This window comes from Phoenix dactylifera, chromosome 1 (assembly GCF_051530095.1).
Source record: "Phoenix dactylifera cultivar Ajwa chromosome 1, Ajwa_hap1_PhDact_Kaust_v1.1, whole genome shotgun sequence".
NCBI lineage: Eukaryota > Viridiplantae > Streptophyta > Magnoliopsida > Arecales > Arecaceae > Phoenix > Phoenix dactylifera.
This window is the reverse complement of record NC_143190.1, coordinates 32,026,844-32,098,932: the sequence shown is the minus strand read 5'-3', so window position 1 is coordinate 32,098,932 and position 72,089 is coordinate 32,026,844. Positions and strand designations below refer to the sequence as shown.

The following is a 72,089-nucleotide window of genomic DNA, read 5'->3' as shown; positions in this document are numbered from 1 at the left end:
CCGGGCGTTCCCGACCCGGGGGTTCCTCCAAGCTGACCCTCTGTACTTTTCTTTGTGTGTTGGCGTTTTGCCAAGTTGTATGGGTCTCGGCCCTGAAACAATGAAAGTTAATGCAAATAGAGTTTCTTCATTTCACTTTCGTCCTTCTTCTTTTTAACTCTTGGTAGCGTTTCGCTGACTCCCGACTCTTGAAATTCTTCTGGCGCTAGGCCAGGTATCTGAGGGTTAGGCCTCAGGGAATTCTTCCGGCGCTAAGCCAGGCATCCGAGGGTTAGGCCTCAGGAACTTCTTCCGGCGCTAAGCCAGGCATCCGAGGGTTAGGCCTCAGGAACTTCTTCCGGCGCTAGGCCAAGCATCCGAGGGTTAGGCCTCAGGGAATTCTTCCGGCGCTACGCCAGGCATCCGAGGGTTAGGCCTCAGGAACTTCTTCCGGCGCTACGCCAGGCATCCGAGGGTTAGGCCTCAGGAACTTCTTCCGGCGCTAGGCCAGGCATCCGAGGGTTAGGCCTCAGGAACTTCTTCCGGCGCTAGGCCAGGCATCCGAGGGTTAGGCCTCAGAAACTTCTTCCGGCGCTAAGCCAGGCATCCGAGGGTTAGGCCTCAGGAACTTCTTCCGGCGCTAGGCCAGGCATCCGAGGGTTAGGCCTCAGGAACTTCTTCCGGCGCTAAGCCAGGCATCCGAGGGTTAGGCCTCGGGGACTTCTTCCGGCGCTAGGCCAGGCATCCGAGGGTTAGGCCTCAGAAAATTCCGCTCGTTGGTCGGCCAAGGCTGGCGCAAGCCGAGGCGACCGGTCGGGGCTTCAGGCTAGTCTGCTCCCGGGATGATCATCGGGTTAGCCTGGCATCCGAGGGCCAAGCCTCAGGAGATTACGCTCGTTGGTCGGCCAAGGCTGGCGCAAGCCGAGGCGACCGGTCGGGGCTTCAGGCTAGTCTACTCCCGGGATGATCATCGGGTTAGCCTGGCATCCGAGGGCCGAGCCTCGGGAAATTTCGCTCGTTGGTCGGCCAAGGCTGGCGCAAGCCGAGGCGACCGGTCGGGGCTTCAGGCTAGTCTGCTCCCGGGATGATCATCGGGTTAGCCTGGCATCCGAGGGTTGTCAGGCCTCACGAAATTCCGCTCGTTGGTCGGCCAAGGCTGGCGCAAGCCGAGGCGACCGGTCGGGGCTTCAGGCTAGTCTGCTCCCGGGATGATCATCGGGTTAGCCTGGCATCCGAGGGCCGAGCCTCGGGAAATTCCGCTCGTTGGTCGGCCAAGGCTGGCGCAAGCCGAGGCGACCGGTCGGGGCTTCAGGCTAGTCTGCTCCCGGGATGATCATCGGGTTAGCCTGGCATCCGAGGGCCGAGCCTCGGGAAATTCCGCTCGTTGGTCGGCCAAGGCTGGCGCAAGCCGAGGCGACCGGTCGGGACTTCAGGCTAGTCTGCTCTCGGGATGATCATCGGGTTAGCCTGGCATCCGAGGGCCGAGCCTCGGAAAATTCCGCTCGTTGGTCGGCCAAGGCTGGCGCAAGCCGAGGCGACCGGTCGGGGCTTCAGGCTAGTCTGCTCCCGGGATGATCATCGGGTTAGCCTGGCATCCGAGGGCCGAGCCTCGGAAAATTCCGCTCGTTGGTCGGCCAAGGCTGGCGCAAGCCGAGGCGACCGGTCGGGGCTTCAGGCTAGTCTGCTCCCGGGATGATCATCGGGTTAGCCTGGCATCCGAGGGCCGAGCCTCGGAAAATTCTGCTCGCTGGTCGTGCGCCTGTCGCTTGCCGCCCGACGAGATTTCTCCGTGGCCAGCTGCGATCGTGTTTCTCCTCCTCTCCAAGCGTTGCCTGGGGAACACCAGATGGGCATTAAATGCTAATTGAGGGGTTACCTGGGAAATCGGATCGCCAGTTGCTGCTTGCGAGGAGTGTCAGTTAAGCGGCCGCGATACGCGCGTTCTTTGAGGCGGATGCGGCCTGGGCGCGAGCGGAGATACGTGGACCTAGGGGTACAGGCCACCCGGAGTGTCCTGCACAAAGAATGCGATTAAGGAGAATGACGCTTAGGAAATCGCGGGAAGATACGCCTCGAGAGCCGGATCGGCTCCGGATTCAATGCGCCCGCATTTATTGGAGCCACCCGCATCGGAACGACCGGGGGGCCGCAGTTTGGCTATAAATATAGGTGCAGGTGCGATGGAGCCTGCCAAGCCGGAGCTGTTCAGATTGCCATGGATCGTGGGCCTCCTCTCCGGCGCATGGTTGAGAGACCCCTATCGAAGGAACGGGAGGCGCGCCCTTCGCGACTTCCGCCAACTAGCCGTTTCATCTGGGATCAACAAGGAGGTTCTCTCCGGCGGAACTCCGCTCTAGGCGTTTCATCCGGGATCACGTCTCCCCTCCTTGAAGTTCAGCCTCCCGATTGAGCTCCGCACCAGACGCTTGATCCGGGACCGTGCCTCCATATGCTCTTCTCCCTTGTATTCCTTCTCTCCCCTAACACTGGGGAGGACCGGAATATCCCTTGGAGGAGGCGTTCCCCTGGAGGCAGCGGGAGCTTCTTCTGCGGCGTCTCCTCATCTTTTTCGTGAGGCGTGGATGGCGCCTCTGGGTAGGAGCAGTGTGGACTTCTCCTTCGTCCACTTCTTCTTCATCCGCGCTGGCTCTTCGTCTTTTTCGTGAGACGCCGATGGCGCCTCCGGTTGGAAGCACCCACTTCCGGCGGGATTGCAGCCGCTTCGGATGGAGGTTTCGGGATCCCAGATCTTCAGCTCCTCGGAGTCTCCACCTCTTCTTAACTTTCTTTACACCCTAATTCCCCTCTGGAAATTCCTTGTAATCACACGAGCACGCCATTGTAACCAGAAATTATTGAAATGAAAAGTGTTATACATTTTTGAACTGTCTTTCTGGCATTGTCGTTCTACTGGTAATACATCCGCAGGTTAGCGGAATTCCAGCTCCTTGGAATTTCTCGACCATCTAGGGCCTCCAACTGGTAGGAGCCAGGTCGGTTTACCCAACGAACCCTATACGGGCCTTCCCAATTTGGCGCTAGCTTCCCACCTTCCGCAGGTTGAGATGCTTTAGCTCGCCTTAGCACCAGATCTCCGATTCTGAAAAGCTTCGGTCGGACCTTGGAGTTGTAATATCGGGCCACCCTCCGCTGATACATCGCCATCCGAACCTGCGCCATTTCCCTCGCTTCTTCCAAGAGATCCAGGTTCCCTCGGAGTTGCTCCGAATTGGCCTCGGGTCGGTGCGCGGCCACCCGAGGTGAGGGGAGTCCGAGCTCCACGGGGACAATGGCTTCCGTGCCATAGGTTAGGCTGAAAGGCGTCTCCCCGGTAGGGGTCCGATGCGTGGTCCGATACGCCCAAAGGACATTCTCGAGTTCTTCGACCCAAGCTTGCCCCGTCCGACCGATTCGCGCTTTGATTCCTTGGAGGATTGTCCGATTTGTGACCTCGGCCTCGCCGTTGGTTTAGGGATGCGACACAGATGTGAACCGATGCTCGATCCCGAACTCCTCGCAGAAGTCACGGAAATGCTTGTTGTCGAACTGTCGACCATTATCCGAGATGAGGACCCGAGGTATCCCAAATCGGACAATGATGTTCTTCTTCACGAACTTTCGGACTTGCGCCTCCGTGATAGTGGCCAGCGGCTCTGCCTCCACCCACTTGGTGAAGTAGTCGATTGCAACAATCAAAAATTTCCGCTGAGCTGAAGCGACGGGGAATGGTCCGAGGATATCCATTCCCCACTGGGCGAAGGGCCAGGGTGCAGTGATTGGTGCCAAGGGGACAGAAGGGACTCTCTGGACGTTGGCGTGGCGCTGGCAGGCGTCGCATTTCCGTACATGATCCTTTGAGTCCTCCAACAAGGTAGGCCAATAATAGCCTTGCCTCATGATCTTGTGCGTCAAGGACCTAGCCCCCAAGTGTGATCCGCAAACGCCTTCGTGGACTTCGCCGAGGACGTAGGCCGCTTCCGAGGGGCGGAGGCACTTTAAGAGGGGGGCGGTGAACGAGGTCCGATACAGCCTCCCTTCATAGAGTACGTAGTGGGCGGACTTCATAACAAGTCGCCGAGCTTGATCTTCGTCTTCAGGGAGGATCCCTTCGGCGAGGTAGGCGACAAGCGGGTCCATCCAAGACGGCTCCGGATCAATCGCCATCACCGCTCCAGCCTCGCCGATGCTCGGGGCATCCAGGGTCTCCAGGTAGATCGCCCTCGACAAGTTGTGCGCGTCTGCGCCCACTAAGCGGGACAACCTGTCGGCCCTGGCATTTTCACTTCTTGGGACTTGCTGGATGTCGACACTGCCGAGGTCGGGAATGAGTGCTTGCACCTTCCGGACGTAATTCTGCATGGTCAGGTTCCGGGCCTCGAACTCCCCACGGACCTGCCCGACCACCAGCTGGAAGTCGGTGAAGACCTTCAGGCGCCGGATGCCGAGCTCCTTGGTGAGTTTGAGTCCCGTGACTAGGGCCTCGTACTCCGCCTCGTTGTTGGTCACTGAAAATCCGAACCTCAAGGCATACTCGGCTATCACTCCATCAGGACTGGTAAGGACCAGCCCGGCCCCTCCACCTTCGGGGTTCGACGACCCATCGATGTGAAGCGTCCAAATCGGGAGGTCGAGGCTGGGTGTTTCCGGCGACCTAGGTTCCGCCTCCTGCACCATGCACTCAGCGAGGAAATCCGCGAGCACCTGGGCCTTGATGGCGGGTCGGGGCTGGTAGCGGATGTCGAACTCACCAAGTTCTACTGCCCACTTCACCAGCCGTCCCGCATTCTCAGGATTGCTGAGGATCTGCCGCAGCGGTTGATCGGTCAAGAGGGTGACAGAATGGGCCTAGAAATAGGGGCGAAGCCTCCTGGTCGCGGTCAGCAGCGCGAAGGCGATCTTTTCAGCCTTCGTATACCGCGTCTCGGCATCCCGTAGGACCCGGCTGATGTAGTACACAGGCTTCTGGAGCTTTGCCTCTTCCCGAACCAGTACCGCACTGACTGCGGTTGGGGAGACCGCCAGATAGAGGTAGAGCATCTCCCCTTCTTGTGGCTTGGACAGCAGGGGAGGAGACGCCAAGTATTCCTTGAGCTGGTCGAATGCTGCTTGACATTCGGCCGTCCAGAGAAAGTCTTTTGGGCGTTTCAACACCTTGAAGAAAGGTTGGCAGCGTTCGGCCGATTTTGCCACAAATCGTCCGAGCGCGGCGACCCTCCCAGCGAGCTCCTGAACCTCCTTCACTTTGGTCGGAGGGGACATATCTTGGATGGCATTGATTTTATCCGGGTTGGCTTCGATCCCCCGCTGGTTGACAATGAAACCGAGGAACCTCCCGGCCGAAGCGCCAAAGGCGCACTTCGCTGGGTTCAGCTTCATGCGAAACTTCCGCAAGGTGGCGAAAGTCTCCTCCAGATCCGCGATGTGCTGGTCTGCACGGCGGCTCTTCACCAGCATATCGTCCACGTACACCTCCATGTTCCGGCCGATTTGCTCTTTGAAGATTTTGTTGACGAGGCGCTGGTAAGTGGCGCCAGCATTCTTCAGACCGAAGGGCATTACCTTGTAACAGTACAGCCCCCGGTCTGTTATAAAGGCAGTTTTCTCCTCGTCCTGTGGAGCCATCATTATCTGGTTGTAGCCGGAGAAGGCGTCCATGAAAGACAGCAGCTGATATCCGGAAGTCGCGTCGACCAGTTGGTCTATCCGTGGAAGCGGAAAGCTATCCTTGGGACACGCCTTGTTCAGGTCGGTGTAGTCGACGCACATCCTCCACTTTCCGCTCGCCTTTCGGACAAGTACGACATTTGCCAGCCACTCGGGGAAGCTCACCTCCCTTATGAATCCTGCCTCCAAGAGTTTGTCTACCTCCTGGTCGACCACCCGGATCCGATCCGGGGCACAGTGTCTCTTCTTCTGCTTTACTGGTCGGTGGGTCGGGTCGACGTTGAGGGCGTGAGAAATGACCTCCGGGTCGATCCCAGGTACATCGGCCGCCGACCAGGCGAATACATCGGCGTTGGCTCGGAGGAATTCCACCAACCGAGCCCGAGCTCCCGGGTCGAGATTGGTGCCGACCCGGACCGTCCGGTCCGGGCGACCTTCCTCGAGGGGAACTTCGATCACACCCTCAGCCGGCTCCCCGTGCCGCAAGGCCACCTCGTCTCTGGCGTCAAGGGACTCGACGCTTAGGGCTTCCACGGGCTTCTTCCCTTTGAGAGTTGCTAGAAAACATTGCCGTGCGGTCGGTTGGTCACCTCGGACCTCTCCAATCCCGGCCGCCGTGGGGAACCGCATGAGCAAGTGGTACGTAGAGACCACTGCGCGAAGGGCGTTCAGCCCGGGTCGTCCGAGGATAGCGTTGTAGGCCGAGGGAACACGGACGACCAAGAATCCGAGTTGCACGGTGGCTTCTGGGACAGCGTCACCGGTGAATCCTATGAGGGGGGTGGATACTTTGTGCAACAACTGTCTGGACAAGCTCATCTTTTGGAAGGCCTCGTAAAACAAAATATCAGCTGAGCTTCCACTATCCACAAGAACACGCCTTACATCATAGTTTGCCATAGTGAGGGAGATCACCATGGCGTCATCGTGGGGGGTCTGAACCCCCTTTACATCTTCATCACAAAAAGTGATTACATTACCGACCCTTTGTCTCTTTGCGACGGCTGCCCCTGACGCTTCAGTCGAGCCTCCTGCGTTCCTCTCGGGCCGGGGGCAGCCCCCAGTGATAGTGTGGATCACGCCCGCGACGGGTCGATTCTGCTCCCGAGGCTCCTGAGGGGCCGGGTCGGCCGGACGCGGGTCTGCGGGGGGACGTCGGTCGTTCACATATCGACCGAGACGCCCTCGGCGGATGAGAGCCTCGATCTCGTCCCGAAGCTGGAAGCAGTCTTCGGTGTCGTGGCCGTGGTCCCGGTGGTACTCACAGTACGCCCGAGAGGGCCTCCTCCCAGGAATCTTCTTCATCTGTCTCGGGACCGGGAGGTCCTCCCGCCCCTTGATTTCCATGAGGATCTGGGCCCGGGGAGTCAGGAGAGGAGTGTACCGGTTGAAACGTCGGGGCGGAGAACGAGGGCGTAGGGCGCCGTGGTTCCTCGCCGGCGACAGGCTTCTGCGCCGACGTTGAGGCGTCGGGCACCTCCTCTGGCGTGCCTCTTTTCGCCTTTTCTTCCCGAGCTTTGGAGGGATCTCGGCGGCCTCCTTGCTCCGGTGGGCGGCCGCCTCCTCGGCGTCCGCATACTGGTTCGCCCGGGACAACAGCTCCGGGAAGCTCCGCGGCAGGCGTTTGTCCAGGGAGAAGGTGAGTCTGCCCTTTCGGAAGCCACGCTTCAGGGCTGAAAGAGCCACCTCCTGGCTCAGGTTCCGGACTTCCAGCGTAGCCTTGTTGAAGCGGGTAAGATAATCCCGCAAGCTTTCTCCCTCGTTTTGCCGGACATCAAAGAGGAAGTCGGAGACCAGTCGCCGCCGGCTACTGACGGCGAAATGGGTGATGAAGAGGCGAGTAAACTGGTCGAAGGACTGGATTGAGTTAGCCTCCAAGCCGGCGAACCACGCCCTTGCCAGGCCACGGAGGGTCGCCGGGAAGGCCTTGCAGAGGAGAGGATCTGATGCTCCATGGAGGAGCATAAGGGTCCTGAAACTCTCGACGTGACCCCGCGGGTCCGCCGCCCCGTCATAGGGCTCGATCGCCGGCATTTTAAACCCCGGCGGATTCGGGATCCGCAGGATCCTCGAGGCAAGCGCCGGCTGGGAGGAGATCTCCAAGTCGGCGAAGGGATCTTTGGAGTGGCCCTTCAGGACCTGGAGTTGTCGGTGGAGATCGTCCACCCGCCGGTCCAGGGAGCGCGACCGATGGGTGGGAGACAAGGAGCACCGAGAGGGGGACCGACTGGAGCGCGGGTTCCTTGAGGACTGGGGGGTCTGGGAACGCGCCCGGGCCCGCCTCTCGTACCCCGCGCAGCTCCGATGGGAAGGTCCCGGCAGAATGGACCGTGCTCGAGAATCTTCCTCGCGCCGGCGCTCCTCCCCATGGGAGAGGAAGGAGCGCGGGTTGAGGAGGACAGGTGAGCGCTCAGGGAGCAGCGGCTCCTGGGCCCGCTGCGGCGCCCGAGACATCACACCCTGCAGGTTCTGCACTGCCTCCGCGAGGGTGCGAACCTGCTGGGCTAACTGGTCGAACTGAGCGGCTTCGACCATCTGAATGGGAGGTGGAGCGGTGGAGTGTTGCTGAGAATGTGTTGGAGACGCAGCGGCCTCCCGGCCGGAGGCGCGAGAGGCCCCGCGACCGGAGGCATTGGAAGCTCCACGACCACCTCGCCGTGCCATTACGATCGCTCTGAGATTCGTTCCCTTCCTCTAGCGCCATCTGATGTGGGGTCGGAACCCCGACACCAGCCCGCACACCGGACGAGCAGGGAAAGCATCCGCGTCCTCCCCGAGGTATTGTCCGCTCTGGGATTGCCGCTTCGGGTTTGCGGGAGGTCGCCCAGGGAGGTCGCCCAGGGCCGGAGCCCAATGACAGTCCCAATGACAATCCCGAGCCCTGCCGGCGCGGGGGTCCGCGGAGGTACTACCCCTACCCTCACGGTTTTGTCCTACAAAAGGGCCCTCGGTGAGAAGAGGTGTTTGCACCCCCCATTTAAGGCACAGACCTTTCCGCTGATTATCCGATGTGGGACTAAACTGGGAACCCCATCCCACAACACAGCCCCCCGAGCGGGAAGGTCTGTGCGTGGCCGGGGCCCTTCCTCCAGCGCCAACTGTTGCTGGTGGTCCAAACCGAGAACGATTGGCACAGCGGTGTGAACCGGGTTCCGTTTGAGTTGCCTTGGTTGATGTCGATTGCGCTCCACCTTCCACCGGGAAACCTGCAAGCAAGCCTCGCACCACCACTGGGGTAGTGGGGGCCCTCCGACGATCAAGTCAGAGGAGATTGGAGGAGAAGGAGAGATAATAGTAGCAAGTAAGAGAATGCTCTGGAAGTTCTTGCTTACCCCCCCTTCTTCCCCCAGCCGCATATATACCAGGCTGGGGGGTCTTTCAGGGGGGTTCGTCATCGTGGGGCACGATGGAGATGCCACTGACACGGCCGTTACAGGGCGTCGTGGGGCAGCGCTGGGTACGGACATGACAGGGCGTAGTGGAGCTCCGCCTTGTACGGCCGTTACAGGGGATCGTGGAGCAGCGCCAGATACAACCGTTGCAGGGAGTAGTGGAGCAGGAGGCTGCGGCGTGCCTCTGGGGAATAGCCTGTCGTTGTCGAGAGATGTCCGACTCGGGGTCGGGCTGCGGAGACGAAGATGTCCGACTCGGGGTCGGATTGCTGGATCAAGGGGCTGCCGACTCGGGGTCGGGCTGCGAAGCCGAAGATGTCCGACTCGGGGTCGGATTGCTGGATCAAGGGGCAGCCGACTCGGGGTCGGGCTGCGGAGCCGAAGATGTCCGACTCGGGGTCGGATTGCTGGATCAAGGGGCTGCCGTAGTCTTCCTGGGCGCGCGTGCCGGTCACGTGGGGCATGGTGGCTAAGTTCCCCCGTAACAGGGTGGATAATTGATGCTGAATGCCAGACAAGGAGAAAAAATGCTGAAACTTTTTATTGACGAACTCTCCTCCCCCATCTGACCGAAAGGCTTTGATGGAAGATGAGAACTGTTTTTCTACATAGGTTTTGAAACTAGAAAAGACAGGAAATACATCAGATTTTTGTTTAAGGGGAAACACCCACATAATATCTGAAGCCTTGTTTGGATGAGATTGGAGATGGACCCCAAACGTCAGCATGGACAAGTTGAAGGGGAGAAACAGACTTCGCTTCAGATGGTGGAAGATGAATTCGATGACATTTTGTAAGGCTACAGGATTGACAAAGCTCCTGATGATTGTTTGCTGGAGATAGAGACCGAGTGTTACTGAGATGTGAGAGCGTAGAGGAAGACGGATGTTCCAGTCGTAGATGCCAGAGCTGTGAAGGAGAGATTGTCGCAGAGAGAGCTATAGGTATCGGAAGTGATGAAGACGGAGGAGTGAAAGTGAAGGGGATTGTATACAGCCCATTAGTACAATTGCCCTGAAGTAATGTTTGATTGGTTGCCTTGCTCTTAATTGTGCAGCCATTTGAATCAAACGAAAGAATGCAGTTATTTTCAGAGGCCAATTTGTAAACGGAAAGCAGATTATGTGACATTTTGGGAACGTGGAGAATGTTAAAAAGATGTAAGGAATGTGTAGAAGAAGAGATGTTACCAGATCCAGTGTGAGCAATTGGGATAGAAGAACTGTCGCCAAGATTCACTTGCTCCATGCCTTGATAAGGTGCTGAAGAATGAAGAACGGATGGATTATTGGTGATGTGGGATGTTGCTCCACTGTCAATAATCCAATTATTCCCAGAAGTTGATGCTGCCGAAGTTGGAGTAAAAAATGCTTGAGGTGATGCAGATTGTCGCTGAACTGTGTTAGGTGGAGCAGAATGACGGTACCAGCATGTAACTGCAGAATGTCCATGTTTATGACAGATTTGGCATTCTATCATATAGGTATAGTGACCAGATCTTCCAGGTGAAACTGAAGACGACCCTCTAAAACGGCCTCTGCCACGATACGAGGAAGAAAATCTGCCTCTTCCTCTACCGCGAGTTGAAAATAGAACAAGTGTAGAATTTGGAACTGAAATTGGAGCAGAATTTCTGGTGGTCAGTATGAGATCTTCACTACATAATAATGCATACAATTCATCCAAAGGAAGTGAAGAGGATCGAGTTCGAATAGCTGTGGAGAATGAATCAAACTCAGATGGAAGACCATTCAAAATACGGCTCCGTCCCGAGCTTCCGTCGTCGGCCCTTGTCATTAGACCACTATGCTATATAGTATGATATCTTCATTTTCTACCTAAGAACCAGCAGCTTGTAATGCATCGACTTTCAATCTAACACTATTTAGATATTGTGTCATGGATTGTTCAGCCTTTTTAATAGTGTGCAGTTCATTTTTTAACTGCATAACTCTGGATCTGGTTGAGGAATTCAACCTATTCTCAAGAGTCATCCAGATCTGAGAGCAGTTTTCCAGATTTACAACATAAGAGAGAATACCAGCAGAAATAGTAGAGTTAAGCGCTGAAGCAAGGAACTGATCTACAACAAACCAATTTGTAGAATCTGGAGCACCATGAGAGTTTATGAAGGATGATGCATTGATGGACCCATCGAGAAAACCGTAGAACCCGCTGGCGCTGAATATGCGAACAATTTGAGACCTCCAAATGAGGTAATTTTCCGCAGTGAGATGATTCGGAACCAACGAATGTATTCGGCCAATAAGAAACTTGAGAGTTGAGGGTATCCCGGATTCATCTGGGACTTTGGTGACATTGCTGAATCTGAGATCGTTGTTTGACTCAGGGGTTGCCATTGCCGCCGGAGAAGATAGAGATGCAAGTTAAAAAAAATGGATCACAGCTCTGATACCATGACAAAACCAAAGAAGATTGGAGAACTTTTAATGAACAGAGTTACTGTTCATTGTCTGGCATGGTACCGTGAACAGTACCTTTAAGCCATTGATATTATATATATTCATCATAAAACTGAGGGAATATTACAGTCTATATATAGACACATACAATCGACTTTGCTCTACCAGATTACAGCTGTGGCTAACAGAAATATATTCTAGAGTGGTCTAGAGGATGCTGGAAGGATCCTGAGGCTTCCGAATTCTGTTAGAGAGTAACAGAATTCATTTGAGATTTGAATCACTACTCGCACCTGAGCATACATGTCAATAGACTAGAGAGCGATTCTTGCCATTAAATATTAGTTGTACTAAGAGCTTCTGATAATCTTGTTAAAAAGTTGGATCCTTTTGGACTGATATAATTTATACATGATCAACTGGCTCTTCTTATTGCCACCACAAAAATCTGGCTTTTGTTATTCAGAGTATTTTTCCCCTTTTTCTTCTTATGTATTTAACACTCTAATAACCATCCATGAGGAGTGTGATTGAGCATAGATCATTTCAGAACACCCATATATTTGATCGATAACATTCCCATCGCGCACAAATTGAAGGAAATCACACAGATCATTTCAGAACACCCCCATATTTGACAGGTAACATTTCCATCGCACACAAATTGAATGAAGCCTATATTAATCCAGTAGAGCCAGTCCACAGCAGTCCCTGAAATCTTGTAACATGTGCTATTGACAGGTCCAGGAAATGCAAGCAAGCAGAAGCTTAAAGGCTATAAGAAATGGTAGCCTTATGGAACACAAGACTACTAACCTGAATGCCTTGCTGAGAAAAATGGAGGAAGAAGAGAAGGAATGGCTAAAAGATACCCCGGCCAGAGGGGTGCTCGAGTTGGTCAACTAGCAAAACTCATACTAATTAAGGTCCAAAACAACACTAACTTTAGGTTATGGCCTCATAGATTTTCCATGAGATTTTAAGACCATACCGCTTGTACGTAGTTTTATTGGATCCTTTAGACTATACTGTGTCGATCATATCCCGCAACCATAGAATTCAAGGAGAATGCAATGAGATTAAAGAAGGAAACTAATCATGGGGACCACGTGAGAGAGACAAGTCCATGTGAAAAAGAGAGAGGACCACGGGCCATGCAAACCCTAGCAGGCTATGCATGCAGCTTTGATGCATGGGACCACGCCCTACTCTAAAAAACTTCCCACTTTCCATGCCACACTGGAGCCCCACCTCCAACTGGCCTTTGATCCTTCGTTTTTTCTTGGGTCTCACGCAGCCATGGCAATTACTACAATCCCCCCTCTGTCCTATTAAAACAAGGCTGCATATCTGCACCGGCAAAACAAAGCCATGCTCCATGCTTCTTTCAGTCCCTGATTTCCCACCATTTGGGCCTTGTCTTCTTATGTTCCAAAGCCATATACCATTCCAAAACCTTATGGATGATGAAGCTTATAATAATGTTGCTAATTATGAAATTTCCATCAGAGAGAGAGATGCAGAAAGAAGCTTTCCTTCGTTCTTTATAATGCTTTTGTTTTTTCTTATAGAAAGAAGATGGCTGTGGATGATATTTATTGACTGTACGCAAAACAATGCACCAGAATTAAACCTCGTTTCCATGGCAATTAAGGTATATGCCATGCCGTACCTATGAATGCATCGAAGAAAGTTGATAGACACCATTTGCTATATGATGCTGCAGAGATTCATATCACCTTCCCTTTGGTGACTGAACTTCAAAATTAGGACTACATCACACGGGAATTTTTTTTTAAAAAAAAAAAACGCTTCTACAAGAAGAAATTAATTAAAATTAATTATGCATTCCGGATGGGCAGTAAACATAAGATCAGCAGCAGCATGGCTTTCAATGAAGTATGTCCATATATACCTAACACCTTCGAGTAAAAGAAATGATGCTACTGCAATAAAGAACAGAATTTCTATGTAAGCAAATCCAGGACTCCGTTATACCATAAGAAGCAACGAAATGGAATTAATATATGGAACCACCGGAAGACTCGAAAATTTTCGCAATTGAAAGGATGCATACTTCAAACGGGAAAGGCGGAATTTGATCCATTAGCAGCTTTCTGCCTGCTCACTTTCTAACCGTAAGTAAGCTATCTCTTATTTTGGTTCTCAGCGTGGCGAAACTTGGAGGCTAAGTTTGACTGGAAAGGTCTCACAGCTGGGTTACCTGAGTGAAGAGAAGTCCTTGATGGATTCAATGGAGTATTCTCCGAAGCTGAGCTGATCGCTTGAAAATGACCAAACTGTTTTTGATCAAAGTCAAACACAGATGGCATTGCTCCAGGTGGACCAAATACAAGCTGAGGTGCGGGCACCGAAGGCAACGATGATGGATGCGATGTAGGTTGGCCTTCCACCGGAGATGAATGAATTCCTAAATGACATACATTATAAGCATCTGCAGACTCCCACTGATGGTAGCAAGTGTACTGCATGGCATTAGTTAGCAAGTCCAGTGGAGAATGATGAGTTCTAGAGAGAAGGTCATTAGCTGAAACTTGTGCACAATGAATGCCGGGATCATGTTCCATTTCATTCCCTTCAATGGCGTTCCCTTTCGGATCAATGCCTGACTCCCTCGTTGCTTCTTTTTGTTTGCTCTTTTGGAGAACATCTGAGTGACAAAGATTAGATTTAGATAGTGTTGCAAGGTCTTCAGCGACAACTTCATTTCCAAAAACATCCTGATTTGCCTTGCTAGAGAATAAAGATAGAGGCCGAGCTCCATTTGCAGCTGGGTACTCAAGATTATCTACCCCTGAAGGACAAGAGGGAGCCTGGCGTGGAGTTGCTTCATGAGACATCTGCAATGCTTGCTGGAACTGAATGAAATTTCCTGGAGGCATTTGGAGCGGGGGAAGCTTATCGATTTCATGCCGAGCAGCATCAAGCAACCAATCAACGGCTTTGCTAGGTTGGTTAAGACCCAACCTATCTTGAAGGTCATACAATTGAATTGCTGTTGGGACTGAAAGCCTTACTCGTCTGTCCCGTAATCCTCTGATGGTGCTAACTTTACTATGGCGATCTTTTCCCCCAAATGCACGAGAAACTCGTACAATCCTCGGATCCGTTAATCCTGACCACAGTCCCATACTGGTTCGAGCTTTATCATTAGTAGCACCACCTTGTTTAGCTGGAAGCTGTTTTTCTTGTGGATCCCTTATCATCTTAAGACTTTCATCATCACTCCTGAGAAGCAATTAAATAAATTACATATGAGATAGCTAGCCGATCTAGAGTAGGCCTCTCTTTATCTTCTTAGCTAAATGTGCAGACATAAATTCACATCATGCTATCTGCTTCCTGGAATAAAAAATACTCTAATACTCGTAAGTTTCAGAATCTATATACAAAAGCTGACTAGAATAATCATTGGAGGCATTATTGTTTTCTTATAATTGAAATTACTCATTTAAACAAATCTTTGATGGAAACATTGACATGGAAAAACTAAAAGAATATGCAAGAAGAAGCAGAAACATATATGTAGCATGAAAGAAAGGTATGCAGCAAGAATGAGAACATGGCATAATAAATCAAACAATTTTCAGTTAAAGTGGTTTCTATCGCTCAGCAGGGAACAATTGAAATTAAATATTACCAGAGAAAATTGCAGAGAATTTTGCACATAAGTGATTTTTTTCTAGATGCATGCCGGTGATCAAAAAATCGATAAGAAAGTTCATCCCTTTTTTCTTTTAGAAACAGCAGGCTTGCTTCATGAGAACGGGTTTATGATATGCAGTTTCCCAGAAAATTGGGGGAAAAAAATAAAGATTGGGAATTGTAATTCTGATGGACTAATCTCCAACTGAGGTTGATTAGAGCAATATGTGTCTCAGCTAGGAATACGTGAGATTAAAAGAAAACTCCATCGAAGCACTCCCATTTAATTAATCATCATTCATAAAATAGTACTAAAGGAATCTGAAATCTACACTAGAATGAAGCTAGCTATTTCTTTTCTTGCATATGGATTCCATAAGTACTGGACTTACTCGCGAATGAAGAGATTGCTTAGTCTTCTAGAAATCAAGAACTGGTACTTTGCTGTTTGAATTAAGCATGAGCTCAAGATGATCCTCTGTCAGAGATCGCCGCAAAATGGGCAAGAACAACAGCTAGCACCTCCAAATTCAGTTGCATGGATCTTCCTCTTGTCAAGCTTCACAGCTTAATTACTCGGACTTCGTATCAGCATCGAACTCTTGAAACAGCCAGGGAACTTGAAGAAAGGAAAGATGCTTGACTTGCACAAACCCTAAAAGAAAAAGGTACCGCACAATTGCAAATATGTGGTGTATATTTATTCCTATCAGATGGACAGAAAAGTCACCATTTTTTACCCATTTACCATAGCACACAACCCGGTACCATTAGCTTTTTGACAAGGGTAAGTTGGCTCGTCTTAGATAAACCTATTCACATATATGCTATCGTAACAAATATATTATCAAGTGAATCAGAAAAGAAGATTGAACAAACATCCTCATGTGCACGCACAAGAGAAGATCGTCTGAATGTCCTTCTTTTGCTATATATCTTATGGCACTAATCTTAAAATAGAAACTGAAGAGGTAAAGCGCAACATAACTCCTCCTATTTATAGAGTCCATCCATCCCGTGACTCACCCTCAAAAAAACCAAAATACACAAAGCGTCCTCATGTCGTCCATCTCGTAGCTCTTCTTTCTTGGAAAGCCATCCATCCCTCTCTGTCTATCAATGAGGCCTTCCTCTTCCTCTTGAGTCCCATACTCTGCATCCCTTCTAGATGACTTAAGCCCTATTTGGAAGAGCTATTGGCAATAGAGGTTTTGCAAGTAGAGCATTTATAAAAAGTTGTTTGCTGTTTAATAACTACATTTCTAAAATGCTGTGGCACTTTAACATGTATTTAGTAAACAAACTGAGAAAATATTTTTGTACGTATGACAAAATTATCATAAAGAACATTGCATAATATTATACAACAGAGCATAATAAAATATAACATCTATTAATATATAAATATATGATATAGTATAATATTACTATAATATAATATAATATTATTATAATATAGTAATATAACATTGTATACTATAGCATAATAATTTAATATAATATTAAATTATTTAGCATAACATATTAATGTATTATGATATAATGTAATATAATATTATATTTATAATATAATACAATAATAAAGGTATAGAATATTATAATTATTAGCATAAATTAATGTGGGAGTCTGATCCACTACTAGGATTCTTTATTAGGGCTCCAACAGATTTTTAGGTTTATAATTGGACAAAGTATGTAATTGTTATATTTTATTATGGGCATTTTAGTCAAAAAAATAGTTTTCCGACAAAGCTCAAAACAGCTTTTTCGAAAAGCTCCAAAATAAAACTTCTTCCAAAAAGCTATTTTTAGCTTTCTCGAAAAGCTAAAACAGCTTTCGAAATTTTTACTAAACATTCTTTTTAATCGAAAAGTGCTTTTGGAGGGTCAGAAAGTGTTTTTTGGCCCTCCAAAAGCTCCCCCAAATGGGGGTCCTTACTTATCAAGTGTGAATCACGTGGCTATAGACTATGTACTGATGAATACCATATCTTGAAAACTACGTATCGACTTGCATGGAGGTATGTCAAGTGTGTATTACGTAGTCATAGATTATATATTGGTGGACATTATATCCTGAAAACTATATATTAATTTACCTAAAGGTGTATTAGGTAATTGGATAACTAATTTACTAGGCATGTATCACCCATCAATGTTACTATATACCTGTGAGTATACGATATTTTGAAAATTGTGTATTGATTCGCTTGGAGGTGTGTATTGGATCACTAGATGACTTATTTACCAGGTGCATATCATGAGACCATGGATTGTGTACTGGTGAAGAGAAGACAAGAAAATGATTTAGGAATGAGGAAGGCCTCATGGACAGACGAAGAGGGATGGATGGCTTCACGAGAGCATTGGGATGCTTCACGTCTTTCCTTTTCTTGGGAAGTTACGGGATGGACGAACTTTGTTAGTAATAGGAGTCTCGTCCTACCTTGTCTCTTTGTTTTTCACTTTAAGATCAACACCACGAGGCACGTAGCAAAAAAGAAAGCGGTTCCAGGTGATCTCTTATGGTGCTCACCAGAGCGCACCAGAGGATTTTTGTCCAAGGCTAACAAGCACTAGTGGAAAAAGCAATGGAGATATGCACAATTTCTAACATCAGGAACATCATGATCAATGTTCATGACTGATGCCTTTTGGCTTCTCAAAAGCTTGGTATATATTAAACATCTGTTTGAATGTATTGAATTTATTCAACCATGACCAATAATGAAATCTCTGTGTTTTGGTTGCATAGCAATGATAAATATGGGCATTTGCTCACCAACAATCTATGGCAATAAAAAATATAGATGAACAGGGATTTAGCTATGCCTTAAAGCTATTGTAGTTGGGATTTCTTTTCAAACTTTTTGTGAAATCAACTAAATAATGTCCATCAGAACAAGACTTATAAAGTACGATTTGCAATGACATGTAAATTAATAGCTGCTAATTTTGAATTCTGTGTATCGAAAATAGAATTTACAAAGAAGTCAGTGAGACTCAGCACATAAATGTGGTTCTCAGAATTGAAAGTTAAAGACCAGCAGCCTTTCCGGATCCAAATAGTTAAAACCCTAGGAAGCTAATGTATAGCCCAGGGACCAGCACAACCTCCTTTTAGGACATCCATCAGCTGTTGAGGACCACAAACCTTTGAGTCCTTTCACTGCAGATTAGCATGTGTGTGGATTTTATCCTAGCTTATCAATGCAATGCACAATGATAACGAATTTCATGCAGCATCACACCCATGTATAAAAAATCTAAACTATTGAGATGATCTATGAGATTTTCTTTTCTTTCCTTTCATTTTTCATTCCTCATGAAATAAATGGATTCTTGGTGAGCTTAACCCTTTCACCATTGTAGATGTAATTATTTTCTCTCTTTTTTTCTTTTTTTCTGAAACAAGGGGAGGTCAAGCCCCCAAATTTTATTATGCTTCTCTAAAAGATGGTGGTTTCATGATATTTTGCTTGCTGGGCATGGTGAGCATATTAGAGGAGGACAGCAATGAGTGTCGTCTTCTGGGTGGCATCTTTTGTGGTGGAGTGATGCGGGCATCCTCTTCATCTCCATGATTTAATTGTGCCGGATGCTTATATATGGATGCATCTATTCTGAAGCTTTTTAGTGCACCAAAAGAATAAAAGGGAGGACAGCTTTGCCTAAACTCCTAGTATTTTCCTAATGATTAATCCTCTCAAAATGCAAGCAAGTATAATTCTCTGACAAAATAATGCACTGGCCTATGCAAGCTGCCAAAAGCTTTTGCCCGAGAGGGAGAGCTCACGTAAGCTGCAAGCAAGAAGGAACTTTGCAGGACTCTCCCATCGCTGACATACTGGCTTATCATTCAGTGAGCCTGCGAAAATAAAGCAAAGATCTGAACCCATTTGTATCCGCAATAAGGCTTTTGAATATGTTAAAAAAACCTTGGACCTTCAAGTCCTTCCCTATTATATGGATATATGTAAAAAAGAAAGCAGATTGTACTCTCTTTGAGGAAATGGTGATTCACCCAACAAAAAGCTACTAAATGGAATATAATTTGTTACTTGATAAGCAAAGAGGCCAAGGAGAATATTCTAACCCTCCTCTCTTGGATCCTACTGCAACATAATACCCAAAACCAATAACCTCTGACCGCAGAAGGACAGAACTTTATATCTTCTTGGAATTGCTGCAACCTACCACACCTTAAACCACAAGGGCGCTGCTGCATTTTCTTGGGCTGAGAGAGACACCAAAGCCTGAGCTTGGGGAAGAGAGAACGGTCGAGCAAAAGGTGGTCTTGGTGAGATCATACCAGCGACTCACACACCAAAATAAAAACCAAGTGGAAAAGGATTTGTAACAACCCAAGGCTTTTTCCACTTTCCTATCTTAACCAACCTTGATAAAGAGCTCAAAAACAACGATATACATATATATATACATATATATATATATGTATGTATGTATGTATGTATGTATGTGTGTGTGTAGTTTCCCCCCCAGGAGCGCTTGACACTAAATGAAACAAAACCCATCTATTCTATACCTTTGGTAGGCCATCTTGGATGATGGAAACTCCAAAAACAAAGAAGTCTGTTGTTTTGATCCAGACAAGGATTGCGTAACTCCATGAAATCATCAGGACCATGACTCTTGTGTTTTGTGCCGCATAAGACTAACATTTATCTTTTCTTCTAGGGTTTTAATTTGGTACTTGCTAGAAATTTTCAGTCATCCTCCAAGTGACCTTACACACAGAGAGAGAGAGAGAGAGAGAGAGAGAGAGAGAGAGAGCGCTAAAGGCCCGTTGGTGTCTGCAGTGTCCTTGAGTTAAATTTTCAGAAACACCCCTATGAGCATAGGTCTCAATCTCACCAGATTCCCAAGCGATGGAACTGCACGAGACAATGTGCTCCTAAAAGCTTCGCCTTTGCAAGTAGTTAAAAGTACCATGGAGCAACTTTTTGTAAAAACGAAGTACTGTGGAGCATCAAGATGCAGTTAACTGCAGCAGGCTTTCATGGGTTAAATTCTTCCCTCTTATTTAAACTAATGGTTGAAGCGCCTTCTCTTTTGAAAGATTATCCGTGGGTTGGATATGACTGCTCCTGGTAGGCTGGCCTCAGGACGGCCTAACAGACAGGACAATAGATTCCTAGTAAGCATGCAAGCAGAGACATCCATTTTCTCGCAAGTATACTTGAAATCTAGCAATCCTTTCTGATTCGAATAGATAATCTATGGAGGGATGGACTACGCTCATTTTGAGAGGGGCCGTATCTAAGATCGATATTATTAATTATGATCTATACTTTTAAAAATAATTAAAAGTTAAAAATCATATGTTTTGATAGCCTCTAATCGAATCCGTCTTTTTTTTTCTACTTGATGCTAGGCCAACTATCACCAAAATACATGATTTTTTGATGTTTAGATACTTTTAGTAGTATAGATGATGACTAACAATATGAATATTTGATTTGCCCATCCAATTTTTGATTTTAGACTCGAGAAGAAGAGATACTCTCTCGTCTTGAAATGAATGAAATCCATTTCTTTTAGTAATTGTATTTTTGACATAAATAAGTACTATCATTATTTGAAGACTCTGACTTATCAAACTGTTAAAATTCTTAGTAGTTGGACCAAGTAACTTGAGATCAAATCCTGCCTTCGCCAAGATTTAGGAAATTAGAGGTATTTAGAGAAGGACTACCCTCACTGTGTAGTTTAGTCCTATCAAAATAAAAGAAATAAAGAAAAAGTACCATTGTTCACCCTCGTAAAAAATGGTTTCACTCCTACATCTAATGTCTCTTGGTTAAAATCAACTTCTTTTTTTTTTGATTTAGCAATAACTCACACCATCCACGCATAAGTACATCCAGAAAAGTCAAAAAGAAAACGTCGACAGAGGGGGAAATGAACAGACCCGAGACTCTTCCTGCGAAACTCTCCTGAATGTTGTAGCAAATGAAGCAACCCAATCAACAATACTATTTGCCTCCGGATAAACATGAATAGCCCGAAAGGCTGCAAGCCCTCTCACAAGCTTACAAATATTTCGTACCAGCGGGTGCCGGTCAACAAGATTGTGCTGGCCCTATCACCATGGCCGAGTCACCTTCAAGATGAATACAATCCGCTCCCAAAACTAACCTAGTGTATATAATGCCTTCCTATGCAGCTCTCAACTCTGCACCACGGATAGGCTTATCGAAGATATGCCGACCTCTGGCCACAACAAGCCTGAAATTATGATCCCTAATCATATAGCCCACTACCTTTTGGGTGGGGGAGGGGGAGCTGCCACTGGCTCTCCGTGAGTTAGTCTTTTTTGACTTTATTGGGTGTATTCGTACACGTACTGTATGAAAATCCGTTTTTAGCCCAAAAAAAAAAAAATCATATAGCCCACTCCTATTAATCATATAGCCCACTCCTATTAACCGGCTTCGTTCATTTATATGCCTGTATGTCGATATATAGCACTCTGATTCATTATACCTTATGTCAACTTGCATGGAAAAGTTATTATTTGGGCACTCAAAGCATGAGTTTGAAGCCAGGAGAAGAGGACCTTTTTTTGTTATATTTGAAGTACTTTCGTGTTACAAAATACATCAAGAATGCAAGTCATTTTGAAGATTCTTGGAATGTAGACAAAACATTTGGGTTCTTTTTCTCATTTCACCCAAATGGTCCAAGCTCCGCTACATTGTTGAAACCAAGGATCTCACCTAATCTGGGCTAACCAACATGGACATGTGATACCTGAACAAAAAACCCAGTTGGATCTGCTCTTCAATTTGGTGTACTGCCACAATTGCTATCATCCAAGTCATCCATAATTGTATTCTTTTTTAAAATATGACATTGCCAAACAGAACGGTCGTCCTCTATTCAACTTCAAAAAAAAAAGTTGTAACAGATTATGATGGTTAAACAAACTCTTACAATAACCTTAAATTAATAAGCATAAATTTTTGTTTTCAGCGCACAAACAATTCCGTCATGCACCCGCTATTTCAGACAAAGTTTTCCCAACCACAAATGTAAAGCTATGGTTCTTTCAGCTTCAGTAAAACCTGCCAATAATCTAATCAAACTACTCAGAACACAGACAGTTCCATCATACACCCGCTACTTGAAGTAGAAAAAGTTTTCCCAACCACAAATGTAAAGCTATGTTTCTTTCAGCTTCAGCAAAACCTACCAATAATATAAAATCAATCTACTCAGTACACAACCAATTCCATCATACACATGCTACTTTTAAGTAGACAAACTTTTCCCAACCACAAATGTAAAGCTATGTTTCTTTCAGCTTCAGCAAAACCTACCAATAATCTAAAATCAAACTACTCGGTGCAAAACCAATTCCATCATACACATGTAGACAAATTTTTCCCTACCACAAATGTAAAGCTATGTTTCTTTCAATATCAGCAAAACCTGCTAATAATCTGTGTGCTGTTTGGATGATCTGACTTTTAAAAGTTTGTTTCAGCAAAACTACTCAGTACATACCAATTCTATCATACACAACCAATTTTATCATACACATGCTATGTTAAGAGCTTGTTTGGATGATTTGACTCAAAATTCTAGTGAATTCATGGATTGAGTCAGTACAACCAGCAAAATCATAGAGTTATAGGTTGGGTCAGGCCTATATTCGTAAATATCTAAGAACAGCTTTGGAGTGGACCGACCCGAATTCCATGGAGAGAAAAAAAAAGACCTCGGTAAAATTTTCAACCCAATCATGCCCTAAGTAGAGAAATTTTTCCCAACCACAGATGTAAAGCTATGTTTCTTTCAGCTTCAGCAAAACCTGCCAATAATCTAAAATCAAACCACTTGGTACACAATTCCATCGCTACTTAAAGCAGAAAAATTATTACCAACCACAAATGTAAAGCTATTTCTTTCAGCTTCAGCAAAACCTGCCACAATCTAAAACTAAACTACTCAGCACATAACCAATTCCATCATATGCCTGCTATTTCTAAGCAGCAGTTTTCCCAACCACAAATGGAACGCTGTTTTCCTTTCAGCTTCAGCAAAATCTTCCAATAATCCAAGTTAAATTACTGCTCTGACAGAAGTTTGAGGGCCCCAAAATCTTGCCCCTCACATCAATAATCATTCTGTTCTTAATATTTCGATTATAGAAATCTGCATATTATTAAAAGTGCCTTGGTCAAATTAGTATGCTAGACTAAATTACTCTTATAACAGCATTATCATACATAGAAACCACCTCTTTCAAAAGTCACCTTTTACAAATGAGGAATATTAAAGATTAAATATGGTATAGGACTCAATTTTAGGGGGAGACAAGTCATGCTTCCTTCTTTGGGGCATAAATTGAGAGACAGCAGGAATGTTAAAGAAAGATGAAATTGTAATGAAGTTTCAGAACATGTTATAGAACAATAGAATCTTTAATGAAGCTTCAACCACATGGCTGCCATAATTGGAGATGTTTACAGAAGTGATTCAAATGGAACGAGTTACATTCTTTATTTTTCCACCATCCATCAGCCGGTTTGGAAAGCAAAAAACACAAAAGGGCCTTAGGAACGTAACTAAAAGCAGCCAGAAAATATCAGGATGAGAAAGCACTTCGTCAGATAAAGCCATGAGCATGCAACATCTATTTGCATGGGTACAATCTGACAGCTCCCTGACCTGTTTAAAAATAAACAAAAAAATAAGTATTTTTCTTCTCTAAATATAAAAAAGATGAATGGAGGTTTTACCATATCAAACTGTTGAAAAGCAACGGACAGCAGGAAAGTCTACATTACATAATATCATGTTTATGGTAGCTTATAAACAACAAATGTACCTAAATAACAAAATAAACAGGTGGTAATCAATATTTCATGACCTATCGTTAATCAGTTATGCTGCCAAAAAATTTCTTGTGTAACCTGATCAACTGATCAATTGATTTCGGCAGGACAGAGACTTGGTCCAACTACAAGGACACAGTAGTTCGTCCAAAACATCACTAACCTCATCATCCAAAGAAGGTCGTGTAGCATTTAATGCTACATACAAGAACTTGATAAGTTATTCTCTGACATTAAAATCAACAATAGTAAAGAACTACAGTGCACGAGAAAGTGAGAAATGCTTCATTGGTGAACTTTAGAATGAAAACTTGTTATATGAAAAGAAACATCCTGTCTAAAATTTCAAAAACTATTATATTGCAGATAGCAAATATGTGCTCAGGCACACCAGAAAGAATTTTACACATCCCAAATACCTGAGGTCAATGTTATGAGCCAATACAAACAAATCTTTCTAAGGTCATGCCCTCAGCAGGCATACAGAAAGGGCATTGCAAATCCTATTTCAGTAATTCCATAAAGAGTGCTCTTTAGGATTTCCCCTTGGATTCTTAAAGCAAAATCCGTGCATGTTCCTTCCTAGGTATCTATCATTTCATTGGTAGAGAACATCCACAACATAATCAGTTCACCAACTTATTTGCTTATGAGCGCTTCCTGTATTTGTTTTTCCAAAAACAGATGTAGAAGATACGCTATGTAAACTGGGAAAAATCAAAATCAGCCTCCTTTTCTTCTCTGCTCTAAGCAGGAATTTTGTGAACCCCATGGAAAGAGCAATATCAGCATACCTCAATTTCATAGAATTAAACTCTCTTCACGATGGACTAATACAGAAGGATATGCATCAAGATTGACATAAAAATTTGACCACAATTAACACCCACACAACATTGTCTTGTTATCTATAGCTCACTTACTCTAACTTAAATTTCAATCTGATTTGTTGTGTGGTTGAAGGGATGTAAGAGGGAAAATGGATAGATTACATGTAGAAAATTGTCTTTTGTCTCCAAAATTACATGGTATTATATGAAAATGTTATGTGTAAGAAGTTGCATATAGTACTGCACATGATATTTAATGTACGAATTGTTTATTTTTAAAGAACTCACCAAAGGCTTGCTTGACATTGCTTTTATATCTTATTTTTTACTCTTTAAAATAAAATCATAGAAACCGAGACAAAAAATCTTTTGTATTATTATTTTATTTTCTTTTTTTTATTTGTTTTTATTATTTCTAGAAAAATGAAACTTAGAAATTTTTTATTCTACTATTCTCAAAAAACAAGAAACTAGTGTCTTTTGCCACCATTTACACCACCTCCACCACTGCCGCCATTACTGTTTCCATCATTGCCATCATCTCCACCACCGCCTATGCCGTCACTGTCACGATCACCGTTTCCACCACCACAATCGTCTCCACCGCTGCCGCCACCTCCACCACTGCTACCACCATTGCAACTACCACCACCTCTGCCACTATTGCCGCAACCCCCACCACTGCAACCCCCACCAGATCAGCATTATCATTGCTACGCCACCACATTATTGGTGCCTCCACCATTACTGTTATTGCCACAACCACTACCACCATTATGGTCTCCACTATCTCTACCATCAAAAGTAGTTAACCAACCAAACATGTTTATATTTTTAAATTTTAAAAATAGAATAGAAATAAGATTTTAGTATTTCTATTTTTGAAAATAGAAACAATGAAGTGATGCCAAACGACACCTTAGAAAAAGAAAAGTCACACATACAGTTTCTTGGTGGATGTGATCCACAACATTCGTCAAATACAACCTTAACTTGAATGAGTCACATGTATCACGTGTAACTAAACCACATCCATTTATCATATAATCCTTTATATTAGCAACATGCATCATATGTGGCATAAACTTTGAAAAAAGGTGATAAAGAACCAAAAAGAAAAGATGATGCCTGTGTTTGCATGGAAATGGACACAAGAATCAAATTTTAACACGTCCAAGTTTCCAACTCACCAAGAGGGGAAAAAGATACAAAATACATTAAAAAAATAATTTTAAATAAATTATTACATACTTAAATATTTTGTGCAAGAAAACATTAAGGGGTTGTTTATTGACAAGTTTTAGTAAAAAAAGTTTATAAAAAAATCCAAATGAATAAGTTTTATAAAAATGGTTTTCTGGTTGTTTTCCATAAAATTTATTTTGTCAAAACTGGCAAGTCATAAAACCTAAAAAGATGAGTTTTATGAAAAACAGGTCTCCGCTGTTTTTCAAAAACATGTTTGCAGAAATCATGTTTTACATCTATGTGTTTTAGAAAAAGTAATAAACATCCAAACAGCACCTAAAAGATATCATTTTTTAAGATATTTTAATATACATATTTTTATTTCAAACTTACCGATAAGCTTAAGAATTTCAGAAAATTGTCATTTTGCAATGTATTCTAGTATCTACATTCTCGGCTAAGCTCTAAAAAGAACAAAATCTCACATTTAATATCATTATAGTGGGTTAAATCAAATTGTTTGAAAAGTCTAATTCTCTACTAATAACAAAAAATTGCAACCAAATAAATTTTCCAAGTATGCAAATGTTTAGCACATATCTGATTTGAATATGCATCCAACAAGGATTTTAGGAGCTGGATATGAGCTTCCAAGTAACAAAAATGACATCTATCAGATACTAAATACTCTTGAACTACTCAAGCATTACCCTGGTAATGCAATCACCATCATCCATTAAGTACTCATGAATCAATCATGTCATTGCACATGTTCAATGATTAAATTTTATAAAAACTAAACAAAATTTGACAGCAAAAAAAAGAGGTGATATTAAACATTAAACATTCAAATATAAGGACATATCCGATTCATGTATAACTTGATTTGGGATATGCGAAAAAACAAATAACTTAATACGTGCTTTTCGCCTTTTCTAAAGTCCCAGTATTACCCTTCCCTATTTCTACCAGGATTAAAGTTACACTAGCAATAGGCATACTATGCAATTCTACTACACCTGCCATGCCCTACCAAAACAAATATATGTGTCAGTATATAATAACTTAAAATATGAAAATCTATTAAAATTAAAGAAAAAAAGTAAATAGACCATGCATGCTATATGTGTGGACTGACAGCCTCAAGGAAATCAGAAACATGGACAAGATGTGGTGTATCACAAGTACAAAACAAATACTTCTGCTTGAATCAATCATGTGCATTGCTCGTGGTGGCATCACAAGCATCGACAAAATACTTCTTCCACACAATATGTACCCAAAAACTAATGGTAGAAAGACTTACTTCCAAACATTTCATTTGTTGACAAGATTGCAACTATGAGTTCAGGCCCACACTGACTTGACCTAAAACCAGCCCGTTTAGAAGCCTAATTATGACTCTTCCACCTAGGGAGTTGGAAAATTAAGTAACTATATACCTAATAGGCTTATAGTATCATGATTCAACATCATTTTTTCATTTATCTGATTAACATGGCATGTGACTTTATAGATATTTGTGACCTCATCATGTATGATGCATGTGGTGCTCTCAAACAAACCATTTAATGTAGGAAGAAGGCTGCCCTATGCTCCTTAGGTATAGCCTCCTCTTTCTTAGGAACAATAACAACAAGTGATGTCCCACGATGCCAAGGAGTTTATTGTTTAGGACACTATTAGACTGATCACAATATCTTTCCAAAGGTAGGATAAAATGAAGACATAAAGCAACAAAAGCTGATTTAAACTTCGGAGTTTGGACCTTTAGCCATTCCATTCTAACCATCACTTCCACATCCTTTAAAAATGTTTGAGACACTGTTTGGCATTGCTATAGGTAGTAGAACTTGTAGAGATTTTAATAAAAAGTTGTTTGTTGTTTGGTAACTACCTTCCTAAAGTGTTGTAGAACTTAAACATCTATTTAATGATCAAATTAAAAAAGTTCTTTTAGTATAAGAAAATAATAATAAAGGATATCACATAATGTTTTCAATTGTCTAAATATTTGCAGTATCAAAAACAATTATTTAAAATATTCTAAATTTAAAAATTATTTATTTTAATATTTAACCCAAAAAATATAACATATACTAATTTTAAATTTATCATAAACTATAATTTGTAATGTTATTATATTATAATAATATTATTATTATAGTCGAATAATATGATATTATTATTTTAGCATATTGTAAAAGTACTATATTATAATATTACAAGATTACGTTATTATACTATGACTGTTATAATACAATAATGATGATAATAATATGTTGTAATATTATTGTACTATTATTTTATTATATTGTACTATAAAAATTGTTATTGTAAAGTATTGTTAACATAAATTATTTTTATTTTTTTTAAAAAAATCTATTTCTAGAAATAGAACTCCAAAGGTTTTGCCCCACAAAAAAAAAGCTTCCTGATTGTTCTCAATTAGAGCTTTTGCCCAAAAACTCCAATTGGAGCTTTTTTCTAGCAAACTTTTTCAACTTCTGTAGGAGCCATAAAGCTATTTCAAAATTTTTACCAAGCCCTTCAAGAAGGGCCTTTTAGCCCTCCAGAAGCAATGCCAAATGAGGCCTTAAGCTCTTGTCTTTGCCCCCTCTAGAAATATCCAAACTCCCTAGGAAAAAATAATCTAGTAAGATACATTATATTTTCCTCATGCTCCCTCTTTCCAACTTAATTCTCTTGTTTGAAACCAAAGCTCCTTTTAATCCGTGATAAGAAATCTACTTGATGCAAGTAAAATAATCTCTTCCAACAAACTGAAATATCCTACTCACTAACATTGGTTGGACTAACAAGACAATGTGATTAACACAAACAATTATAATATCCTGGATGTATCAAGATTTGTATTGCCTTCTCCAACAAAATTATACCAGATAGATAAATAATTCAAGATGCTCTGAGGGTCTATCCTTCTTACAACTATCTAGTGCAACTGACAACCATTCAGAGGCTTCACAACCAGTACAAGGCACACAAAGCCATCTACGGAGCAATTCTTTAGTCATACATTTCCTCTACGATCCAAGAAAAATCTGGAGTTCCTAAACTGAAACTTATAAACCTAAAAACAGCCTGATGGAGGATCAATTCTACAAGTGATACGTAAACCCACAAAATGGAAAGCACCAGTTTAACACTTCACCATCACCAAAATTTCATGACGTCCAACCTAATTGCTTAAGAATCTGAACACTCATCTGTCTCATTTCCTTTCACTTCAGGCCAAATGAAATAACGTGAATATTTGTCTTTTTTTCTCGGGAAGGAGAAACTATCCCATTCAAAAAGCCAGATCATGCATCAACGTCTAGGCTCTAACATCATTATATCCATGATCCCGTAATTCAAGCAAGAAGCATACATATCCAACGTCAAAGATCAGGAGCAAATACAATCAAACACTATTTCTAACCAAATTCTACAAAAGAAAACATCTCACATAGCAGATTCTTTTCCAACAAACCAAAATTACCCGTTCCTGAAACAACATAATTCCCTCCTCCCCCCCCCCCCCCCCCCCCACCCCCCCCCACACACACACACACAAAAAAAAAAAAGAAGAAAAGAACCTATTGATACAAACCTCTGAAACAGAAATCTAATCCCGTGAAAGTAAATCAAACTCAGAATCCATAACCGCCCATAGCAAAACTAAACAACGGAACTTTTTATCTACAAACTCTGAAACCCTGATTCCAATTCAAAACCGCCGATCAGAAGGGTTTGCTCGCCTATTTCCGATACTCAAAACACCAAATCCAGGAATATAATCGAGTTTTGTTTTTTTCCATTGCTTAACAGAAGGTAACTGCAAAAAGTGAAATTTTTGTCGAACCTACAGACAGAACCCACTCAGATAAATCTCAAGCAACTCTCGAAAGTCCGAATCTCAATTAAAATCCACGGAGACAAGAAGGGTTCGCTGACCTATTTCTGGTACCCGCCTCCCCTGGTGTTCTCGTCCTCCTGGACCCGCTCGGTAAGGTACACCGGCGGGAAGTCGCCGGGGCCGAAGGTCTTCTCGGCCATCATCTTCTCGACGTCGGCCTTCTTTAGCACGGTACGACGGACGGGGGGCCGATCACGGCGGCGGTCGCGGGGGTAGTACCCGATGGCGAAGACGGTCTCGGGTTCCGAGGTGGGGACGGAGACCTTGCCCGGGGCAGTGGCGGGGCAGAAGTGGCGGTACTCGGTGGCTTTGGGGAGGGCGGTCCGGTATTCGGGGTCGGAGCAGGGGCCGGTGATCTCCCAGGGTGCCTTGAAGAACCTCTTGAGGGAATGGAAGAGGGATTTGGTGGCGGAGGAGGTGGAGGAGGCAGCCATCAGCAGCGGCGGTGGAGGAGGAGGAGGTGGAGGTGGAGGAGGAGGAGGAGGAGGAGGGAAGAGAGGGATTCGGAATTCGACAGGATTCGGGGATTTCTTTTGGCCAGAGTTGCCCGCCGGTGGAATGTACGGGAGGTGCCCAGAGCCAGAGCGCCATCGTGAGAACGATGATGGAATCACGACCGTCCGATGAACTTTTTGCGTACAACAGTCATTATGGGAGTCAAAAAGAGAGGGGTGGTTCTATATACACCCCCCCTATTGCTCAGGACACCCCCCAAAAATTTAAAAAAAATTAAATACTCTCTACACCCCCCCCCCCCCCCCCCCCCCCCATTTGCTAAGGACACCCCTAAAAAATTAAAAATTCCTAAATTACCCCCCACCCTCCCCACCCCCTCACCTAAATTGCTCTCTACACCCCCCAAACCCCCCCACCCCGCTCTTCCCCTCCAAAACACCCGCCGGCTTCTCCCTTCCGCCCAAAAAACCTCGCCTCAAGCACCTCGCCGGCGGCCAAACCCCCTCCGTCTCCCTTTGAACTGTTCCGCCCAAAGCACCTCGCCAACGCCCAAAACCCCCCCGTTCCCCCTTCTCCCTCTCGTCGCCGGCATTCTCCCGATCTCCGACCACCTCGCCGGCTTCTCCCGGAACCACCTCCCCGGCCATCTCCCGAGCAACGAGCACCTCGCCGGCGCCTCCACGACCACCTCGAGGTAGCTCCCCCCCCCGCCTCCCCAAATCGTTCGGCACTGGTTCTTTGAACCAGTGCCTTCGGGTCGGCCCCATGGGGCCGACCAAAATATATTGGTTCGGCCCCATGGGGCCGACCCGATGTATCTTGGTCCCCATGGGGCCGAATCCAAATTATTTTTTTTTTCTGTTGCTAGACTAAGGATTATTTTTATTCCCAAATTTTAGCCTAGATCACGTCCTTAGGGTGAATTGGATACCCAACATCAAGGACAAGTTTTTCATTACTAGATTAGATAGTAATTTGAGAAGTAGGGATAATTTAGAATCATTATCATATAGCATTAACATGGTGCATCCAAATATGATGATCTTGTTACCTTCATCGATGTCACTCTTGATCTTGGAATGATTATCTCATATCAAATGCTCTATCAAATAATAAAACCACAACATTAGTTAACGAACAAAAACTAAAAACAAAAACTAAGAACTGCGGCATAGTTTTAGGTAAAGTCTATTATTGAGTTATGTCTTGAGTTTACGAGTCGTATACTTTTGAATTATCACTTATGTATGCAATTGAAGTAACATTGAATTATTTATCACAAAACCCAATCATGTAGATTCCAAGAAGTAACTTGTTTCTTTTTTGGCTTGTTTTATCATTTATCATTTATGTATGCAATTGAATTATTTTCTTTGATATAGCCTAACATTGAATTTCTATATTTTCAGACATGGATCCCGGTCCCTCCAGAGTTAGACCTACGGCGTCAGCTAGGAGACGTCGTGCTAGGATTGCTTCTCCCGAGCCTGCTCATATGCCATCGCCCTCTCCTGAGTCAGAGCATGATGATATGCCCGCTAGGGGCGAAGACGATGAGTCCGTTGGACCATGTCCAGGAGGTCCAGAGGATGAGTCCGTCCTGATCAGTTTCAGGACGCATATAGCAGCTTCCATCTGGAGGCAACAGGTATTGTTTATTTGTTATAGCATTATATTTTGTTTATTGATGTTTTATAAAGTAGTAGTAATAATACATTTATATTACAGGAACGGGCTCCACTAAAGTGCATGAACCATACTGCCAAGGTTGGTGAATGGAAGTGGTGGTCTTCAAACCAACCAAATACCAGGTTCAAAGCACTATTGAGGCAGTCGGGCCTCATAGAGTTAGTACAGTGCTCTTATCGATTCACCGATAAGATTCTGATTTCGGGCTTCGTAGAGAGATGGCAGCCCGAGACGAACACCTTCCATATACCATTTGGCGAGATCACTATCACGTTGGATGATGTATCCGCCATTTTAGGGATTCCTGTCGCAGGTGCCTCAGTAGCAGTTTCTCCTGAGAGGATGAGTGATCGGGATGCTGAGGAGCTACTTGTGGAGTTGTTGGGGGTGTCAGCTGGAGACGCGCGTCAGGAGGTACTGTCATCGCGCGGTCAGTCTGTGAGGATGGAGTGGCTGAGGACTCAGTTTCACTCTGTATCTGATAGAGACAGTCAGCAGAGGATAGAGTGTGCAGCACGAGCCTATTTGTTATTTTTGTTAGGCTGCACACTCTTTGCTGATAAGAGTGGGACCAGGGTGCCTATAGCGTATCTGTGTTTACTGCGGGATCTGGATAGGGTGAGCACATATGCCTGGGGTACAGCTGCCTTAGCATATTTGTATCGGCAGTTGGGGATTGCGTCGAGGTCATCAGTGAGACAGATCAGTGGTTATATGATGCTTCTGCAGGCATGGATTTATGAGCATTTTCCAGCACTCAGTCCTCACCCGTCGCTTGAGTATACTGATGCCAGTCCCCGCGTGCACCGCTGGATGCCCGGTACTCCATCCCGTACCACGATGGACCATTTAGTGGTTCTACGTGAGTCATTGGACCTTTTGAGCATCGATGAGGTACGTATCATATTACCATTTGCTTGTGTTTGTCAGTACTTTTAATATGCGATATAGTATAAAACTGAAATGGACCTTTTGTTTTGCAGGTTATTTGGGATCCCCATCATCGGCTTCGGGGAGATCGCCCATATGTTGATATCGCATTTTTTAGTGGCTCCATCAAGTGCCTTGATATCGTAGAACCCTATCATCCAGAAAGGGTTCTTAGACAGTTTGGTCGTATTCAGACCATCCCTCGAGCGCCACTAGCCCCTACGCGAGCCAACAGAGGTTCCACAGCAGGCTCGTACCGGATACATTACTCCTATATGGATCAGCTTTGGGAGCGGTGGGAGGACCACGTGCTGAGCCAGGCGAGCAGGAGCCACCCAGTTACCCGGCCATCAGACAGCGTACCGGGATACATGGAGTGGTATCTCCGTATCACGCACGTTGCAGTTCAGCCTCCTCATCTGCGCTCGAGTACTCATTCTGGAGCTAGGGGAGGTCATGATGATGCTGACATGCACCGGCGGCGTATTGCAGATGCACTCGGTATCAGTACCGACATTGTACGGATGGGTCCCTCAGAGGCTACGTCACTAGGTGCCGGGCACCTATTTCATGCTATTTGTCAGATGCAATCTCTTGTAACTTCTTGATCATCTGCAATTGAGAAGCCCCATCTAACTTCTTGAATCGTAGCGCAATCAAATCTAACTCTGCATCACAACTCAACTGAATTGGCTGCACGGGGGGGGGGGGGGGGGGTAGGCACAATATCAAGTTTCCTCCAATGAGGATCTATGCAGTCGAGAGGAATGGGCCGACCTTCCACCCTGTACCGCGCAATCTGGTGAGCACATGGTATACCATGTGTGCGTCAAATAGCGCACCCACAATTTGAATCATCAAACCCAACTGAATTGGCTCGTTTCGATTGGGCGAGGACATGATTTAACGTACTTATAGATATGAAACCTCGCAACTCTTTGAATTCAGCTGGCTTGAAGTTGTGCTGCACTACCAATAAACTCTTCTCCAATGAGGCTTTAACGGAGCTGTGCTGCAACTCAATCAATCCATGTATTCTAGTCCAAGATGACTCGAAACTTCCTTGGCTTGATCCAAGCTGCTTTTTGAGCTTTGCATGTGCACTCTCGACCCTAGTAAACAAATGAAAGTTAGATATAACAATTGAGGCAAATTAAAATTAAATGAGTCTTTATTTGTGATACCTATTTGTCGTCACATTTCCGTAGTGCCTGCATGCATCCGTCCACGCCGCAACAAATCTTTCCTTGTATTTGCTCAGCCAAGTATCTGACACATACTGTAGTGCATCTAGATAGGTACCGAACTCTCTCTGCAGTGCACTCCAGCGATCATTATACTCGTCTTCCGTGGAGGACAGCACTAGTACATTCCAACTCATAATAAATTTATCCCATTTCTCCTTCAATTCGAAAATTTTTTTGCACTTGGCCAAAACATTCCTACTAATATGCCATCTACATAATAAATGTCTAGCAGTAGGAAATACTCTATGAATTGCATTCATCAAAGCCAAGTCTCTATCTGTAACAATCAACTCAGGCAAAACATCATCAGCTATGACACTGCGCAATCTCTCTAATGCCCAAGTATAGCTTTCTTCCCGCTCAGAATTTAAGTATACAAAAGCAATTGAAAATGTCATGTCAGTAGATGTCACCCCCACAATCTCTAAGAGCGGAAGACGATACCTATTCGTCTTGTACGTGCAATCCATTATCAACACACGGGAAAATGCACGGAACAAATCAATGCTGCCAGGGTGTGCCCAAAATAAGTCATGCACAACATCCGTATTAGTACAATTCCTATACCACTCAATATATTTAGCCTCTGATAATTTACCTAATAGATGTTGCATTTCAGACCTCCCGGCTTTCTCTACAACCTTAAACCGTTGACGTACATTGTAGATAGTCTTGATAGTCGTAACATTGAGGGCATCTCTTTCCTTCAATGTGGATAATATGTCCTTTGGACGAACCAAACTCTTCGACATATCCACTAACAATTCCGTCTCCTGCTCAGATAATCTCCCTGCATATGAGTGCCCCTCCAGATTCTCTGCAGCGGGATGATTGTGCACTCCACATACGACCAGTAATATCCAATCATCCGTAGTATCCAATTTCTTTCCTCTTAATGCAAAAGGGCATCCACACTTCTTTGTCCCACAGGCAGTCTTTATTCGCTTTTCTTTTTTGGTTCGGTACATCCCACCCCTCTCACAACCTAACGTAATTCTGGGTTTCTTAGAAATGGTACCTGCATCGGATGATTTGATTACAACAACAAAACCATTTCGCCTCCCAGCTTCACGACACCAATTACACAAGTCCTCTCTACTCTTGAAGATCTATACATTAAACAATTTATGTAAGTACACAGTTGTAAAAATAGCTCGCTAAACTAATACAAAATTGCACAATACATTATAATACCTCGTAAGTTGTAAATTCGCTTGTGTAATCCAGTACAAATTCTGATCCAATTATACTCGATTCGGTTGTAGCATAGCCCTACATATAAAATAATTTATCACCAAGAATTAATGAATCAGAGGATCTGTTCGGCACAAAATTCAGCACGGCACGCGATTTGGCACCAGAAGCCTTCTGTTCGGCTGCACAGTGCCGAATAGAAGGCTTCTGTTCGGCTGCACAGAGCCGGACAGAACCCTTCTGTTCGGCTGCACAGTGCCGGACAGAAGCCTTCTGTTCGGCACTGTGCAGCCGAACAGAAGGCTTCTGTTCGGTTGAGGGTTGCCGAACAGAAGGCTTCTGTTCGGCACTGTTCAGCCGAACAGAAGCCTTTTGTTCGGCGATCCAGTGCCGAACGGAGCACGAACCGTGAAAAAAAAAAATTTCGAAACAAGGTGGAACACGTACCTTTGCGGCCGATTCTTCGTCCCAAATCACTAGTTGCTTGTCCATGCTTCGAATGGGGCTTAAATCTCCTTCAAAGATCGCCTAAACCATGTAAATGGATCGAGGGGTTTAAGGGGGGTTTGAGGGGTGTTTTTTTTTTTCTTTTCAAAACGAAACGAAGGAGGAGGAAGGGGGGGTGTACTGAGAAAATTTCAAGGGCAATATGGTAATTACACTAAAGGTTAGTTTGGGTATTTTTTTTTTTGGTTTTTGGGGGGTGTCCTTAGCAATAGGGGGGGTGTATATAGAACCCCCCAAAAGAGAGCAACATTAATGATACTGATTTTACCATACTCGCTACAATTAACATTTATTACTTAATATATAATAAATATTAAATAATATCAATATTTATATATTCATGCATCATTAAAGATTTCTCTAGTTGGGTTTCTTAGATTACAATGTAATTTGATGATTTTTAGGAATCATTCATCCTAAAAATACTTACAAAAAAAGTTATCATATTTGATTGGTAGAAAAATTACTCCATAAAATGGTATTAAAAAACTATTATATTTGATGGGATGATATTTTATATAGAAATATTATCAAAATTCTAAAAATATTTTGAATAAATAATTTAAGTAATAACATTTTTTTCTTAGTCCATTTGTTGGCTATTTATGGCCCACTTATATAAATACGGTTAATATTAGCTATTTTGAATATTAAAACATATCCACATGAAATTATGAAATATTTTAAGTTAATTATTTATATTATAAAATATATTTTTTATTATACATAAATTTTAGTATGTTTTGGTATATAAATAAATACGTTAGTCAATAATAAATTCTATGTTAGATTTATTAATAAATATATTAAGATTTTATAAAAATTTAATATAATATTAATTATATAATATGATTAATATAACATTAATATAATATAAGTGAAGGTATTTCTGTCAATATATGATAATTTCATATTACCTTCACTTGATAATCCAGCACATTGGTGGTATTTGTTTTACCTTTTCTTTCAGAAAAATAGATATAGAATCTACTATTTATTTTACCATCTCTCTCTTTTACATTTTATACCAAATATGATAATCTCATACAGAATTTTTTCCCATGCTAGATTAACTCAACCAAATGGGCCCTAAAATTTATTACTTAATATATAATAAAAAATTGACCACTAAGGTCTTCTATTTATTCTCATTTGTTATATTGTTGTACTGTATTTGCAAAATAGTAGGTAAAAAAAGAACAAATCAGGCCTTGTGCATCATGTGGGATCGGTATTAATAATATCGGTAATAATGATGAGAGTTTCTGCACCAAACCTTAGCTTATGCAGAGTCCTCTGTTCGTTATGTAGATGCAAGTATTAATGAGGGGAGTTTTTTGCTCAACTTCTTAACTTACACAAAGTTATCTGTTCATCATGTGGATGCTGGTATTGATATGTTGACCATCACTAAAATTCATTGCTTAATGTGCAATAGATATTAATGATATCATTGTTCATATGCCCAACCATCATTATAGTTCATTTCTTAGTATGCAATGAAAATTTGGCTACTAAAACTTTCTATTTATTATAATTTATATATTGTATTTTAAAAATACTTGGAAGGAGAAAAGTACATGCTTTGTGTATTATGTAGAGTGACTATTAATAGCAAGAGTATTAATAATGAATGCTTCTACATGAAGGCTCAATAGACAGTGTTTTTCATTCGACATGTGGATACCAATATCAATGATGCCGGTACTAATAACAAAAATTTTTGCTCAACTATCATTGAAATTTACTACTTAATATGCAATAGAGATTTGGTCTCTTTAGATCTCCTATTTGTTGAATTTTGTTAGATTGCTAAATTGCATCTCAGGAAAGCAAAAAAAAAAAAAGACTAAAAAAACTGTATTGTACGTACCATATATGCTAATTATTTAAGTTGGCTTGCTTATAAAATGCATGGACTTTGATTTTTCTGCTAAATAATCTATTTTACTTGAATTCGGTAAAAAAAAATGCCGATTTCGATATTCAGTGCTTAAAAATTAATGTTTTTTCTTCTTTTTCTCTCCTCCTCCTCATTAGGTGAGTTGGTAATGTATGTGTGTTGGTCAAAGAGAAACCAATTTGATCTTGCCCTCACCATCTTCTACTCATCTTCATTTTCAAAAATAAATAAATAATTGAATTTGGATCATAAAACTAAGAAGGATAGGCCTTTTTTGGTTGATTGGGATCCGATTGCTCAAAAATATTGTAAATATGATTATATTCATGCATAAATTTGGACTTAGATTTGCGCACCATATGCCTATTTGTTATAAATACCATCATAAGATGATGAGAAAAAGAGATTCTATAGTGAGATTAAGATTAATAGGAGTTGGAAATTATGATCAAGCAATCTCATGACTGTCTTAGAATCAAACCCAAAATTGATATATTAATGTAGATGTAAATTGGAAACAAAACTCAAATACTTTATTACCAATATTATGCTTTTACCTAAAATCAATCTATTTATAACCCATATTTTTAGGACGTTTCTAGCATTTGCTGCAAAGTTCTTCCACCTCCAAAACAAGAAAGCTTCATTACATTTAGAAAGACTTTATATTTTATTTTAATAATAAAAAATAACAATCTATATCTTATTTATGAATAGATATGTTTGGTATAGTTAAATATTTTTAAAATGTTAATATGGTGATGATGATCAAGATGGTAGTAGTGGTAGCAAAGATAATGAAGGCGGTAGTGGTGGCAACAACAATAGCTAGGTACTAGCAATGTTGGTAGCACAAAGATAATAATAGTAGCAACAATGGTAGTAGAGCTACCAACAATATTTTGCGATGATGATGGTAGTGTTTAAATGCAATCGCAAAAACTATTAAGCTGGTAGCAATGTGATGAAGCTGGTGGTGGCAGCGATAGTAATTTTAGCAATAATGGTGGCGGCGATAGTAGTTTTAGCAGTGATGGTGGCAGCAACGTACAATAGTGTCGCAACGATTATGGTAATGGTAGTGTCGACAATGGCAGCACGATAAATGCTGTTTTGATAGTGGTAGTATGTTGTAAAAAATAATAAAAATGACTTTTGAGAAATAAAAAATAAAAATAATAGCATTAGACATTTTTTTTTCTCAAGTTTCTATAAATCTATTTTTTAAAAAATAAGAAATAAATGAATGCCAATAGGCCCTTAGCTAACATTGTTGTCCTTCTATAAGTTTTTTGAAATAATGATTCCAAAACTTTTTTTTACAAAATATGTTCGACATTAAAGAAAAAAGAGAAATAATCAAATATTTTTAAAATATTAATATGGTGGTGGTGATCAAGATGGTGCTAGTGATAGCAAAGATAATGAAGGTGGTAGTGGTGACAACAAGAATATCTAGGTGCTAGCGACGTTGGTGGCATAAAGATGATAATGGTGGCAACGATGGCAGTAGAGCCATCAATAATATTTTGCGACGACGAAGGTGGTGTGGTAAAGACAATGGCAAAAACTATTAAGCTGGGGAGATCATCTGAATATCCACGGAGGACATTCCTCCTCCTTTGTATTCTTTATTCTCTCTTGACTGGGCAGGATATACTCATATTAGAGCTATATGAAATGCTATTTTTACCCCCCCAAAAAAACTATTAAGCTGGCAGCAATGTCATGAAAGGTTGTAGTGGCAACGATAGTAGTTTTAACGGTGATGGTGGCGGCAACAATAGTAGTCGCAACGATTATGGAAGTAGTGGTGGTGGTGTCAGCAATGGCAGTACGATAAAAGTTGTCTTGATAGTGGTGGTATAACATAGAAGTAAGAATTTTTACTTTTATTTTTTAAAAAATAATAAAAATGACTTTTGAGAAATAAAAATAAAAATAATAATATCAGACATAATTTTTTTGCTCAAGTTTCAATAATTATATTTTTTTTAAAAAATAAGAAATAAATGAATGCCAGTAGGCCTTTAGCTAACATTGTTGTCCTTCTATAAGTTTTTTGAAATAATGAATCCAAAACTTTATTTTTTATGAAATATGTTCAACATTAAAGAAAGAAGAGGCATGATTTTAAAAACCAATAGAATGAGAATAAACTGAACAACAATTTTTATAAAAGTACATCCACTTTATGTTATGATTTATATAAACCTATCTTAGTAAAATTTGACATCCGACAACTCATTTGGATTTCTACAATATTTACTATTTCATAATCACTCCATTGTCTGCATTTTGGAAATTAAATGTTTGTTTCAGAGATCTTTAAATACTCCAAAATACTTCAGTTATTGTGAAATAAAAAAATAAATGTAAAAATTTTTCTTCTCAAACTATATGGAAAGCATGCACAACTAGATACATAAAAATGTGTGACTAATTCAATACAACTCTTAGCCACCGAATGATATTGGTAGAAGAATATATCAGTGGTTCCGCAAGATATCTTGTAAATTATATGACTATGATGATTTTCATATTTTTTTAATTGCTACCATTTATCAAAATATTTTTTAAACTAGTGTTTTATTTAAATACTATGCATTTAAAATAAAACAAATGTTCAAAAAAAAGAAAAAAATGTAGACATCATATTCCAATTGATATTAAAAAATAATATATATACATAATGAAGTGGGACTCTTGGGAGCCAAAACCTAAATTTTCAATTATAATTATAGATACGAGGCAAAGCGTTAAAGTGATCCAATCTTATAAAACAACAAAAACAAAGGAAAATTACCAGGGGCAAGACATCTAGACTAGACAAGCAATGCATGTAAAATTAAATTTTACTTATATATATATATATGTCTATTGATGATTTATATGTTAATTCTATATCAAGCAATGTAACTATTTAACTTATTTAACTTATTTCAATCTATTGTAGATTAAGCAAGATTGATAAAATTATCAAATATGGATACGAATTTTTGACCCGTTTAATTAATAGGTCAAATTTAAGTTGGCAGATTTTTCATCTATTATTATGTAACCAACCCGATCTATCCGATCCAATTGCAACCTCTAATATCCACCAATCTGGACTTACTTTTTATATAGCCGATTTTAAAAATAATTATCAGTAAGCTAGTATGGTTCTTATCAAGTCCTAACTCTGCTCATATTGGTCCCTTTTTTTTTTTTCTTTTTTTTGGTTGTGAGCTCATATTGGTCTTTAAATATAGTATTGGGCCCATACATATAGATTCTCTCCGTGTTTTTCCCAGGATTTCAGCCGTACGCTTTCCAGCCGTACCGAGTCGCAGTCCGACTAGAATCGGGCTGAGCGTGGAAGTATCTATTTAAGGCCGTTACCTGCGCCGAAAACAGCGTAGAGATCGTCTCTCCTGCCTCTCTCTCTCTCTCAAACCCTAGGTTTTGGCTTGGCTGCAAGCGACCAATCCCTCCTGCAAGCGATATTCTTATTCTCCTCTCTCTGTTATCGGTAAGATAGCCATCTTCCTTGCTTTTTCTCCCATTGATGTTCCTATTTTTCTTTGTTCGCCTTCATTGTTTACGAACAGATCTTTTTTTCTCTTGTTTCTGAAGAAGATTCTTTGGAAAGCTGTGATCTTTGAGCGGGCTTTTTATGTTTTGGATAGTTCGGTTGTTTGTTTCTTGTTTGATGGCTTTTTTTGCTTTATCTTGGTGAAAGATTGAGTTTTTTTTGTGGGTTGTGTTTTAGATTCCGGGTTTTAACCCTTTTGGTCAATCTGCCATTTTCGTGCATTGGATTTTGATGCTTCCTTCATTATAACAAGACGAGTTGAGGGTTTTGTAGGGGTTTTCCTTCTTTGTTTGTTCGTTTGTTTGTTATTTGATTTTCCTTTTCTTTTTGGGCTTAATGTTGGTGCAAGCCTGAGCTTTATAAGTTGTTTTACTCCGTTGGTTAATCTGCCGTTTTACTGCATTGCTAAAGCTTATTTCTCTTTGTTTTTCTTACTGCAAGATTGTGTTAATTTCGTCAGTACATATCAGGATTGGTGGTCAGGTTTTACTGCTCTGATTTGCTGGGTACTTCCGGCAAGTCAAATCCAGGTAGTTAGTTTGGAGCTCGTGAGGTTTAGTTTATAACAGCATTCTTTTTCCTGAGCTATATGGCTGGCGCCTTTTGGTACTTTATGGAATTTCCCTTGAGTAAACTTTATGGAATTAGTGTTTAGGTTTCACATTGTATTGCAGTATCTTTATTGTTTTTAAACCCTGGAATTCTTAATGAATCAAAATATCAAACGCTACAAAATTTTTGCATGGTTATTCTAGTACTTGGATTTCTTTCTGCTTTCTTTATTGGTTTTCGACATCTCAGTAACAAGGTCTCACTAATTTTCTAATTCGTTTTGCTTCTATGGTTCTTCATATTGGCCTTTTCTTTTTAGAGGTGGAAGAGAGGTCATCTGAACTTCAATGGGGTTTAATGAGCTTTTAGGTGCCCCTCATTCTTGATTTCAGGTTATTTCATGCATTGTAGGAAAGTCATGATATGGTTATTGGGTATTGTTTTTCGAGTTTATGCAGCATAATGTTTAGTTTCACTGCACTGTATTAGCTATTTGCATCAGAAGCGGAGAAAAACCTCTTCTGTCGACTGCTCAAGTAGTGGTGCTGATGGGACCCCCCCCAAAAAAGATGAAAAACAAAAAATATATTCTTAGTTTAAATCAAAGAATAATTCTCAACAATCAATAATTATTAGTTATTATTTGTAGTTTCTGACTAAACAAAATAAAAAAAGCTTGGGTCTTTTATATCAAAACAAAATCTTAGTACTTGGTAATCGTTCTTGAATCAAAGGGTTTATCTTTGTCTATTTTGATTTGAGTCGAATTCATAACTGTTTGAATTGTGTAATCTCCAATTATTGACATTGGTAACCGACCCAAAGCAATTTTCTTATAATTCAATTCGTTATCTCAAATTATATTTAAGTTTTCCGAGATTTTGGAGTTCTCTTGAGATCCTTGGATAGGATGATTCACAATGAGCTCTGCTTATGATTAACATGCTTACAAAGTCTTTCTTTTATGCAAGGTTTTTAATGGTACAAAGTTTAAATTTCAGACTATTTCTTTCCCTTTTTTTGCATGAATGATATTAAATCTTAACGTGGTCAGAACTGCATGTTTGTTCATGCCTATCTTATGCTAATTTCCGAGTTTTAGCAGTACCTTTTCCTTGTCTCTTTCATTGCAATATTGAAGGTTTCTAAAATTGTCTGCATTAATCACCCATCAGCAGCTAATTTGAGAACTTTTTCAAGTTCTGCGTGTATTCTATTTGCAATATGTTAGGGTCTAAAAATATGTGAATTACATGGAATTTTATATGTTATTCTTCTGTCTCTGAATTTTGAGTGCATTTCTTTCATGCAATGAAAATTTGTTTTTGATATAAGGATGCTGTGGTGCATGGAGTTTTCTTTTTCTTCCTTTGATATCATTCTTCTCCCCTCTCATCCCCTCCTTTGTGTGTGCATGCATGGAGTCAGTGCATGTTCATGTGAATGTCTGTGTTAGTGTGTCTATATGTCCTGTACTGATATTAGGTAGTCTTTTTCTCATTTCAATGTTTTGGCATATTGTTTAGAGGAGAAAGATGCAATGTCACTGCTATTTATTTCCTTGATCTGTACTGATACTCATGCAATTGCAGAGATGGCATTCCCAACTGCAACTCCTGTGCGTACCCCAAGTCCACAAGAGGTATATGTTGATCTTTTTCTCCCCACTGAGTTCTTTTTTGTGATATTATCTCTTTTCCATGGCATGATTTTTGTGATTTGGTATTTCAGGTTGGCAGTGCATTTATCAAACAGTATTACCCAATTCTTCATCGAGGGCCAGAAAGTGCCTACAAATTCTATCAGGACTCCAGCATTATTAGTCGTCCTGATTCCAATGGAGTAATGGCATCAGCCACTACAACGCAAGTATGTTTTTAAGAACAAAATAATTTCTTATTTTTTATTTACTCTTTCACGAGATATTTAAATTTATGATGTTTGGCTAAGAACTTGCTTCGATTATCTTTAGATAAACCACATGCAAAGTTTTAAGTAAGGGTGAAAGCTGTTAGATATGTATGCCCTAGAAGCCAATCTGGCTGACACATTGTTAATTCTAGGACATAATTTTGTACTTGACTATTTATTATTGAATAAATAAAAGGCATCTTTTTCATTCATATTGTTTATGTGTCTATGAATCGTCCAAGGAATTAATAAGATGATGATGCATATTCTCAAGAGTTGAGAATTTGAGCCATGTATCATTGGTGATTAATTTCTAAATGCTCCTGATCGATGGATCATCGCGAGGACGGTGATCGATCCAATGAGATCAGTGCACACACTACTTTCCTTGAGGATGGACGAGACTCGAGTCCACGATGTGGGGACACTGAATTAGTAGTGCAGATGCTTGTTAAAAAATAAGGGTACTGAGCGTGACCAAGACAAGAAGTCACTTGGATGTCTATCCACTCGTCAGTGACTTGCTTGATGCTGCAGTAGTGTGACTGGTCCTTTGACCTGCGGTGTTTCGGCTACTCACAGTGAGGTTATTGTAGTTTGACTGCACGTATACATGGTCTCTAGACATACGGGTTCATGCAGTATAGATTGACTGCAATAGGTTCACTGTAGGAGTAGGGTATGCACCTATATGGAATCTATCGACCTTGGTAGATAAGGAGAGATCCTATGTGATTTATAACACTGAATTCGTAAGACTTCGGCCGGGGCAGTAAAAACAGTGGAGAAAGAGTTTTCCACTCTCGAACTTAAGTCGAATAAATCTTGACATATGACAGACGATGGGGTTTGACGAGTTGTCCATGACCTCCGTCCTGTAGGGGTCCACGATAGTAGGACTGTATCATACGATAACTGCACCTAGAGATTCATCATTCCATTTTGCTGGGTAGCTACTACATGCTGCTAGGTGTCACTGGTGGATGGTGAGACTCATAGGGAATATCTTGATGATCGATAAACTCTAATGAGTTGAGTTGGAACTGTTCTAACCCATTGAAAGAAGTTTTTAATGATATTGTGATAGAGATCGCAATATATCTCACTACCAGTCAGAATAGAACCTATGGGGTCACACACACTAGAGGTATTGACCGATCCGATGGTTGAAATGTGATTATGAATCACGAGTAATCAATTCGATTGATAATCAGTTGAAGAAGGAACAATGGAATTGATTAATTGGACTTAAAATAAGAATCCTACCCGGAGTAGGATTCCTACAGTCCTAATTGGATTAGGACTGGAATTCCTACTTGGACTAGAACTAGGAGTCCTACTTAGAGTAGGATTCCTATAATCCTAATTAGATTAGAATTTTGAATTCAATTTGGATTCCTACTTAGAGTAGGATTCCTAGAAGTCCTAATTAGATTAGGACTTCGGATTCAAATAAGAGTCCTAATTGGATTAGGACTAAAATTAATTAAATCCTAATTGGATTAAGATTTCTTAAGTTCTAATTAATTAATTAATCTAATGAATCAAGATGACTCCTAATTGGGTTAGGATTGAAGAGTTCAATTGAGTCATGGTTCATTCAAGTTCTAATTGGATTAGAACTATTATGGATTAAACCCGAAATTGGTTTACCCTTGAACTAAGCCTAATTAGATTAGGGCTTAGCCACATTAGGGTCTCCCAATCCTCCTTAGAGGAGGATTAGGGTTAACCATGAGGGAGGGGCGCACCTCCCCCTTTCTCTCCTTGGTGCGGCATGAAGAGAGGGGCCGGCGCCCCTCTTACGAAAGTAGTCAGGAGCTCCTAAATGTTAGGAGCTCCACATGCTTATAAAAGGAGTTGTGGGCGGCACCTAGGGTATTATTGAAGCCCTCCTCCTTGTGGCCGTACCCCTCCTCTTTCCTCTTGGTTTCAGCCGCAAGCAAGGTGAGAAGAAAAGAAAGCTCGGTGGCCTCCTCCCTCCTCCTTTGCTTCATTCAACGCAAGGGAAAGAAAAAGGCTGCAAGGTGCTTTGATTCTTCTTCAAGTTTTCATCCTTCTTCCTCCTCCTAAGCACAATCAAGGGTTGATTCAAAGGGAGGAAATCAGCCATCCAAAGTTGTCTCTGCAAGGGAGCTAGCACCCTGGGGAGACAAGAAAGCTTTGATCGGATCTCTACTTCATGTGGATACCCGTAGAGGCTGGACACGTGAACGGCTTCAAGCGAACCTTCATCCTAAACCACAAACTTCAGTTTGCGGTGATCATCTACCCGCACAAGATGAAGATCTAATCTTTCTAATGGTTTAAAAAGTTTTTAATCATAATCTATCTACGAACAGTTTTTGAACAACGTTCATGAGATGAACGTCGATCCCGCGCATGCCTCTTCCGCTGCCATCTGAATTTTTTTTTAATTTTCTGCGGCATGGGCGGGTTCCCAACAGTGGTATCAGAGCTTAGGCTTTGTAGTTTAAGGTTAAGATTAATTATTAAAAGGCGTATAAGATCTGAAAATTGAAAGATTATACATGCTGAAATTTTTCTGCATGCAGAATTTCTTCAGGGTTGTTGATTTTTGCATGCTGATTTTTATGAGATAAGTTGATGATTCTATTGCATTATTAATGGGATTACAAAGTTTAGAATCATGTCTAGCATGATCAGCAACCCATGTCATAACGTAATCAATTAGATTTCAGATCTGAAAATTATAATTGTTGCATGTGGTGATGATCATTGGATTCAAACCCTTTTGGTATCAAATGTAAAGACCTGCGATGTGATCTGTAATGTCATGTAATTTTTCAGATGCTTGCATGCATCTTATTTGATGTTTTGAGAAGCCTGCGAGCCTTCTAAAAGGAGATGTAATTTATTATTATATATCTAGTTGTATTTCTGTGATGTAATGTACGTGAACGATCAAGTCGAAGACAGTACATGAGATGAACGGCGATCTGAACGGTTGATGGCGATTGGATCAAGAGTTGATCAGGGATCGAATCAAGGAGGCTCGGGACCAATTCAAGAGTTGAAGACCAGTTGATCGATTGATGTGCATGTGCTTGTAATATGACCTAATTAGAATCCATGATCATCACCTATTTAAATTCAGCTTTTATTTATTGCTGTAATTATAACTGCCTGCGATATGCCGTTTGCATGTGATGCAAATGTGAGTGTAGCCCAGATAGACAACCCAAGAGGGGGGGGGGTGAATTGGGTTTTAAAATAATTTAGATAATTAAAACGATGTGGTTGATTAATTAAAAACTATTGCAAGTTATTTAATTAATGCTAAGTGCTGTGAGTGATGTGAGGGGAAGAAGAAGAGAGACAATCCAATGCAAACACAGAGTTTTATAGTGGTTCGGAGCTACCCCTTGCTCCTACGTCCACTCCCCAAGTCTCTCTTGGGAATTCACTATAACCCCTTTGGATTACAGCCAGTTGTTTTGCAAGCTCACAACCAAACTTGTTGTTTTACGAGCTCACAACGAACTCGGTCGGTTTTCCCAGGCTCATCGACTAGAACCAACCCCGATTGTTTTCCCGGGCTCACAATCAAACCCTTACACACGTTGGTTTTTAACTTGGCTCACCAACCAACCTTAATCCCCTTGATTCAATCCCCCGATTGAACCAAGTAAATACAAGTTATAGAAAGAAAGGAAAATAAGCTTCTCAAAAGCAGATGTAAATCAATATAATCAAAAGAGGAGTTTAGAAGCCCTCAAACGCTTTTAAGCTGAAGTAGAGGAATGGCTTCTTGAACTCAGGTCTCCTCTCGAATGAGTAGTCGACTTGAATGCAGGAGGAGGAGGCTTTAATTGCTGGGAAGATGTAGTTGGTTGCAGTAAATGCTGATCTTCCCCTTTTTCGTTGAAGAGCACGTTGCAGAGCTTGAAAGCTTGAATGCTTGGAGTGGAATGGTTGTTCTCTGCCTTGCTACAGTCTTCTGTGGCTATTTAAGCCAACCCCCACGGAAACTAGCCGTTACACTGCTTTTTCTGTCCGTTCTGCACACTCTGCGCAGCCTGACAATATGACCGTTGGTGGGTTGGAGTCGACTCGCGCGATCAGGAGTCGACTCGGCTGTAGCGGGAGTCGACTCAAGCTTTTCCGGAGTCGACTCGGCAACTGTTCCAAATTTGAATTAAAGTTGCCGTCACGACTGGGAGTCGACTTGTCTTGACCCGGAGTCGACTCGCCAACTTCTGGAGCTGACCTGGCAATTTTGGAGTCGGCTCATCCACTGAAGTCCGTGGATCCAATTTTGAATTTTGTCCACTCGAGTCGACTCGACTGTCCTTGGAGTCGACTCGAATCTCAGAGCCCGAACTCCCGATTCTCTGTCTTTTGGCTCATCCAGTCTTGGAGTCGACTCGAACTTCCTTGGAGTCGACTCGGCTCTCAGTTTCCGAAAGTTGGTCTTCTGCCTTTTGACGTGAAGCTTGTCTTGGAGTCGACTCGAGCTGTCTGGGAGTCGACTCGAATCTCAGAGGCAGTAACATGGTTTTCTGTCTGTCGATGGTCGCACAGTCTCGGAGTCGACTCGCGTATTGCGGGAGTCGACTCGAATCTCAGAGTCCATAAAATGCTCTCTGACCTTTTCTTTGTGTACCGCTGAGAGTCGACTCTTGCTTTCTCTGGAGTCGACTTGCCAACCATCGGAGTCGACTCGCGTTCCACTGGAGTCGACTCGAATCTCAGACTCGAAAACTGCTCTCTGACTTTTCTTTGTGTACCTCTTGGAGTCGACTCTTACTACCCTGGAGTCGACTCGTTGAACATTGGAGTCGACTCGTTGAACATTGGAGTCGACTCGCGCACTTCAGGAGTCGACTCGTTGACAGGTTCTGAGATGAGGCTTTCTGTTCTTCTTTCTGTTCTCAGTCGGAGTCGACTCGTACTAGTCTGGAGTCGACTCGAGCTCGTGCCAGTGAACTTGATACGCTTGGAGTCGACTCGTGATACTCGGGAGTCGACTCGAGTCTCAGACTTTGGTTCAGCAGACTTCTTAACTTATCCAAAATACTATGAACCAAAATCTAGAGACACTTGGACAGGATTTTCACTGAAACACTCAATTGAATTCATTAGTAATCACAAGATATACTCAAATGCTTTGAGCTCATCAAAATCAAATGGGGTTTTAATCAATCACTCCACAATCTCCCCCTTTTTGATGATGACAAAACTTTGAGTATATGTAAAATGACTTGCTCAATAAATAATGAAATAAAATCCATAAATGAATTCAAATGTCTGATAATTTAATTTATCCAAGTTTGAAAGGAGTGAAACAACAAATTTCGGAGTTAAAGCTCCCCCTTTCATTTGGAATTATATAAGCCTTCATATTATGCAATCAATTATTTGGCTTATATGTCATTAATGATTTAGCTTGATTAAAATTCAGATTCTCCCCCTCAACATATGCATTCAACTATGTTTTGATTCTCTGAATTTCCTTTTAATGCTTTGAAGTTTTTGAACTGAATTTTTTGTTTTTAGAGGGAAAATCTGTCAATTTGTTCTTGAGTAGGATTCAGCTAATCTCCGAATATCCCTTGAATAGATTCTGGAGATTACTCCATTAGGAGCCCCAAAAGAGAGATAATGAGCCTCGAGGTACCGAATCCACTTAGAACAAATTTGTGTGTGTTTTTAAGAGTTTATCTTTTTATTTATTTCCATTGATTTCTTTTACATATATTTTTTTTATTTTTCTCCCCTTTTACACATTTTATACATATTTCTCCCCCTTTTTGTCATCATACCAAAAAGGAGGTAATCAACCACAATCAATGGTACAAACAATCATCAAATGGCACATAATTGAAGATAAGATGTCTACTCATTGTATTGATATGAATTGAAGTAGATTTGAGCATACAATAAGTAAAGTAAAACAATACAAAACAGAACTCAAACACATCTATGTCCTCCTCGAGGATGAAGCTCCCCCTCTCGAGGATGCATCTCCTCCTCTGGAGGATGTGGCTCCTCCTCTCGAGGATGTGGCTCCTCCTCTCAATCGGCTCTGCTCCATGAGGAGGGTGACTGCATCTGTGACATGGCCAAGCTGTGTGATGATAGACGTGGTGGCTCTGCTATGTGTAGTGGAGAGCTCTGTCACCGACGCCTGAAGCCCAGTCACCGATGTCTGAAGTGCGTCCAGCTTGTCGATGAGTACATTCGCCAAGCGCTCGGCCCCCTCGGTGGTGGTGTGCATGTCACAACCTATCTCCTCTCGCATCTGTCGAGTGGAGCTCGTGACCTCACTCATGCTGTGGAACTGGGCCTGGACCAAACTCCGGACATTGTAGATCTCTTCCCGTACATGAGCCGTCATGTCAGTCACGGCTGTCAAGGAAGGGACCAACTGAGAAGATACGGGTGCAGGAGTGGGAGCAGGCACCGCACCTCGGAGCTCTCGAAGCAGCTCATCCCTCACCTCTCTGACTATCTCCTGTCGCAGCTCTCGGAGCTGCTCAGGATCAATCCGGACCGCCATAGAGGGTGGTGCCGAGGAGGAAGGTCCGGCGGAGGTGGTAGGAGCAGGAGGAGTGGATGGGAGGCCTGGATGGTCTGGAAGGTCTGGGTAGTCTGAATCGGGCTCAGGACTAGGTGAAGGTCTGGTGGTCTGAGCGGTGAGGGTAGACTTCCTAACCCAGATCCCTTCTCCCTTCCGAAACCCCATCCTGTGCATGGTCCCCGTACACAAGCGATCTGTCCATCGCAATGCACGAGAGGGTTCCCTCTCAGGAATGGGAATCTCGTACTCCCTAAAGAGAAGAGTAAAAATCATGCCGTATGGGAGGGTGAGCCTAGGACTATCTAGGGGCTCACACATATACCTATAGATGAGTTTGGGGAAGTTGACCGGGGTGTCCTGAAGAATGTAAGACATAACAGCTAGGTCCCTCTCATTTACAAAATCAAATCTTCCTGTTTTAGGAAAGATGGATCTGGACAGAATACTCAAAAGGATTCTCACTTCAATAGGAAGTGAGCTAGCAGATACCTCGTCTAGGGGGGACTGAGGTGGATGCCCTAAGACGACCGTAAGGGCCTCAACTCTATCCTCAGGGTGTGCGGGAGCCATCCCTACTAATGGAAGGTGGAGGATGTGGGCAATGAGATCCTCCGTGACACGCACAGGGACACCTACTACTGTGCCCTCGATACCTCCATCCCCCCGATGGACGGTACTATAAAACTCTTGAACAAGGCCAGGGTAAGTGGGAAGGTCCAAAGTGAGGAAGTACTCTAGGCCCTGGGCTCTAAGCCTATCACCTATGGTGAACCCTTCCCGGGAGAGATAGTCAAAGTCGACATACCTCCCGGTGGTGACGGCCTTCCCGGCCAACGGCCTTGCGGGAACCGCCCTAAGCGGGGAACGAGCCGGAGGTGGTTGCCTCGCGGGATCGTGCCGCGCCTTGGAGCGCCGCTCAGGACCGGCCTCGGGACGGGACCTCTTCCTAACCACGGTCTTACGAGGCATCTTGACCTAAACGGGAAGAAACACCTAAAGGACGGAGAAAGGTCGACGGAGGAGACTCGGGACGGACCGGAGACGACCTAGGAACGGACGAAAATCCTAAGAACCGGTGAAAAATCGACCGAACAGAGGTTGGAGACGATCGGGGACGACCTAGGAGTCGGCTCTAGGGCTTTTTGAACAGTGGCGGCTTGAAAGAAAAGTGTTTGCGAAACGACAAACCTAGGGTTAAAAAGTCGGATCCCGACTGCGAGTCGACTCCCCTGAGTCGCGAGTCGACTCGACCTCGAGTCGACTCCAGAATATGCGCGAGTCGACTCTCCTTATGCGCCTGTAGACTTCGAGTCGACTCCCGACAATGTGCGAGTCAACTCCCCCTCAGCTGCCATCTTTGCGAGTCGACTCCCGCAAATGCGCGAGTCGACTCCCCCTTAGGAGCCGGCTCTGAAACTTACTCGAGTCGTCTCTAACCTTGGCACGCACCTAAAAGTCATGCTATAACCGTGCCAAATGAGGAAAAATCACCTAATTGGGATCTGATTTGATGATCATTGAATAGAAACTCTATTTTAACCGCATTCTAATCATCAAAATCAATTAATCTAGTGGAAACTCCCACTAGGATGGATCAATCACTCCTAATCCCCTCCTAAGCACGCTAAACCTCTCTTCACTTAGGGGTTTTGTAAAAATATCTGCTAATTGATTATCAGTACAAACAAATTGGAGTGACACATCACCATTCAATACATGATCTCTTATGAAGTGATGTCTTATCTCAATGTGTTTAGTTCTTGAATGTTGAATTGGATTTTTAGTTAGATTTATGGCACTTGTATTATCACAATTAATGAGGATTTTATCTTGTTTACTGCCATAATCTTCTAATTGTTGTTTAATCCACAAGATTTGAGCACAACAACTCCCGGCTGCCACATATTCAGCTTCTGCAGTGGATAATGCAACCGTGTTTTGTTTCTTGCTAAACCATGAGATTAGGTTTTCTCCTAGAAACTGACACGACCCGCTGGTACTTTTTCTATCAAGCTTACATCCAGCGAAGTCTGAATCTGTGTACCCTATTAAGTTTAGGCTAGATTCTTTAGAGTACCATAGCCCTATGTTCTTAGTTCCTATTAAGTATTTAAAAATTCTCTTAACTGCAGCTAGGTGTGATTCTTTAGAATTAGCCTGATATCTAGCACACATGCAAACACTAAACATAATATCAGGTCTACTTGCAGTAAGATATAGTAAAGATCCTATCATACCTCTATAAAGTTTTTGATCTACAGATTTACCTGATTCGTCTTGATCTAATTTGCATGATGAGCTCATGGGGGTGCTGATTGATTTGTTTCCTTCCATATCAAACTTCTTGAGCATCTCCTTGACATATTTTGCTTGATTGATGAAGATGCCTCCTTCAGATTGTTTGATTTGAAGCCCGAGGAAGTAGTTCAGCTCTCCCATCATGCTCATCTCAAACTCACTCTGCATCAAATCAGCAAACTCTTCGCAGAGGCGATTGTTAGTAGCACCGAAAATGATATCATCAACATAAATCTGTACTAATAGCATCTCCTTATTTTGCTTTTTCAGAAATAATGTTGTGTCTACATTTTTCCTAGAGAATTCATGTTCTAATAGGAATTTACTAAGTCTCTCATACCATGCTCTAGGTGCTTGTTTTAATCCATAAAGTGCTTTGTTCAGTTTATACACATGATTAGGGTATTGATGATTTTCAAAACCAGGAGGTTGTTCTACATACACTTCCTCATTAATATACCCATTTAAAAATGCACTTTTTACATCCATTTGAAATAGTTTGAAATCCTTAGAGCATGCATATGCTAATAATAGTTTAATAGCCTCAAGTCTAGCTACGGGAGCAAAGGTTTCATCAAAATCTATGCCTTCTTCTTGATTATAACCCTTTGCCACTAGTCTAGCCTTATTCCTTATAACAATTCCATTTTCATCTAGCTTATTTTTATATATCCATTTTGTACCTATAATTGGATATTTAGAAGGTCTCTCTACTAGATCCCACACTTTGTTTCTAGTAAATTGGTTTAGTTCTTCTTGCATTGCATTTATCCAATTTACATCATTTTCGGCTTCTTCTATATGTTTGGGCTCAAAGTGTGAAACAAAAGCTAGATGGTTATTTAGATTTCTAAGTGAAGCTCTAGTCCTAACCGGTTGAGATGGATCATCTAGAATGAGTTCCTTAGGATGCCCGTGAGCATACCTCCAAGCTTTTGTTAGCCCATGATCCACAATAGCCTCTTGGCTTGATGATTCTCCTTCAATCAACTTTTGATTATCATCTTGTAATCCCATCTCATCTATCTTTTCCTCAAGTATTTCAACATCATCATCAAAATTAACTTTCTTACTAGAGGAGATGTCACTAGAGTCATCAAATACTACATGTATAGATTCTTCTATGACTAAGGTTCTTTTATTAAAGACTCTATAGGCTTTACTAGTTGTAGAATAACCTAAGAATATTCCTTCATCAGATTTAGGGTCAAATTTTCCTAGATTATCTTTCCCATTATTATGCACAAAACACCTACTTCCAAAAACATGAAAATAATTAACCTTTGGTTTTCTGTTTTTCCACAGTTCATAAGGTGTTTTCTTTATAATGGGTCTCAATAGAACTCTATTTAATATGTGACAAGAGGTATTAATGGCTTCTCCCCAAAAGTACTTAGGGAGGTTACTTTCACATAACATAGTTCTAGCCATTTCCTCTAGTGTTCTATTCTTCCTTTCCACAACTCCATTTTGTTGTGGTGTCCTAGGTGCTGAGAAATTATGGGTTATCCCCTTTTTACTACAAAATTCATCAAATGATTGATTTTTGAATTCGGTACCATGGTCACTTCTAATGGCTATGACTGAAGACTCTCTAGCATTTGTTACTTCCTTATGGAACTTCTTAAAAACAGAAAATGCTTGATCCTTATGTGCTAGGAACATGACCCATGTGTACCTAGAGTAATCATCTATTATAACTAGACCATATTTATTTCCACCTAGGCTTGTTGTTCTAGTTGGACCAAATAGGTCCATGTGTAATAATTCTAGAGGCCTAGAGGTAGAGACACATTTTATGGATTTAAAAGAGTTCCTAGATTGTTTGCCAAATTGACATGCTTCACATATTTTGTTCTTTTCAAATTTTAATTTTGGCAAACCTATCACGGAGTCTCTTTTAACTAGTTTAGTTATTGTGTCCATGCTTGCATGACCTAACTTACGGTGCCATAACCAACTAGCATCATTTTCTTTAGTTTCATTAACAACTAAACATTGGTTATGTTTTGCAAGATCTTCTAGGTCTACAACATATACATTACCACGTCTAATCCCTTTAAAAACTAAACTATTATCATTAGGATTTGTTATAATACATAGTGATGATTTAAACATAACATCATATCCTATATCACATAATTGACTAATGCTTAACAAGTTATGCTTAAGACCATCAACATATCTAACATTATCTATAAAAGTAGAAGGGGTGATTTGAACTTTACCAATACCAATGATGTGACCTTGGTTGTTGTCTCCAAAAGTCACAGCACCTCCCTTCTTAGCTTCAAGGGTGAAAAATTGATCTTTATCACCCGTCATGTGCCTTGAGCAGCCACTATCCAAATACCAGCAGTTTTTGTTGACCTTGGCTGCAAGACACTCCTACACAAGCAAATCATGTTATCTTAGGTACCCAAGTTTTCTTGGGTCCTTCATGGTTAGTCAAGTTGGTTCCTTTTGGAACCCATACCCTTTTAATTTTTTTTTTTGTTTTACTTTTCCTATAGTCACATGCATTTGCCTTATGTCCTATAGTTCCACAACAAAAGCAGGTTATTTTCTTAGTTTTAGTTTTTCCAGCTTTAACAAAGAAGTTACTAAGAAGTTTTTGTTTATTTCTTGGTTTATACCCTAAACCCGCTTTATTAAATACTGCTCGTTGACTATTTAGTATCATGTTTAATTTTTCAGAACTATATGTAAATTTTTCAACTAAGGGTTTGTATTTGTTAAGTTCTTTAGTTAGTGTTTGATTTTCTGCTTTTAGATCATTAAGTTCTTTTGTAAGATCCTTATCTAAGGTTTGTTTATATTTTTTAAGTTCTGAAAATTCTTTATTAGTTTTTCATTATCTTTAGTTAAGGTGTTAGTCTTTTGAGTTAAAAGTTGGTTGCTTGTTTTAAGTTCTATATTTTTTTTGGTGATTAAGTCCTTATCCTTAACTAATTTATCGTATTTATGTAGGTATGATTGATTAGCTATTTTCAGTTCTTTATTCTTAAGATTTATAGCCTTATATTCTACCATTAATTCATTAAATGCATCATAAAGTTCATCAAAAGAAAAATCAAGATGCGTATCGGAAGTTACCTCGTTTTCGTTGGCCATGAAGCAGAAATTGGCCTTCTCTTCTTGTTCATCATCTGATGAGGAGGATGATGAGTCGGAGTCGGATAGTGTAGTGACAAGAGCCTTCTTCTTCTTGTACTTACTCCCCTTCTTCAGTAAGGGGCACTCTGCTCTTATGTGACCCGGCTTCTTGCACTCGTAACACCCAATCCCCTCGTTTTCCCTTTCCTTACCTTTGTCCTTGCGGTAGAAATTTGAGGGGGCTCTCCTTTGATGATAGGACTTCTTGTGGTTGATGAATCTCTTGAACTTGCGCACAAGAAGAGCCTCACCATCATCTTCCTCATGTTCTTCTTCTTCACTGCTGCTACTGCAAGACAGGTCCTTGTTAGATGAAGTAGATTTAAGTGCTATTACCTTTTTCTTATGGGAGGACTCTTCTTCGCTGTGTTGCTTCATGGTTAGCTCGTGAGTCATTAGGGATCCAAGGAGCTCTTCGAGTGGAAGCTTGTTCAAGTCTTTAGCTTCTTGGATTGCCGTCACCTTGGCTTCCCATGACCTTGGTAGACAGCGAAGTATTTTCCTGACAAGATCACTGTTAGTATAGCTCTTGCCAAGGCTTTTTAGGCCATTGACAATGTCAGTAAACCTAGTGAACATGCTAGTGATTGTCTAATTAGAATCCATTTTAAATAGTTCATACTTATGAACCAATATATTAATTTTGGATTCTTTAACTTGATTCGTGCCCTCATGGGTCACTTCAAGTCTATCCCAGATCTCTTTTGCAGAGTTGCAAGTAGAGACCCTATTGAATTCATTTCTATCTAAGGCACAATAAAACACATTCATAGCTTTAGAGTTTAATTGTGCCTTCCTCATGTCATGTTCATCCCAATCCTTTTCTAATTTGGGTACCTTAACACCCTCTACATATGTGGATGGGATGTATGGGCCATTCACTACAATGGTCCACATCTCATAGTCTTGGGCTTGGATGAATATTCTCATCCTAGCCTTCCAGTATGAGTAGTCGGATCCATTGAAGAAAGGGGGTCTTTGGGTGGACTGACCCTCAATGTGAGAAGATCCAAATGGGGTTGTCATTTTGATCTTTTAACTCTTGAGTGGAAGAGTTTTTGGCTCTGATACCACTTGTAGCCCAGATAGACAACCCAAGAGGGGGGGGTGAATTGGGTTTTAAAATAATTTAGATAATTAAAACGATGTGGTTGATTAATTAAAAACTATTGCAAGTTATTTAATTAATGCTAAGTGCTGTGAGTGATGTGAGGGGAAGAAGAAGAGAGACAATCCAATGCAAACACAGAGTTTTATAGTGGTTCGGAGCTACCCCTTGCTCCTACGTCCACTCCCCAAGTCTCTCTTGGGAATTCACTATAACCCCCTTGGATTACAGCCGGTTGTTTTGCAAGCTCACAACCAAACTTGTTGTTTTACGAGCTCACAACGAACTCGGTCGGTTTTCCCAGGCTCACCGACTAGAACCAACCCCGATTGTTTTCCCGGGCTCACAATCAAACCCTTACACACGTTGGTTTTTAACTTGGCTCACCAACCAACCTTAATCCCCTTGATTCAATCCCCCGATTGAACCAAGTAAATACAAGTTATAGAAAGAAAGAAAAATAAGCTTCTCAAAAGCAGATGTAAATCAATATAATCAAAAGAGGAGTTTAGAAGCCCTCAAACGCTTTTAAGCTGAAGTAGAGGAATGGCTTCTTGAACTCAGGTCTCCTCTCGAATGAGTAGTCGACTTGAATGCAGGAGGAGGAGGCTTTAATTGCTGGGAAGATGTAGTTGGTTGCAGTAAATGCTGATCTTCCCCTTTTTCGTTGAAGAGCACGTTGCAGAGCTTGAAAGCTTGAATGCTTGGAGTGGAATGGTTGTTCTCTGCCTTGCTACAGTCTTCTGTGGCTATTTAAGCCAACCCCCACGGAAACTAGCCGTTACACTGCTTTTTCTGTCCGTTCTGCACACTCTGCGCAGCCTGACAATATGACCGTTGGTGGGTTGGAGTCGACTCGCGCGATCAGGAGTCGACTCGGCTGTAGCGGGAGTCGACTCAAGCTTTTCCGGAGTCGATTCGGCAACTGTTCCAAATTTGAATTAAAGTTGCCGTCACGACTGGGAGTCGACTCGTCTTGACCCGGAGTCGACTCGCCAACTTCTGGAGCTGACCTGGCAATTTTGGAGTCGGCTCATCCACTGAAGTCCGTGGATCCAATTTTGAATTTTGTCCACTCGAGTCGACTCGAATCTCAGAGCCCGAACTCCCGATTCTCTGTCTTTTGGCTCATCCAGTCTTGGAGTCGACTCGAACTTCCTTGGAGTCGACTCGGCTCTCAGTTTCCGAAAGTTGGTCTTCTGCCTTTTGACGTGAAGCTTGTCTTGGAGTCGACTCGAGCTGTCTGGGAGTCGACTCGAATCTCAGAGGCAGTAACATGGTTTTCTGTCTGTCGATGGTCGCACAGTCTCGGAGTCGACTCGCGTATTGCGGGAGTCGACTCGAATCTCAGAGTCCATAAAATGCTCTCTGACCTTTTCTTTGTGTACCGCTGAGAGTCGACTCTTGCTTTCTCTGGAGTCGACTTGCCAACCATCGGAGTCGACTCGCGTTCCACTGGAGTCGACTCGAATCTCAGACTCGAAAACTGCTCTCTGACTTTTCTTTGTGTACCTCTTGGAGTCGACTCTTACTACCCTGGAGTCGACTCGTTGAACATTGGAGTCGACTCGCGCACTTCAGGAGTCGACTCGTTGACAGGTTCTGAGATGAGGCTTTCTGTTCTTCTTTCTGTTCTCAGTCGGAGTCGACTCGTACTAGTCTGGAGTCGACTCGAGCTCGTGCCAGTGAACTTGATACGCTTGGAGTTGACTCGTGATACTCGGGAGTCGACTCGAGTCTCAGACTTTGGTTCAGCAGACTTCTTAACTTATCCAAAATACTATGAACCAAAATCTAGAGACACTTGGACAGGATTTTCACTGAAACACTCAATTGAATTCATTAGTAATCACAAGATATACTCAAATGCTTTGAGCTCATCAAAATCAAATGGGGTTTTAATCAATCACTCCACAGTGAGCGAGGTAGATAAATTTACATATGATGCATTCTAGTAGACCAATCCCAATGAGACCTAAACTAAAACCTCCTCAATCAAGTCGAGAGTGAACCAACATAAGCGAGTCATATTAGATTAATTGATCTAATTGGTGTCTAGGAAAGCATGAAAGATGGTTACTTAATTAGGATCTTACTCTCTGAGTAAGGGGAGCCTCCCACTTGCTTACTTGGCCAATTATTCGATTACCTCTTATGAAGAGCTCAAGTTGCAAACACTAAGACATGATTAATCAATATTAAGTCCATAGGTCTTCCACCGTAGTAGAGCTGTTAAGATCTTTCTGGTGTTGACTTGTCTCGGCTGGACACAGTGGGCAAGTTGCATCGGGGGGCTGAACCTCTCTATAGACATGAGATGTTGTAGGGGTAAAGGTGGGGTTGGGCACCAATAACTGTTAGGTGAGGACCCAATGACGACTTTATTTCTACGGTTATACGGTGGGTCTGACTTAACTAAGAAATGAGACCAATAACTGTTAGGTGAGGTCTCATGACTTAGAGACCAAGAAGCACTGCAACATACTTGAGAAACATTGTACAAGAGTTGTACACTCATCCATTTATGTGTCACCAATAACTGTTAGGTGAGGTGGCATGTAAATCGGTGGGACCGCAGTACCCACTAGAAATCCTAGTCACGTAGGATTTCCGTTTTTCTACCAGAGAAGTGTGAGGAATTCGAGAAAATAGTGGAAGATACATTTGTTCTAAAAGACCCTAGATCAAATTAGGATCAAGTACAAAAATCTAACTAGAATCTTTACTCTCTGCAGATCACAATGTCAGCCTCAAATTCTTTGACCCGTATTCTTGAGACCAACCGACTGACTGGTACCAATTACAGAGACTGACTTAGAAATCTCAAAAATTATTCTGAGTTACGAAAAAATAGGCTCTGTGCTCGACAATGATATCCCCACATTACCAGCACGTCTGATCACTGATCAGCGTGCGACGCATGAAAAGTGGACAGACGATGACATTAAGGTCAAGTGCTACATCATGGCATCCATGTCCAATGAACTCCAATGCCAGCATGAGAATATGAAGACTGCTAGGGACATACTGGCACACCTGCAAGAGTTGTATGGTGAGTAGAGTCGCACAGCTCGTTTTGAAGTGTCCAAGAGGCTCTTCAAAACAAAGATGCGCGAGGGGCAGTCTGTCCATGATCACAGTCTGACTATGATCAAGGACCTAGAGGAGCTTGAGAAGCTCGGTATGAACATGCACAAGGAATTACAAGTAGATCTGATCCTGCAATCCCTTCCTGATTCATTTGGACAGTTTATAGTAAACTACCACATGAATAAGATTGAATGCACTAAGACTGAACTGTTAAACATGTTGGTAACTGTTGAGGGGGCCTGGAAAGGTTCAAGGGGCTATGTCCTTGCTGCTGAGTTGACTTCTGGTTCTAAGAGAAAGTCTACTTGGAAGAAAAAGAAGCCTGCAAAGAAGCAGAAGAAAGACAAGTAGCCAAAGAAGGAAGTTCAAAAGAAAAAGGCTAATGACAAAAGAAAATGTTTCCACTGTAATGTCGATGGCCACTGGAAGAGGAAATGTCCTTCATACCTCAAGAGTCTGAAGAACAAGAAGGCAGACACACCTTCAGAAGGTATGCTAGACTTGCTCGTAATTGAAACTAACATTACGGTTTCCTCTACTTCTAGTTGGGTTATAGATTCTGGTTCTAGTGCTCACTTGTGCACTACTATGCAGGGTCTAAAGGAAAGTAGAAGGCTGGCGGCAGGTGCGGTAACCCTTCGGGTTGGCAACGGGGCAAAAGTTGCTGCTGTGGCTGTGGGCACCTACCCTCTGCGACTACCGTCTGGATTTAGTTTATTACTTAGAGACTGTTATTATGTACCTGCTGCTAGGAGAAATTTGATTTCTATTTCATGTCTAGTACAGGAAGGTCATGTTTTTACATTTGACAAAGACTGCTGTTCTATTTATTTTAGAAATAAAATAGTCACACGTGGTTTTATGATTGACAGTCTCTATCATTTGCATATGGATGTATCTGTAAATATGTCTGAGCAAGAAGTGAGTGCCAAAGGATCCAAGAGATCCAGGGATGAGATAAACCAAAAATATTTGTGGCACCTCAGACTTGGCCATATTGGAGAGAACAGAATGAACAAAATGGATAAAGATGGGCTTCTCGGCTCATTGACTTCCGAGTCATATCCAGTTTGCGAGTCCTGTCTTCAAGAAAAAATGGCTAGATTACCCTTTGTAGGACATGGGGGGGACCACTGAAATACTTACCCTGGTACATACAGATGTATGTGGCCCATTCGATGTGCTAGCCAGGGGATGCTATTCGTCCTTCATTACCTTTACCGATGATTATTCACGATATGGGTATGTGTATCTTATGAGGCACAAATCTGAATTTTTTGAAAAGTTCAAAGAGTTCAGAAACAAAGTAGAAAAACAATCTGGAAAACCCCTTAAGGCCCTTCGATCAGATCGAGGAGGAGAATACCTTAGTGGAGAATTCCGGAACTATCTCAAGGAGAATGGCATCGTCTCACAATGGACTCCTCCGGGTACACCTCAACTCAACGGGGTGTCAGAGAGGAGAAATCAGACTCTATTTGATATGGTCCGGTCCATGATGAGCTTCACTGATTTACCTGTGTTTCTTTGGGGAGATGCCTTACTTACCGCAATTTATCTACTGAATGGAGTTTCCTCTAAATCCGTTCCTACCGCACCGTATGAGATATGGCATGGTAAGAAACCAAGTCTTGGTCACCTCAAGATTTGGGAATGTCTGGCCCACGTCAAACGACTATAGGCGGACAAGTTAGAGGCTAGGACCATAAGTGCTCGTTTTATAGGATATCCTAAAGAGTCATTACGATATAATTTTTACACCTAGATCACAATGTGTTTGTGAGCCGACATGCCATCTTCTTGGAAAAACAGTTTATCCTTGATAGAGGCAGTGGGAGGAAAATTAAGCTTGAAGAGAAAATTTCTGAAAAGCAACGAGTCATGGATCCTATAGAACCCATTCATACATAGCCAGTACACGTTCCTCCTCCTCGCAGATCTAGTAGGGTCTCTCATCCTCCTGATAGATACTTAGATATACTTGAAGAGGATACTAAGAAAATATTCCTCATGGAAGATAGGGAACACATAGAGGATCCCAAAACCTACAACGAGGCGATATCAAATATCGATTCTGAGAAATGGCTGGAAGCTATGAAGTCAGAGTTAGACTCCATGCATTCAAACCAAGTCTGGACCTTAGTAGATCCACCAGAAGGTATTGTACCTATTGGATGTAAATGGATCTACAAAAGAAAGATAGGTTCGGATGGAAAAGTAGAGACCTATAAAGCAAGGCTAGTGGCAAAAGGATATAGTCAGTGCGAAGGCAGTGACTATCAGGAGACCTTTTCACCTGTAGCCATGCTGAAATCCATCCGAACATTGCTTGCCATTGCAGCATTTCATGATTATGAAATTTGGCAGATGGATGTGAAAACTGCTTTCCTAAATGGATATCTTGATGAAGATATCTATATGGAGCAGCCTTTGGGTTTCACTTCCAATGATGGAGATTCCAATGTCTGCAAGCTGCAAAGGTCCATTTATGGACTAAAGCAAGCATCTCGGAGTTGGAACACTCGTTTCAATGATGCATCAAAACGTTTGATTTCATCAAAAACGAAGAGGAACCGTGTGTTTACAAGAAGGTTAGTGGGAGTGCTGTCGTGTTTCTCGTATTATACGTGGACGACATTCTCTTGATAGGGAATGATATTCCCATGCTAACCTCGGTCAAGGTCTGGTTCTCAAAAGAGTTCTCCATGAAAGACCTTGGGGAAGCATCCTATATTTTGGGGATAAAGGTCTATAGAGATAGATCTAAAAGGATGCTTGGCCTATCACAGAAGATGTACATAGAGGAAGTGCTGAAAAGGTTCAGTATGAAAAACTCTAAAAGAGGTCTCTTACCCCTAAGGCATGGAATTCATCTCTCCAAGAAGATGTGCCCTAACACATCTGAAGAGATTCAATGCATGAGCAAGATCTCTTATGCATCGACAATAGGGAGCCTCATGTATGCCACGCTGTGTACACGACCTGATATAGCCCTTGCTGTGAGTGTCATTAGCAGATATCAGTCGAATCCAGGTGAAGAGCACTGGACAGCTGTGAAGAATATTCTTAAGTACTTAAGAAGAACTAAAGATTTATTCTTGGTCTTTGGAGGAACATCAGAGTTAAAGGTAGAAGGGTATACAGATTCAGACTTAATGACTGATATCGATGATAGAAAGTCAACATCTGGATATGTGTTCTTGTGCAATGGTGGTACGGTGAATTAGAAAAGTTCTAAACAACCGATCATTGCTGATTCTACCATAGAAGCTGAATACATCGCCGCCTCTGAAGCTGCTAAGGAAGGCTTCTGGTTCAAAAAATTCATTGCGGAATTGGATGTAATGTCATCAGATGACATAACACTCTACTGCGATAATAATGGCACCGTAGCTCTTGCTAAGGAGCCAAGGTCTCATCAGAAGTCAAAGTATATAGAGCGGCGCTTTCACCTCATACGCGACTATGTTGAGGTATGTCGAGGTGCAGAGAGTAGACTTTGCGGACAACGTGGCGGACCCGTTCACTAAGCAGTTGAGTCAGCAAAAGACTGAAGCCCACCTTGAGAAGATGGGATTTAGATATATTACTGATTGGCTTTAGTGCAAGTGGGAGATTGTTAGATGTATGCCCTAGAAGCCAATCTGGCTGACACATTGTTAATTCTAGGACATAATTTTGTACTTGACTATTTATTATTGAATAAATAAAAGGCATCTTTTTCATTCATATTGTTTATGTGTCTATGAATCGTCCAAGGAATTAATAAGATGATGATGCATATTCTCAAGAGTTGAGAATTTGAGCCATGTATCATTGGTGATTAATTTCTAAATGCTCCTGATCGATGGATCATCGCGAGGACGGTGATCGATCCAATGAGATCAGTGCACACACTACTTTCCTTGAGGATGGACGAGACTCGAGTCCACGATGTGGGGACACTGAATTAGTAGTGCAGGTGCTTGTTAAAAAATAAGGGTACTGAGCGTGACCAAGACAAGAAGTCACTTGGATGTCTATCCACTCGTCAGTGACTTGCTTGATGCTGCAGTAGTGTGACTGGTCCTTTGACCTGCGGTGCTTCGGCTACTCACAGTGAGGTTATTGTAGTTTGACTGCACGTATACATGGTCTCTAGACATACGGGTTCATGCAGTATAGATTGACTGCAATAGGTTCACTGTAGGAGTAGGGTATGCACCTATATGGAATCTATCGACCTTGGTAGATAAGGAGAGATCCTATGTGATTTATAACACTGAATTCGTAAGACTTCGGCCGGGGCAGTAAAAACAGTGGAGAAAGAGTTTTCCACTCTCGAACTTAAGTCGAATAAATCTTGATATATGACAGACGATGGGGTTTGACGAGTTGTCAATGACCTCCGTCCTGTAGGGGTCCACGATAGTAGGACTGTATCATACGATAACTGCACCTAGAGATTCATCATTCCATTTTGCTGGGTAGCTACTACATGCTGCTAGGTGTCACTGGTGGATGGTGAGATTCATAGGGAATATCTTGATGATCGATAAACTCTAATGAGTTGAGTTGGAACTGTTCTAACCCATTGAAAGGAGTTTTCAATGATATTGTGATAGAGATCGCAATATATCTCACTATCAGTCAGAATAGAACCTATGGGATCACACACACTAGAGGTATTGACCGATCCGATGGTTGAAATGTGATTATGAATTACAAGTAATCAATTCGATTGATAATCAGTTGAAGAAGGAACAATGGGATTGATTAATTGGACTTAAAACAAGAATCCTACCTGGAGTAGGATTCCTACAGTCCTAATTGGATTAGGACTGGGATTCCTACTTGGACTAGGACTAGGAGTCCTACTTAGAGTAGGATTCCTATAATCCTAATTAGATTAGAATTTTGAATTCAATTTGGATTCCTACTTAGAGTAGGATTCCTAGAAGTCCTAATTAGATTAGGACTTCGGATTCAAATAAGAGTCCTAATTAGATTAGGACTAAAATTAATTAAATCCTAATTGGATTAAGATTTCTTAAGTCCTAATTAATTATTAATCTAATGAATCAAGATGACTCCTAATTGGGTTTGACTCCGAACCGGCCGGTACGGGCCCGAACCGGCCGATACGCACCCGTACCGGCTGGTACGGGCCCGAACCGGCCGATACGCACCCGTACCGGCCGGTTCGGATAAAAAACCAGGAAATACCGGTTTTTTATCCGTTCCGGTACCGGTCCACGGCCGGTACGGCATTCCATGGTTTGTATAACTTCTAGCTTATTTTTAGTTTTTGTATCATTTTGGGCTTGCTGTTCTTCTACTTTTGCACTGAAATATTGTTTAAAAAATACTTATTATTTTTACTGTTGCCTGCCTTTCTTTCTGTGCCCATTAGAAGTTCTCTTGCTGCAATTCTAAACTCAGCATGGCTAATTCATTGGATTTGAATTTATGAGTAGGTTTGTTATCCACAGTTTGTGTGCCCAAGTAAACATTTAGAAAGTAGGGAATTGTGAGGTTTCAAAGAATTATTGAGTTGCACATTGTATAATAATGAATATAAAAGACTCATTTATGAGTTTCCTTTGTACTGTGTTTCTGTGAGCATGCATGCATATTTGAGTCTTTTTGTCCATTATAATCTTAATCTGCAAATCTTTTCTCTTCTTGAATGGTTCTGCAGGAAAGTAGAGTATCAGGATATGGTTTTTTCTCCTCCCTTGTGGATAATTTTTTTGTCATGTCCTGATACTGTTCTCTTGTTATATTCTTGAATCATACATTAATTTTCTGTTTATTTTTTCTTATTCTGGATCAGGCCATCAATGATATGATATTGTCAATGGACTATAAGAGATATGAAGTAAAGATATGGACCGCAGATTCACAACCCTCATACAATGAGGGGGTGATTGTCTTAGTTACTGGATGCTTGATTGGAACCGATAAGATCCCACGGAAATTTACTCAAACATTTTTTCTTGCCCCACAGATGGGAGGTTTTTTCGTTCTTAATGATGTTTTTAGATTTTTGGATGAAAGCCAGCCAGATGGAATCAATCAAAGTTTAGTTAGTACCACCATAGATGGTGCTGCGACTGATTCAAGTAAAAAGTTTATGCAGCAGTGGCTTTTCTTTTGCATTCTTTCTATCTCTCCAAGCTGATGATTCTATAAGAATTTATGTTTTTCCTTTAAATATTTGTTGCCAGAGCTGACTTTGGTGCAAGACAGTCATGTACCAGACCCTGCAACTGTCATTTCTGAGGCGAAGCTTGCCAGTGCTGAGGAAGCTTCTATCCCATCAGAAAATGGAGGCCTAGTTGTTCAAGATAAGGTTACTGTAGATCCACCAGTTCAACCACATATAGCTTGTGAAATAAGGACTTCCATTGCTCAAGAAGATGTGCCTAAGAAGTCCTATGCATCAATTGTGAGTCATTACACTGTGGTAGAAGACTCTTCTCTGTCTGAATAAATTACAATTTCTTTTCCCCACCTCCTATTCTCTTTTCTTTGTCATTGGTAGATTTTTTTTTCTCGCTATGAGTGTGTGTTCTTTGGGTAACAAGATATCAACTTTTCCTCGTATTTCAACATTCAAAAATTACCTGCACAGTTAATTTTGCAACCACCAGCAGTTGATCTTTTTTTTTTTCTAAGAACCTTTCCCCCAAAATTGACACAGGTTAAAGATATGAAAGGAAATGCATCAAGTAAACCAGTTTATGTTCCTACTACCAAGTTGCAGCCAGCCCCCACAAACCCTGAGAAACCATTTATACAATCCACTGCTCCTAGTCTTACACCTGAAGTTCTTGCTAGAAAGAACGATACAATCTCTGAGAGCAGCAATTCTAGCAATTCCCATGAAGGTATAACTCCAGCATTTGGAATTCCTGCCATTTTGCTTTGATGCTATATGTTCTGATATTCACTGTTTTGCATCAATTGTCGAAGGTCATTCCATTTATATTGGGAATCTGCCCCTGAATGCCACAGCTCGACAAGTCAAGGAGGAGTTTAAGAAATTTGGACCTATTAAACCTCGTGGTGTCCAAGTCAGGATCCACAAGGTTTGTTTGATCATGATGGGATTGTGTTCCCCTCCTGTACACCTTTTTCCTTCTTTTCAATTATTATATCCAGTTTATCTTATATCCATGCCAATTGTTTTTGACAGTTTGAGCACTTCTGCTTTGGGTTTATTGAGTTTGAGTCACCAGAATCCATGAAAGCTGCAATTGGGGTATGGTCCTTTTTATTTTCCACTTTATCAGTTCTATGAATACGTGCTTTTATGTGTCAAATATAGAAGGTAACAAGCAGAGATAATACCCATCTCTTATTCAAACCTTTTGTCTTCACTACACTACCTTTCTTTCCTTCCTTCTTTTCTTCACTTGCCCCCCATTTTTTTTTTTTTTTTTTTTTTTTTGGGGGGGGGGGGGAGCTACTAATGTGTCTACTTTGCTAGCTACTCACATGTTTGCTGAATTAGAGTTGATCCCTTATGATGTCATCTGAAAATTTGGAACATAATGTCCTAGATAAGAGAACCATTGGAAGAGCAGAACACACATAATAGTGGCATGATCTGGTTTTAAGTAGGACATGATATACGAGCCTGGATGAGTCATGCATTAACTGTTAAAAATCCTTGCCATTTACTGATACTTTTGATTCTAGTGGTTCGCATTAAGTATGCTTGTTTTGTAATCTTTTGGCTATGCCTTCTTCATCTATGTATTCATGTGCATTTGTAGCATCATGTTTATGTTGCAGCTGGATGAACCACAGGTGCTAACTGGTGCAGTTACATCTTACATGGCTGGCCTTTTCCTTTTTAAATACAAGTGCTCAACATTCACTTCCAAATTGTATTGTTTCAATTATTATGCTCCTTTAACAAATCAACTTGCTCTTGTTGGTGCTAAAGAACATGAGGAAAATTAGATACTCGTATTTACAAGTATCAGATCAACTTGTTAACTGATCAGCAATCAATCCTCAGATTGCTGAGGAAGAACATAGATCTTGACACGAAACAACTTACTTCCTTCATATAAGATTTTGCTTGTGGATCACATAACCATAACCCAAAAAAGGAAACTACCATGCGGGATGGCAAATAAAAAAGCGCAAGTGTGATGCCCTGTGACTGGCCTTGCAAACTCTTTTATCACTTCTTGAAATATGCAGATTTATTTCAGTGATCAGATTATGTTAACACTAAAAGTTGTGTAACTGTGATATCTCAACTCGAGACCTATCTGTGTTTGGGCAGGTCCATGTCCAAGTATCGGGATCATTTTAATGTCCAAGAATTTATTCTTACAACACATGCTCAAGTGTCAATTATCATGTCTAAATGTCTGGTGCAGGATACCAGAGGCTAAATCAAACAGTCTCATACTATATTTGACATATTGCTGTCACACTTTAGATATAATATTCTTTCTCCTTCTCTTTTATTTTGTCAATAACAATGGCACTTCCAATATACTTCCATCAGTTTATATCTCTATCATTTTCCAGTACTTGTTTTAATAATTTTAGGGTAGGCCTTGACATCTATGAGATAATTGAATATGTTGAAGGTTAAGATCACTTGAATGATACTTCCTAGTCAAAAATTTAATTGCTTGCTATTTAGTTTTTGTGTAAATATTTATACTTCGTTTCTCCCTGATACTACATACATCTTATCCTGTTTTGAATGGTAGATTTTTTGAAATTTTGGTCTCTCCTATGGAAAATGACAGAATTCGTCTTGGAACTTTTCAGGCATCACCTGTCATGATTGGAGACAAACTAGCTGTTGTCAGGGAAAAGAGACCCAAAACACGAGGCAAGCACTGTTTTTTATTTTTGTTCTTCATTTCATGCAGTACAAAAAATTTTAGTCATGACCAAGTTGATTTGGATGTGGAATTGACTGTAGCAGTCTGGTAGAGGAAAAAAGACTATCATGTGCATCCCTAGCTTCAAAGCCAGGAATTTAAACTTAGGTGGCTTACCTGCATTGAAAACTTGTACTTGCACATGCATCCTAAGCGTTTCCTTATTCTTTTTTTTTTTTTTTTAACTTTTTGCGAGACCCACTCCCTCATATCTTTATCCAAGTCCATTCTTGCACCCACATTTGGCAACTATCTGAATATACTATATGGCCATTAAGAGTTTAAATACATGCAAAAGAAAAAATGCATGGTTCTTTTAGTATGAGTAAAGGCATAGCGTCCTGTGATATCATAAATTTGTTTCTAGCCCAATGATTATGTTTTTCAAGATTGATTTTATATGATGGCATTCAATATATGAAGCAAGAAAAATATATGTGATTTTTGGGTGATACACCTATTAGGATATCTCACTGAAATTCTAACCATGGTGGTGTAAGGACCCGTGTGTGGGATACTTATACAGGCTCTAAGAACTCAACTAATACATTTTGGCTAGCTTTTTTGGGTGAGGTCTTGGGTTGTTATGAATAGTATCAGAGGAGGACCGGCCTATGGCCTATTTGGTTTAGGGAATACTGCAGCACGAGTCCATTTGTATTGACTGGATTTATGATATTTTATTGGATTTGGACCCTTAGCCTGGTGAGAATGTCAGGACATAAATAGGAGGAATATGTGAGAACTTGTGCATGCGTATTTTTAGTCCCACATCAGCTATATATTAAGCAGATCTTGGGTTTACTTAAACAGAGCCAACAAACCAAAATAATACCTTTCAACTAACTTTTTTGGTTGAGATCATGGGTTGTTAACTTGTTATAGGTGGAAATACTGTAGTCTTAGTTCATAAAGGTAATTTCTATATATCTAGCAATTGCTTTTCCCTTTTTTGTAGAACGGATGTTTGGATGACATCATCGGGTATGATATGGTCAAATTTCTTTTAATTACAAAAAATATCAACTTTTTAGGAAGCAGTTCAGAAATATATGCTAATAGCGACATGCCCTCAATTTATCTATATGTGTCAATAACACAATAATGCAATATTTATTTTTGTATTTTATATATTATTAGAAATTAATGCAAAATAATTTCCCCCTTTGAAAAGATACTGATAGTGATACTGCCCTTTTGTTTTTTGCAGTTTCCAATGGTGTTCTTAACAATGGCTATGGTGATGGCGGCAAGGGATACAATCTTGCAGGAAGGGGTGGGTTCTGGAGTGATAACTATAGGGGGCGTGCAAGCTTCAATGCCAACCAGGGATATGGAAAGAACGAGTTTAAGAATTCGGGTGAGAATTCAGGCCGCAGCCAGCATCCTCCATGCTAAAAGCAGTGGGTGGCAGGATGAACCACCCTGATGTGACAAATCAAACTGCTGTTACAGCATAAAAAGATCAAGACAACAGAACACCTAGATTAGAACAAGAAAATGGTTACCTTTTTTCTTAAGAGTAGGAAAGAATTTGTTCTTTGATGAGGTATATGGCCAGTTTTATCTGATTATTTGGTTACCAGACTGGACAACTAGTTCATTTTTTGTATCCAGGCTTTCTGCTCAAGATTTTGGTAGCAAGGTGCTATTAATTAAATTAAATTTGCTTAAATTGGTGATGTCGGCAGCTGTGCAGTGGTATCTTGTGACATTATCCATCATTAATTATGGATCATGTAGCATCAGAGGTGGAATAATTTTCTTTCCCATAACACTTAACATAGTAGGCATCCCAGACCTTGAACATATGCTGCTGCTGTACAGAGATTAAGTCAAAACAGTAGTGCAATTATGCTGGAGAACTTATTCATCTTCACTGTTTACTTTCTTTCCTGTAAGCAGTTCTCTCTGCTTAATGAGAGGATATAGTCCTCCAGTAATAATTTAAGGATGCTTTGTGTCTCTTAATGAACAGACAGGAAGATCCTGTTTTAGATCTTGCATGTTGGACGTCAGTGGGAACTGAAGATGTAGAAGTTGGATATCTAGCATCAACTTGTTTTAAGCAGTTGCCACTAATCTCTAATCTGGTTCTTTTCTCATGTCAAGATCAGGTCGTGAACCCGCCAATAATGGACATGCTTTCTCTGGACTTCTGAGAACCCAATATCAATTATCAGCTTATCAGAGTTTGCTGGTCTGTTATCAAAAATTTCCTTGATCACGAGTCTGAGCTTTTAAAGCTTGCCTAGGTCTCTAAATTACTGGTTTTTCTGTGTCCTCCTGTCATTCTCCAAAGTGGGATAAACAACTGCTGTTTTCTTTCCAAAGTAATCAGTGTTTTCTCTAGGGTCTTGCCATTCTCCTGCAACGCTGGGTCTGGCAAGTTTTGGCAATGTAGAAGCTAAAATATTGGGATGTTTATCCATGCAGCGAAGCACAGTTGCAGATTAGCTGGTCCATTGGAAAACTTTGGACGGCATGAGGTGGGGTGGGCAAAAGGAAAGGGGAGGGGTGGTGGTGGTGGTTATATAACAACTCATGTTTAAGATCTAGATTCCACTTTTCTGCTTGGTCTTCTGTAGACTAAACAAGAACTGACAGTATCAAAAAAAAAATAATCATTTATGTATAGGAAACCATCTTGCCTCTGCTGAATATAATATCTTGCCAATTTGGAAAGGGAAATGGCATAGCTATCCAGATACCAGGTAGCTTCCAAACTAAATGGATGAAAATGTCGCTGTATATGGACACAGCCTTCACTTAGAGGCATGGCAAAGTGCGGAGCTTGAAAAATGGTATCATGGAAAGAAGGAAAGGCCAGAGGAGCACAACCACCTATGAAGCATAGGTGACGAAGGCAAAGCGCCCAGTTTGTTGAAAATTATAGCTACGAATGCCTTAATTCAATTCTTATACAGTTTCAGCTGAATAAGAGCACAGCAGGGTGGTACTTCCTAAAGGAAGGGGAGAGATGAGTGGTACTAAGGAGGATTCAGATAAAGAAACTTGCATTTACTCTGCATCTTGCAGTTGGGTAAGGAAATAGGAAATAGGAAGGTGGTAGGATCACATTTAATGCGAGCAAATACGAGT

General features: G+C 41.8%; 3 protein-coding genes across 6 annotated transcripts; 1 reads left to right on the top strand and 2 right to left on the bottom strand.

Moving 5' to 3' along the window:
- Positions 1–13,270: 13,270 nt before the first annotated feature.
- LOC103718215 (uncharacterized) lies at positions 13,271–15,990 on the bottom strand. 2 transcript variants are annotated; one of them, XM_008806924.6, is made up of 2 exons: positions 15,517–15,990; positions 13,271–14,707 (listed from the first exon to the last, which is right to left on the bottom strand). In XM_008806924.6, the coding sequence occupies exon 2, from the start codon at positions 14,683–14,685 to the stop codon at positions 13,606–13,608; it is 1,080 nt and encodes a 359-aa protein (XP_008805146.3). In that variant the 5' UTR covers positions 14,686–14,707; positions 15,517–15,990; the 3' UTR covers positions 13,271–13,605. The 2 variants fall into 2 exon arrangements, with proteins under 2 accessions (XP_008805146.3, XP_088577756.2); XM_088721630.2 differs by having other exon boundaries at positions 13,271–14,821; positions 15,517–15,774.
- A 7,524-nt stretch (positions 15,991–23,514) lies between these two features.
- LOC103718214 (uncharacterized) lies at positions 23,515–30,433 on the bottom strand. The gene is made up of 2 exons (XM_008806923.6): positions 29,964–30,433; positions 23,515–23,821 (listed from the first exon to the last, which is right to left on the bottom strand). The coding sequence occupies exon 1, from the start codon at positions 30,357–30,359 to the stop codon at positions 29,964–29,966; it is 396 nt and encodes a 131-aa protein (XP_008805145.3). The 5' UTR covers positions 30,360–30,433; the 3' UTR covers positions 23,515–23,821.
- Positions 30,434–41,239: 10,806 nt separating this feature from the next.
- On the top strand, positions 41,240–70,669 carry LOC103718213 (nuclear transport factor 2-like). Of its 3 annotated transcripts, XM_088721613.2 has the most exons (11): positions 41,241–41,365; positions 41,870–41,958; positions 43,573–43,622; positions 43,712–43,849; positions 65,903–66,191; positions 66,297–66,535; positions 66,773–66,959; positions 67,045–67,160; positions 67,268–67,333; positions 68,872–68,935; positions 70,198–70,669. In XM_088721613.2, exons 3-11 carry the CDS (start codon positions 43,575–43,577, stop codon positions 70,383–70,385), a joined length of 1,335 nt encoding a protein of 444 aa, XP_088577739.2. In that variant the 5' UTR covers positions 41,241–41,365; positions 41,870–41,958; positions 43,573–43,574; the 3' UTR covers positions 70,386–70,669. The 3 variants fall into 3 exon arrangements, with proteins under 3 accessions (XP_026664702.3, XP_088577733.2, XP_088577739.2); XM_026808901.4 differs by lacking the exon at positions 41,870–41,958 and having other exon boundaries at positions 41,240–41,365; positions 66,297–66,517; XM_088721607.2 differs by lacking the exon at positions 41,870–41,958 and having other exon boundaries at positions 41,240–41,365.
- The last annotated feature ends 1,420 nt before the right edge of the window (positions 70,670–72,089 follow it).

Coding starts and splice junctions, on each gene's coding strand:
- LOC103718215 (XM_008806924.6), bottom strand. CDS start 14,685: ATGATAAGGGATCCACAAGAAAAACAGCTTCCAGCTAAACAAGGTGGT.
- LOC103718214 (XM_008806923.6), bottom strand. CDS start 30,359: ATGGCTGCCTCCTCCACCTCCTCCGCCACCAAATCCCTCTTCCATTCC.
- LOC103718213 (XM_088721607.2), top strand. CDS start 43,575: ATGGCATTCCCAACTGCAACTCCTGTGCGTACCCCAAGTCCACAAGAG. Junction 66,192..66,296: donor TGGTGCTGCGACTGATTCAA/GTAAAAAGTTTA, acceptor ATTTGTTGCCAG/AGCTGACTTTGGTGCAAGAC. Junction 66,960..67,044: donor TTCTAGCAATTCCCATGAAG/GTATAACTCCAG, acceptor CAATTGTCGAAG/GTCATTCCATTTATATTGGG.